The sequence below is a fragment of the Crassostrea angulata genome, chromosome 4 (assembly GCF_025612915.1).
Source record: "Crassostrea angulata isolate pt1a10 chromosome 4, ASM2561291v2, whole genome shotgun sequence".
NCBI lineage: Eukaryota > Metazoa > Mollusca > Bivalvia > Ostreida > Ostreidae > Magallana > Magallana angulata.
The window spans coordinates 8,027,452-8,099,540 of record NC_069114.1 but is presented as its reverse complement, the minus strand read 5'-3'; the positions used below and the strand labels follow the sequence as shown (position 1 = coordinate 8,099,540).

Genomic DNA, 72,089 nt, shown 5'->3' with positions numbered 1-72,089 from the left:
AGAACTTTTGTCTGGCTCGTCGTTATATATGATTATCGCCTGTGAAAGAGCATGTAAATCAGAGTGCAAGATGAAAAGAACTTTAAGTTCAGATTTTAGGTTAATGTTCCCTGATATCTATAAAACATTCTTCTCAAGATTTGATTATTTCACAGAACATTGTAAATTCTTTGAGATTAGTTTATCTTTTATATATATTGAATTTTATTGATTCATTTTAGGTAAACTTTACATGCAGAACACATCTACATGGTAAACAGTTTTTACAGTAAGACAAATGTATGTAATAATTTTTACTACATGTGCCTCAGATCTCTCTCTCTCTCTCTCTCTCTCTCTCTCTCTCTCTCTCTCTCTCTCTCTCTCTCTCTCTCTCATGCTTTTAATCTTGGCAAAGCATCACAGAGCAACATCATTTTGTGCATATCTCTATCTAGGAAAAGAAATCAACAATGCTTTAAATTTCAAAATGAGCATGTATTATCGTGCAATCCCTCATTTTTTCATTGTGCAACTAAAATTTAGTAAAAATAAAAACGCTAAATTTATTTGCAAAAAAAACCCCAGTAGAATTCATTTAAAAAAAATGGTATAGCAGAAAATTATACTTTGAGGCTGTTTGGATGAAATACTGTAAGTCGTTTTAATTCCACCGTGTTAAATTTTCATGATTTTTACTAAAGTATCAATTGCGATGGTTTTAATTTCACGCTGCTTAAAAATTCAATTGATCAGAATAGAAGCATTTAAATGTCATAATATTTGGTTAAAGTGTTCAAACTTATGCTTCTTAGGAAAATCAAAAAATAGGGGGATGGTATACATGTAAGGGTATTTCTAAGTGATGTGATGCTTTTGTCATGATAATATCATGTATATGTATGTAGTTTTGAATAAGGTTTTTTATTTAGGGAGGTTGAACAACAGTTGACCTCTAAAAGATTAGGTAAAGATGCTTTATTTATGGAGAGCCCTATAAATCTGTGTTAAATAGAAGAAAATGGAAATGCTGGGTTCACTTAAATTGCCATATTTTTCTTAATCCTTAATGGATTTGGCAAAATGAGGTATACTTTTTCTCAGAATAGCATAATTAGCTTTGTAAGTTTAAGACAAGATGACTTTTCAGAGAATGTTAGTGTAAGTTTCAAGACTACATGGTATTTTCAGATTTCTCATTTAACTGTAATTTTGAGTGGATTTTTACCAAAAGTAGTCTATTTTGGGAAAATGGATGATTTTGTTGGTTATACATTGTACATGTATATGTCATTACATGATTTATTAGCTATAATATACAAGGGAAGTAAATGCCTTTTAAATGTGTAGAATGACCACCACTAGAGTAAATTGGCTTAGAAAGTAGGTATTTCCTATCCTTATGACAATTAAAAGGCTTAAGTTAATTAATGAGATAAGAATTAATACTGCACAGTAAAAGAGTTTTGATCAATTGAATTATTTAAATTATAAATTTGCAGCAATTTTGCTGTCTGATTTCATGAAATAACATTAAGCAACCTGACTTATATAACTTAATTTTTTTAAAACAGCATATTTTTCTTTCAAATAAAATTCACATGTAGACAAATGCAGTTATCAAAGTATACAATATGTCAAAAAACTCAAGTTTTTCCTCCTTCCTATCCAAAAGTGATATTTTAGATATATTTACAGAATTCAAAAAGCCATGGCCCCCCTCTTTCCAATTGTCTCCATTACCATTACATGTTGGATATGTAAATGTACATTTGACCTTGAAATAACATCTGCTATGATAATTACTCTCGAAATGATCAAGAAGCAACAAATGTTTACCCTTTTATTGTATATATGCATCAAAAATGTAGGAAAACATGTAAAATTTGAACATTTATCATGGAATTCTCATCCGTTCCCAGGTACCCGGTTGTGTTTGAATTTCATTTTAATTAAGAGCAGACATCACACTGGTAGGTCTTACTATTTTAGCAAGGTTAAAAGGAGACTAGAAACAAGAATAAATAAAATATTCACTAAATATGATTATAAGCTTACTGTTTCATGAAAACAAGAAATCACATGTATGGCGGCATGTCTTTTTGTGAAAAAAAATGTTACATTACATCCATTTACCAAGAAAATATCAATTTTCAATATCAGTGATGGTTGTTTTTAAATATGTGTGAGAAATGACTTAAGGGAATTGCCACAAATTTCATAATATTAAGGTTAAAGTGTTCAAACTAATGCTTCTTAGGAAAATCAAAAAATAGGGGGAGGGTATACATGTAAGGGTATTTCTAAGTGATGTGATGCTTTTGTCATGATAATATCATGTATATGTATGTAGTTTTGAATAAGGTTTCTTATTTAGGGAGGTTAAAAATAGTTGACCTCTATAAGATGATGTAAAGATGCTTTATTTATGGAGAGCCCTATGAATCTGTGTTAAATAGAGGAAAGTGGAAATGCTGGGTTCACTTAAATTGCCATATTTTTCTTAATCCTTATTGGAATTGGCAAAATGAGGTATACTTTTTCTCAGAATAGCATAAGCTTTGTAAGTTTAAGACAAGATGACTTTTCAGAGAATGTTAGTGTAAGTTAAAGGTAGCAAGGGACAGTTTCGGATAAAGTACCCGTCAATATTTTTGTAAAATTGAGAGTTGCTGTACTTAAAGGCTTATGAGTGTAGCTAAAATTCATGAAATGGTTTTTAATGATTATCATTACTTAGAGGGATGTCTCTTGTTGAAATTAATATTCAATATGTAGGCCCCATATGTTAGGTACATGAGATTCAGAAATAAAATGTGAAACCTGCGGCTAATATGACTGTTGTGTTGACTTTAGACAGTGAACATGCAAGTTACAGACGGGAGGGTAAATAACACGAAAAGTAGGTGGATGGGGCATTATAAACTATACACCGGTAAGTTTCTGACATGTGATGGTGCAACATGCACATGGTACGGAAGGTCAACCCTTTGCAGGGAATTGGCTGGGGGAGGTCTAAAAAGCTGAAAAATCATGAAAAATTAGCAAAATATGGAAGGGTCAAAATCTCATAAAAACCAGTATGTAGAAAATTTTACAGGTTTTGACTAGTAATTTTCTTCAGAAATTGGTGTTTGGCCTTATAAAAAGTGAATTAAAGGTATTTGTGCTGAATGGGAACTGAGGAAATTCTAGTTACAGGGTTCCAAAGACACACGTCCCCAGGCTACAATGAAACGTATCACAAAAACTGTCCTGTGCCATCTAATGTCACGTATCGGGATATGTCATACTAATTACATTTCATGGTCAGTGTATTTTTTTTCAGAAATACTATGCATATGTTAATGTAAACACAGCTATTATTAGTACCGGTACATGTATTAACACAGCTTATTGATTTTTTTAATTTCAGCTATTGGTGGCCACATGGTTTTTACCTGTTGATTCTTTTCAGCTCTTGAGGTTAACCTGTCATCTCTGTCATTTACCAGAAAAAAAAATAAATCGGATAATTCATGAACAGTTACTGTAATGGAACTTTAAGAAAGCATCATGCCTTGTTGTGGTTTGTGTTTGATAAGAAATTATAACAAACAAAATTATGGCTGTTTAAAGTAATTTACAATTGTTAGCTGTGAAAATTTGTTTTTCAATAAAAGTATGCAATTATGTTTCTTTTATTTTGTTTTTAGCTCACCTGAGCCAAAGGCTCAAGTGAGCTTTTCTGATCACAATTTGTCATTGTTGTAAACTTTTCATATTTTCATCTTCTTTTCAAGAACCACTGGGCAGATTTCAACCAAATTTGGCACTAAGCACCACCACTAGGTGAAGGGGATTCAAGTTTGTTCAAATGAAGGGCCACGCCCTCTTTAAAGGGGAGATAATTGAGAATTATTGAAAATTTGATGGTATTTTTCAAAAATCTTCTTCTCAAAAACTATTCGGCCTGAAAAGCTTTAACTTGTGTGGAGGCATCCTCAGGTAGTGTAGATTCAAGTTTGTTCAAATCATGTTCCCGGGGGTAGGGAGGGGCCATAAGAGGGGGATCAAGTTTTACATAGGAATATATAGAGAAAATCTTTGAAAATCTTCTTCTCAAAAACTATTAGGCCAGAAAAGCACAAATTAAAGTGGAAGCATCCTCAGGTAGTGTAGATTCAAGTTTGTTAAAATCATAGTCCTAGGTGGTATTTGGGTCACAATGGGGGAATTGATTTTTACATAGGAATATATAGAGAAAATCTTTAAAAATCTTTTTCTCAGGAACTAATAAGCCAGGAAAGCTGAAACTTATGTGGAAGCATCCTCAGGTACTGTAGATACAAAGTTGTGAAAATCATGACCCCGGGGATAGGTTTGGGCCACAGTGGGTGGGGGGGGGGTGGTCAAAGTTTAACAATCTTTAACAATTTAAAAATCTTCTTCTCAGAAACTAATCAGCCAGATGATTATTTATAATTGTTAAGACTTTGGCCCCAGGACAGTTCTTTGGCCTCACAAGAAGGTTCAGAGTTTGATGTAGGTTTATATCCCATGTATAAACTATTGTTAAGGATCTTTTTTTGAGAACTGCAATACTCAACATGCGATATAACTATAAAATCAATATAAAATCATCCTTTTAGAAAAGGAACTAATGATTATAAACAAGAATATTTAGGGGGGGGGGGGGGGGGGAATGGGTTTTATTTATACAGGATCTACATGTATTAATGTACATTGTCCAGGTAGTTTGCATTGTGACTCCATTAAGCTGATTTTATCATACCTATTGTTCCTCAGGTGAGCGATGTGGCCAATTTGCCTCTTGTTTTAGTTTTTCATTGTTTTTCAATATTAAAAATTAAACATATGTAACCTACGGTAATTTTCATGATGAGTACAAAACTTAAATCCGTTTTTAAATCGGACGATGCATAACAGATATCGGGGTTTAAAAATTGATTTTTCAGAAATTTTGATTCTGCGTTTTTGGTTTCAAACTCGTACCAAAAATTATTCGAAGTTTGTTAAGAACTTTGACACCTTCGGAATTATGTTTTTGTTAAGTCGTTCTTAGAATCGTTAAGGATTTTGTTAATTCGTACATAGTATCATTCGTATTTATTTTTATCTTTTACTTTAAGTTCCTCGTTATTGATTTAAACACTCTGCTTCTTGCAGGAACATCAAGCTTTACTCTTGACATTAACGGAAGACCCACTCGTTGCTTTGCAACGAGCTTTGCTCTAGTTATTTTTCTTTTTTTTTCCAACCAATTTTGTGTAAGCGATTTCTCGAAAACTACTCCACCGATTTACATGAAACTTTTAGGTCTGATAGATAATGATCTGAACCTTATTGGAAATTTTTTTTAATGATGACGTCACTTCTGATTTTGAGTTATTTACAATTTAACGATTTTCAGAGGGTCGGCTTGTCCAGGGGTAAACTCCTAAACGATTTAAGATATTGAGTTCAAAATTTCAGGGATTGTAGACAAAAGGTTGTAGATCTGACATGTGGTATATATATATTTTCCTGTGACCAAAAGCGCCGAAGCTCGCCCGAGCTCGAAAATTACAGTTAAAAAAGCGTCGTGATTTTTCGTGGTTTTCTTTTAATATCTCTTTTCTTGATTGTATTTTGTTATAACATGTAGAACAAAAAATCTTTATAAAGTCAAGAGCTTTTACGTGACATCAATAAAAAGGGGCTGGCCCTTCAAATAAGGGGCTGAGGGGGCTCTAAAATCTTTTAATGATAACTTTTCACTGCGAAATATTTTGTGATAAGTTATAGATGCAATTATGTTCATTCTAACGTTATCCACCTACACATGGCAATCATTAACTCCTATGTTACGTAATTAGGGGATTTAAGGGGCCAGAAGTCCAAAAATTTGATGCTCAATATCTCAAAAAGTAGGAAAATTTTGAAAAGCAATATTGAACAAAAGATGCTCAAAATATTAAGCTTAACTATCTGCAACCATAATTTCTTTGTTATGCGGTCCCTAAAAGGAGTTACAGGGTCGGCCCCTAAAACGATCCTCTCAACATATCTCGAGAACGGTACAAAATTTGTAAACACTTGTTGAACAAAATGTGTTTGAATTGACAAGAACATTTTTATGAAATCAAGAAAAAGGGGCTGGCTCTTCAAATAAGGGGCTGAGGGGGGCCTAAAGTCTTTTAATGATAGCTTTTTACTGTGAAATATTTTGTGATACGTTATAGAAGCAATAATGTTCATTGTAAGGTTATTTACCTATACATGGCAATCATGTCCTCCTATGTTACGTAATTAGGGATTTTAAGGGGCCAGAAGTCCAACACTTTGATCTTCAATATCTCGAAATAGAGGAAAATTCTGGAAAGCAGTATTTAACAAAAGATGCTCAAAATAATGTGCTTAAAAATGTACAACCATATATTGTTTGTTATCTGGACCCTAAAGGAGTTTTAGGACTGGATATCAAAACGATTTTTCCCAGATATCTCAAAAACGGTAACCAATTTCTAAACACTTATTAGCGGTACACAAAAATATCTTTTAACGAAAATTAATGAAAAGGAGCTGATCCCTTAAATAAGGGACACCAAAGGGATTGATAGTCTTTCACCCATAACACTCATAGATTCCGCCTCCTTTTCCGGATAAGTTTCGTTGACGAAGATCAAGAGTAAGGCCATTCCTTATTCTAAAAATCGGACGGAAGACCTCCTCGTTGCTCGGAACGAGATCGTGTCTAGTTATTTTTATTTTTTTCCAACCAATTTTGTGTACGCGATTTCTCTAAAACTACTCGACCGATTTACATGAAACTTTAAGGTCTGATAGATTATGATCTGAAGCTTATTGGAAATTTTTTTTAATGATGACGTCTATTCCGGTTTTGAGTAATTTACAATTTAACGATTTTCAGAGGGTCGGCTTGTCCAGGGGTAAACTCCTAAACGATTTGAGATATTGAGTTCAAAATTTCAGGGATTGTAGACAAAAGGTTGTAGATCTGACATGTGGTATATATATTTTCCTGTGACCAAAAGCGCCGAAGCTCGCCCGAGCTCGAAAATTACAGTTAAAAAAGCGTCGTGATTTTTCGTGGTTTTCTTTCAATATTTTTTTCCTCGATAGTATTTTGTTATATTATGTAGAACAAAAAATCTTCATGAAGTCAAGAGCTTTCATGTGACATCAAGAAAAAGGGGCTGGCCCTTCGAATAAGGGGCTGAGGGGGCTTTAAAGTCTTTTAATGATAACCTTTTACTGTGAAATATTTTGTGATACATTATAGAAGCAATTATGTTCATTCTAACGTTATTTACCTATACATGGCAATCATTTACCTTATGTTACATAATAAGGGATTTTAAGGGGCCAGAAATTCCAAAACTTTGATGCTCAATATCTTAAAATGGAGGAAAATTTTGAAAAGCAATATTGAACAAAAGATGCTCAAAATATTGAGTTTAACAATAGTCAACCATAGTTTCTTTGTTATGCGGTACTTAAAGGGAGTTACAGGGCCGGCCCCTAAAACGACCCTCTCAAGATATCTCGAGAACGGTACAAAATTTGTAATTCCTTGTTGAACAAAAAGTGTTTGAATTGACAAGAGCTTTCATTTGAAATCATGAAAAAGGGACTGGCCCTTCAAATACGGGGCTGAGGGGGCTCTAAAGTCTTTTAATGATAAATTTTTACTGTGAGATATTTTGTGATACATTATAGAAGCAATATTGTTCATTCTAACGGTATTCACCTATACTTGGCAATCATTTACTCCTATGTTACGTAATTAGGGATTTTAAGGGGCCAGAAGTCGAAAACTTTGATGCTCAATATTTCAAAATAGAGGAAAATTTTGAAAAGCAATATTGAACGAAAGATGTTCAAAATATTGAGCTTAACAATCTGCAACCATAATTTCTTTGTTATGCAGTCCCTAAAAGGAGTTACAGGGTCGGCCCCTAAAACGACCCTCTCAAGATATCTGGAGAACGGTACAAAATTAGTAAACACTTGTTGAAAAAAAGTGTTAAAATTGATTAGAGCTTTCATTTGAAATCATAAAAAAGGGGCCGGCCCTTCGAATAAGGGGCTGAGGGGGCACTAGAATCTTTTAATGATAACTTTTTATCGTGAAATATTTTGTGATACGTTATAGAGGCATTTATGTTCATTCTAACGTTATTTACCTATACATGGCAATCATTTACTCCTATGTTACGTAATTAGGGATTTTAAGGGGCCAGAAGTCGAAAACTTTGATGCTCAATATTTCAAAATAGAGGAAAATTTTGAAAAGCAATATTGAACGAAAGATGTTCAAAATATTGAGCTTAACAATCTGCAACCATAATTTCTTTGTTATGCGGTCCCTTAAAGGAGTTACAGGGTCGGCCCCTAAAACGACCCTCTCAAGATATCTCGAGAACGGTACACAATTTGTAAAAAACTTGTTAAACAAAATATGTTTGAATTGACAAGAACATTCTTATGAAATCAACAAAAAGGGGCTGGCCCTTCAAATAAGGGGCTGAGGGGGCTCTAAAGTCTTTTAATGATAACTTTTTACTGTGAAATATTTTGTGTGATACGTCATAGAGCCAATTATGTTCATTCTAAGGTTATTTACCTATACATGGTAATCATTTCCTCCTATGTTATGTAATTAGGGATTTTAAAGGGCCAGAATTCCAACACTTTGATCTTCAATATCTCGAATTAGAGGAAAATTCTGGAAAGCAGTATTTAACAAAAGATGCTCAAAATAATGTGCTTAACAATGTACAACCATATATTGTTTGTTATCTGGACCCTAAAAGGAGTTTTAGGATCGGATATCGAAACGATTTTTCCCAGATATCTCAAAAACGGTAACCAATTTCTGAACACTTATTAGCGGTACTTAAAAATACCTTTTAACTAAACTGAATGAAAAGGAGCTGATCCCTCAAATAAGGGACACCAATGGGATAGATAGTCTTTCACCCATTACACTCATAGATTCCGCCTTCTTTCCGGATAAGTTTCGTTGACGAAGATCAAGAATAAGGCCATTCCTTATTCTAAAAATCGGACGGAAGACCTCCTCGTTGCTCGCAACGAGATCGTGTCTAGTTAAGGTCTTCCGTTTCCAACGGAAGACCTTATAGTGATTGTAATGTTTCTTTTTATTTAGGTCTTCCGTTTCCAACGGAAGACCTTATTGTTATTGCTTTGTTTCTTTTTCACTATTATTTTTATTGTTTTTTTTTTTCTGTCACGTTTTCTCAAAAATGCTTCAGCCAATTTTCATGAAATTTTCAGATCTTATTCATGACAAAATTTGTAAGAAAAGTACACGAGCTTTTTTTGATCGTCACTTCCGGTACCGAGATATTAAAGATTTTACGTTTTTGCTTGTTCACGATTTTTCTCAAAAAGTATTTACGATAGAAACTTCAAATTTTCAGAGAAGGTAGAGAGTGAACGGCCGCAGTGCCCTTTGCATATCCGAACGTCCGCCGTCACTTCCGGTCGTCACCGGAAGGAAATGAAAAACCTTAATTTTTCAAATTTTTAGATTTGAATTTTATTTATGTTTTTATTCGATAGAGACGCTTAAAACACTTCAGAATATGAAATTCGTGTTAAAATCGATCCAGGCATTCCCGAGATTTTGAGTTCAAAAGTTCTGAAGCGAGAGTCCGCGTAGCTCAGTCGTTAGAGTGTTGGACTTGTGCCCAGGCGACCCGGGTTCCATCCCCGAGTGCCGATTATTTGTTCTTCCCTAATTTTGTTTTGTTTAACGATTTTACCTTTAAAATGATGGTTTTTATTGTTTTCCGTTTTATTTTTATCATAAATAAAAATAATAACAGCTTTTTTAGTGCAAATATAGAGCTCGTTTTTGTCAGCAGTTCGCATCGCCGCCATCAAAGACATGCCGCCGAAGCGCCCCTGCAGTACGACCGCATTAGAGTTCACTGGGTCGCTTTGCCGGCATCAAAGAAATGCCGCCATCTCAATGACTGTATGCACACAACATTTAGCAATGCACCAACGTTATTCTACATGACCTTAAAAGGAGGACTGATTAATATTTGTTCACATATATAGATACACGCTTGCATGTATGCATGCGTTTATTGACATTCGTTGCTGATATACTGATTCCCTAAACACTATAAAAACCTAGAAAATCTCTCTCTCTCTCTCTTTCTCTTTCTCTCTCTCTCTCTCTCTCTCTCTCTCTCTCTCTCTCTCTCTCTCTCTCTCTCTCTCTAAAGTACTTCTACAGGTAACATGCAGTAAATTGGACAGAGGCTAAATGTACATTGGCGTCCAAAAAGTATACATGTATTTATTTCAAGTTACGGGATAATGTCTATGGATTCAAATGATTTGAAATTCATTGCTTAATGATTGTCTTCATACTGATTGGAAGTCAACGCTAAAATTAAAGATGGTGGACTTTTTCCTTTTTTTGTGCATGTCTATATACTGATACAAATCTGTTGCCTGTCTGGGATTAAGAAAAACTTCCAAAGTTTATACACGTAACTATACAAACGAACGGGTGACTGCGACAAGGTTTGAAAACTGACCAGCCGTTTATGAGTGTTTGAGCCTAAGATAAACAGATGTTAAAAAATCAATAGTTACATCTTTTAAACAACGCTTATACATTGTTCTAACATATGTATATTGTTTAGAAATTGTGTAATTTGTGATATTTAGAATTTAATAGTCTACGTTTAATATAGAAGTCACCGACCGACCCCCCCCCCCCCCCCCCTTCATAAAATCATTTAGTTTTTCTGGCCCGATTTTCCTTGATCTTTGATCTTGGGCCTTTAACTTCAACTAATTACCATTCTAGATTACTGTACTAATTACCAGACCAATTCGTTCATTATTAACAGAGTTATTAAGTTTTTGCCAAGCCCTACACTCAATCCTAATAAAAATTCGTGAAAAGGAACCTCGGACACCATTCTTATTGTCTGCCAAATATGCAGCGGATTGAACAATCAAGTCGAAATTCCTGAGATTAAACGGCGCTTATTGCCTATACCGGAAAATTAAATTTACACAGTACACGCACCGACCCCCCCCCCCCTCCTATTCAGAAAATCATTTAGTTTTTCTGGCCTGATTTTACTGGATCTTTCATCTTGAACCTTTATTTTCAACCTAGTTCAATTATAGATTACTGTACTACTTGTAATGACCGAATCCGAGATCCACACCTCAAAATTCTATTTTCGATTTATTTACGACGGTTTTTTCACCCCCCACCCTTCCAGACACCCCTGCGAATGTTATTGTCATTCAAATTTTAGACCACGTGGTTTTATTTTACCCTTTCAGTTTCGCAGTAAAAATCGTACCTCGTGTATAAAGTCTATTTCACAGTACATGTATCTAGGTTCTTAATATAGGTAGTCAAATATAAAATCTAGAGGTTTATTGATTTTAAACTTTATCTTCATTAATTGGTGAATAAAATGTGTTCTAGAAATAAATGTGACTATACAAAAATTAGTTTTTGTTTGCTGTTGCAACAACTAACATGTTTAAAAGAGATCCCTCCTGAGGATTAATTTTTGATCCGCGCCTGACCTAGTAATAACATTAATAGTGAAACAGACTATACCATTTTATGCAGAATGTTCCTTGAAAATGGCTCGTTATACTAAGTTTTAATGCAAAACAGACACCCACTATTTTTTTTTAAAACATGGTATTGCACACCACAAGCATCAAACATGGCTATGATTTAATTAAGCAACCCAATGGTTATATTTTCAACCACTCTACACGTGTTTGAACACGAACGATAACTCTGTTCTGAATATTATCGTTTAATATAAATAACTGCTAGATGGTAAAATAAGACATACATCTTGAAAGCTTTTCCTGTTTTAACATAAATCATAGTAGGATGTGATATGAAAAACGACCAGTACTTACGTATTTTGAGAATATCATCCGAACACTTATACTTCCGCTCGAAATTTCACAGGAAGTGAACAAATATCGGTGAAGTCTCGTGAAGTTTCATTCGAGCACCTCTGGATTTATTACTTACTTAGCAACGATAAAGAAAACATTCCGAACACATTCGCAGGGGTGCAGACACAAACACGCATAAATATTTCAAATGACCTCGCACTGTTACCAAACCTGAATAGTCAGACATCTTACACGTTGTTTTTCATCTCATACAAAAACTCAGCTCTTCTCCCGGGCGGAAACGCCCCAAATTCAAAGACAAATTCGGGAATTATTTCGCGTCAGCCATGTTTTGAGACATCTGCAAAGGCTGTGTGTTCTAATCTCGCCGGAGCCAAGATTTGTTCTTTCTCTCTATTTCTTTCTCACCTTTTTATTTAATTTCTAACTAAAATATTCAACATAAAAGGGTTGTTGGACTAAAGTTCAAGTTGAAAAACACTCTTCAATTAAGATTCAGACAAAAACAGTCTTTTATTATTAGGGTCTTCCGTCTTCAGCGGAAGACCCTTCTATTCTCATTGTTATTAGGGTCTTCCCTAAATTTTGTTTTGTTTAATGATTTTATCTTTAAAATGATGGTTTTTATTGTTTTCCGTTTTATTTTTATAATAAATAAAGATAATAACAGCTTTTTTAGTACAAATATAGAGCTCGTTTCTGTCAGCAGGCTTAATTCAGACGCTCGTTGCATCGCCAGCATCAAAGACATGCCGCCGAAGCTCCCTTGCTGTACGACTGCATTAGAGTTCATTGGGTCGCTTTGCCGGCATCAAAGAAATGCCGCCATCTCCTTGACTGTATGCACACAACATTTACTTAGCAATGCACAAATGGTATTCTACATGGCTTTAAAATGAGGACTGATTAGTATTTATTTACATAATTATATAGATAAACGCATGCATGAATACATGCGTTTATTGACATAGGTTGCTTATATATTGATTTCCTGAACACTATAAAACACTATGAAATCTCTCTCTCTCTCTCTCTCTCTCTCTCTCTCTCTCTCTCTCTCTCTCTCTCTCTCTCTCTCTCTCTCTCTCTCTCTCAAGTACAACTGTTTTAGCATTTGAATAAGAACTAATACAAGTAACATGCAGTAAATTGTATAGAGGTTAAATGTACATTGCGTACAAAAATTATACATGTATTTATTTTAAGTTACGGGATAATGTCTATGGATTCAAATAATTTGAAATTCATTGTTTAATGATTGTCTTCTTACTGATTGGAAGTCAACGCTAAAAAGTCATTTTTATTAAAGATGGTGTACTTTTTTCTTTTTTGTGCATGTCTATATACTGATACTGTCTGGGATTAAGAAAAACCTCCGAAGTTTATACTCGTAACTATACAAACGAGCGGGTGACTGCAACAAGATTTGAAAACTGACCACCCGTTTATGAGTGTTTGAGCCTAAAAATAAACAGATGTAAAAAAAAAAATCAATAGTTACATCTTTCAAACAACGCTTATACATTGTTTTTAACATATGTATTTTATTTAATACCAAATATTGCAATATGTGATATTTAGAATTTAATATTCTACGATTAATATAGAAGTCACCGACCGACCCCCCCCCCCCCCTCCAAATTCATAAAATCATTTAGTTTTTCTGGCCCGATTTTACTTGATCTTTGATCTTCGACCTTTAATTTCAACTAATTACCATTCTTGATTACTGTACTAATTACCAGACCAATTCGTTCATTATTAACAGAGTTATGAAGCTTTTGGCATTTGAGTTTTAGTTGTTGTGTTTGACATGTACTGTAAAAAAAAAATTCTTACTCCCAAGCCCTTCACTCAATCCTAATGAAAATTCGTGAAAATGAACCTCTGACCCCATTCTTATTGTCTGTCAAGTATGCAGTGGATTGAACAATTAAGACGAAATTCCTGAGATTAAACGGCGCTTGTTGCTTATATGTGGAAATTAAATTTACACACTGTACACGCACCGACCCCACCCCCCCCTTCCTATTCACAAAATCATTTAGTTTTTCTGGCCTTATTTTACTGGATCTTTCATCTTGAGTTTTTATTTTCAACCTAATTCAATTCTAGATTACTGTACTAATGACCAGACATATTCGTTCATTTTTAAGAGAGTTATACATTTTTGGGCATTTGAGTTTCGATTGGCGTGCTTTACATGACTGTAGAAAAAAACCTTGGACCCCATTCTTATTGTCTGCCAAATATACAGCGGATTGAACAATTAAGAAGAAATTCCTGAGATCAAACAGCGAGTATAGCCTGTACGGAGACTTAAAATTTACACAGTACAAGGGATGTAAGCAGCCGCGTTATATTTCTGTTGCATGTATACTACTACTTATGAATGTTAGAACTGTGGAAATAACTGTCATCAAATTTTTACGTGTTACTGATTTCGTTATTTCTACATTAATTTTATAAAGATTTTATCAATCCTGCTGAAATAGAACAGTCAAACATAATAGTAAACGACACGAAAAAAAAATCTCAACACTGAAATACATGGGTAAAATGCACCAGTCATTGTTTTAGGACTTCCCCTAATTGTTGTTAACCGAATCCGAGATCCACACCTCAAAATTCTATTTTCGATTTATTTAAGACGAAAATCAAGCTCGGGTCTTTTCAACCCCCTCCAGACACAAACACGCATCAATATTTCAAATGACCTCGCACTGTTACCAAACCTGAAAAGTCAGACATCTTACACGTTTTTCATCTCATACAAAAACTCAGCTCCTCTTCCGGGCGAAAACGCCCCAAATCCAAAGACAAATTCGGGAATTATTTCGCGTCAGCCATGTTTTGAGACACCTGCAAAGGTTGTGTGTTCTAATCTCGCCGGAGCCAAGATTTACTCTTTCTCTCTATTACTTTCTTTCCTTTTTATTTCTTTTTCTAACTAAAATATTCAACATAAAAGGGTTGTTGGACTGTAGTACAAGTCGAAAAACACTCTTCAATTAAGATTTAGACAAAAACAGTTTTTTTATCGTTAGGGTCTTCCGTCTTCAGCGGAACACCCTTCTATTCTTATAGTTATTAGGGTCTTCCGGTTACAAAGGCAGACCCTCTTTTTTTCTTCCGTTTCTTTTAATTACAGGTCATTAGACCTGTTATTAGGTCAAAAGACCTCTTATTTAATATGAAATAAAATGGGGCTGGTCCTTTAAATTAGGGATCCAACGGGGTGTGTAATCCTTCATCCATCGCTCTTTTAGATCACATCTGTATTTCCTGATATGTTTCGTTGATGAAAATGAAAGGCAAGGTCAATTCCTCTTCTAAAAATCGGACGGAAGACCTCCTCGTTGCTCGCAACGAGATCGTGTCTAGTTATTATTATTATTTTTTTCCCCTTTTTGTCTTATGAATTTCTCAGAGATGTCTTGATGAATTGTTCTAAAATTTTCAGGAATGACTGAAAATATAAACATCTAGAGGTTTTTTGTAAAAGATTTTCTAAACTCACTTCCGTTCGTCCGTTTCCTGTCCCGGGACAAAAAGCTTGTCACCTCGAGATGTCGGAAACGATAAAGACTTGAACATCCAAACTTTGAGGGATGATAGACCTATAGTTGTAGATGTGTTTAAACATTTTTGTTTTGTTCGGCGTAACTTCCGGTCGTCACCGGAAGCTCTTCAAAAATTTTTGTTTTTACGTTTTTAATTTATTTTCCATAGAATAAAGATATGAGTATAGATCCTTACAAATGTCATCTATACAATGTTAAATAAACAAAAAAATTCTACTTCCGGTGAGATATCTCGATTATCTCAGGAAGCTTTTTTAAAACATATTTTGTACCCGCAAGTTCTCAGGTACTGTACGTGATCAAGACACGAAACTTTTACTAATCATAGACATTTGATTGAAGATGTGTTTAAACAGTTTCATTTTGTCTTCCGTCACTTCCGGTCCACAGCGGAAGAGTTCAAACAAATCAAACTCTTTATCCGTTAAACTGTTTTTATTTGATAGTTTTAGCTACTTCGATGAATAATAATGTAAAATAGGAAAGTAACAAGATATAAAAAATTTAAATTTCATTTAGCACTTCCGTTTGTCCGTTTCCTGTCCCGAGACAAAAAACCTTATATCGACGAGATCTCAAAAACGGTAGCGACTTCAACAACCAAACCTTGTAGGATTATAGACCTGTGTATGGACAGGTGTTAACACTATTTTGTTTCATCCGGCGTAACTTCCGGTCGTCACAGGAAAAAGACTCAATTTTGATATTTTTAAAAAGATTTTGGTTATTTAGAATTGAAGTAACAATTTAGCTATAGAAATACAAAAAGTCATCTACACCTGGTAAAAAAAGTTCTACTTCCGGTGAGACATCTCATATATCTCAGATAACCTTCTTTTTTAAAAACAAAGTATAAATAAGATCTCAGAAACTGTGATAGATCAAGACACAAAACTTATATATATTATTTGATAGATGTGTTTAACCGTTTTTATTTTGTCGACCGTCACTTCCGGTCCACACAGGAAGAGTTCAAACAAATCAAGTTTTTTTAAAAGTTTAACTAGATTTCTCAGATTTTTGTCACTGTAAGCTAATTAGACACGACACTTTCATGATGTGTTTAACGGGTTTAATTTTGTCAAAAGTCACTTCCGGTTCTTACCGGAAGGCTTCAAACAAATCATGTTTTGAACAAGTTTAACTAACTTTCTTGGATGTTTCATCTAGCCTGACAAACAGTGATGTATGCTGAGCAAATGTATGACAAATACCAGCTTTTGTTTTTATTACCACTTCCGTTTGTCCGTTTCCGGTCCCGAGACAAAAATAATTGTTCCAAAGAGATCTTAGATTTGGCAGAGACGTGAACAACCAAACTTTGAGGAAAGATTAACTTATGATTGTACAAATGGTTAACATTTTTGTTTAGTTCGGCGTTACTTCCGGTCGTCACAGAAAGTACTTCAGAAATTGATTTCTTTTTCATTCTCGTTGTTTTACATGTTAGTAACGTCCGTATATATCATTCACAATAATTATCATATCCACTTTTTTCTCTGTTAGAGAAGCAATGTCTTACAGTTAAATTGATACATGTATATCAAAACGGAAGACCTTTTTGTTGCTTTTGCAACAAGAGTCTAGTTATTATTATTATTATTATTATTTTTTTTTTGTCCGTTTTTTGTCCGCAAGATTTCTCAGAGATGGCTGGATGAATTTTCTTGAAATTTTCAGGACTGACAGAAAATTATAATATCTCCAGGCGTTTTTTTTCATTTTTTCAAAATTCACTTCCTGTCGTCCGTTTCCTGTCCCGCGACAAAAAGCTATGGACAATGAGATCTCAGAAACGATAAAGACTTGAACATCCAAACTTTGAGGGATGATAGACCTATAGTTGTAGATGTGTTTAAACTATTTTGTTTTGTTCGTCGTAACTTCCGGTCGTCACCGGAAGCTCTTCAAAAATTATGCTTTTACGCATTTAATATATTTCTCGGAGAATTGAAATATAAGTATAAATGCTTACATATGTCATCTATCCGATGATTAATAAACATAAAAATTCTACTTCCGGGGAGATATCTCAAATATCTCATGAAGCCTTTTTTAAAGTAAATGTTTGAACCCCGAGATCTCAGAAACTGTAAGTGATCAAAACACGAAACTTACAGGGATGATAGACATTTGATAGAAGATGTGTTTAACTAACCGTTTTTATTTGGTTGACCGTCACTTCCGGTCCACACAGGAAGAGTTCAAACAAATCAGGTTTTTTAAAAGTTTAACTCGATTTTTCAGAGATGCATGGATGGATTTTCTTGAAATTTATAGGACTGATAGAGAACGAAAATATCTCTAGGCATTTTTTTCATTTTTTCAAAATTCCCTTCCTGTCGTCCGTTTCCTGTCCCGCGATAAAAAGCTATGGACAATGAGATCTCAGAAACGATAAAGACTTGAACATCCAAACTTTGAGGGATGATAGACCTATAGCTGTAGATGTGTTTAAACTATTTTGTTTTGTTCGTCGTAACTTCCGGTCGTCACCGGAAGCACTTCAAAAATTATGTTTTTACGCATTTTATTTGTTTAACACTGAAATGATATAAAGGTATAAACGCTTTCATATGTCATCTATCCGATGATTAATAAACAAAAAAAATTACTTCCGGTGAGATATCTCAAATATCTCAGGTAGTCTTTTTAAAACAAATATTATGACAACGAAGTCTCATAAACTGTAAGTGACCAAGACACAAAACTTACACGGATGATAGACATTTGATAGAAGATGTGTTTAACCGTTTTTATTTTGTCAACCGTCACTTCCGGTCCACACCGGAAGAGTTCAAACAATTCATGTTGTTTAAGAGATTTACTGCTTCTGTTTGACAAAGTAAGACAAATTGATAGTCAATTAAGTCCTGTTGTCTAATGGTTATGAAATACTGAGAGAAGCAATGTCTTACAGTTAAATTGATACATGTATATCAAAACGGAAGACCTTTTTGTTGCTTTTGCAACAAGAGTCTAGTATTTTCTATATTTTTTAATGTATTTTTATCAACCAATTTATTTTTCAAATTTGAAAACTATTTTGGGAAAGAATTTGAAGGACCCTGCATATCTGTATCATTAGAACTTGACGATTTGAAATAGAATTGATGTAAGATTTTGGTAATTTAATGATAATATACATGTACTAGCATGATTTTTATATTGCTATCTATTTATGGTTTTAATTTAAATTGCGTTGTTTCTTTTTTTGATACCATTTTACATGAAAGTAATTTGGAATTTTTCTGGTCAAAACAACTACTGGATTTAAGGATCTCTGATCACTATCACCCCGGCCTTAAACAAAAACAAATCGAGATATAAAAACTTTTTTTTTTACTCTGTACGGTTTTCGTTTAAGAGGGTTCGATGTTTGTTGCCATTTTTAGACTGTATTGATCTCTTTTAAAAGGAGAGCTCTACCTCAGAACATTGGAAAATGCCAAAATTTAAAGGAAAAATATATACTTTTTCTTTATTAAAACTGTGTCCAAGATAAGGACAACATATCTGAAAATTTTAGGAAGATTTGATGTCTAATTTGTTCAACACCAAGCCTCCTTTAAATTTATTCCACAATTTTCTATTGATTACCGTTATGTTTATTTTGAATTCCAATACAATGTCCTGCTTCCTACTCCCTTGCCTACGATACATTGGTATTTTATGTGTAAAAATATCTCTGTAAATATGTTTTTTTTTTAAGGTAATGAAAAGGTATTTGACGTTTATACGTATATATGTTTTTGTACATGTAGGTACCCATATCAAAGGGATTTTTCTTTAATGGAGGAAATATCAATTAATATGCGGGTTTAGTTTATTATAAGTCGCTCCATCTGAGGATTCAGTAGTCCTTCAAACACCTATGTTTTACCCGCTGAAAACGGAATAATTGGTTTCATCAGTAAGTATAGTAACAACAATACACTGTGTAAACACCTAGAACAATGCATTATTCATATGGGTTTATCAAAGTTAACAAGGCTCTCGTTTATATACCGTTTCATGATGCCAGTAATAATTTAATCTTCCGCAATTTTCATATTCCTGCAGTCATCGGTACAAAACTTTACATTGTTTTGCATTAAATTTATTTACGTTAAGGTCAGACAAGACCTATTTTCAATTTTTCTTTTTATTAAATCCTTATATCCGCAAAAGGAAGATTTTTATTAACTAATTTCATAGTCATGTTTAATGTTCAAATGTATTATCTCCAATAATAACCTTGGAATCTACCCCGCTTTGTTGGGCATTGACAGGTATAAATGCAAATAAATAAGATTATAATCTTTCAATGAACATTATTTAAAATTGAGGAACGCTCGTCTGTCCTTAATTAACATAACCTATTATGATAAACAAGTTGCATATTTTGTCAAACTACTACATGCAGTTCATGGATAAAATGCAAATATAGCGCATAAAGCTGATAGACACCGCCACACAAGTACATTAACCCTTCGATTTCGCCCAGGGACCCGTTTCAGTAAACAGGCGTAAGATTTAAGTTAGGCCTCGGGGCGTACGCCAAAATTTAGTCCGGCATAAATTGCGTTTTACCAAAAGATAGATAAAAAGATATTACTTGACATTTGATTTGTGTGTGTGTGTGTTTGTGAGTGTGTGTGTGTGTGTGTGTGTGTGTGAGAGAGAGAGAGAGAGAGAGAGAGAGAGAGAGAGAGAGAGAGAATTTAGGCACATTGGTTACATTTATGATCAGTTTAATGTTGTTAAAATTAATCCTGTTTAGTGACAAAATCACACAACAAAACTTGCTGAAATATTTTATTTGAAGGATATAAATCATCTTGAGCTAATAGGATATGATCAAACTTATTAATTCAATAGAGTTATTTATGTTATCGATATCTAGGCTGTTTTCATCATGTAAAATGGAATTTCGTTTTGATCATGCATCAATTATGGCGGATCCAAGTCAGGGATAGTTTCGATCAAAATATATACTTGCAATGACATAATACTGAATGATTACGTAAAGATCTACTGTGGGCCTATTTAGAGATACACAGAAGTTGAGATAGCACATGTTGAATAAATAAAATGAGTCAATTCGTTTCTTAAGTGGGCGATTTTAGTTTCGATGCTCATTACTCATTCGCTTGCTTAGCACGACCGCTGGTGAGGGAATTTGATAGAGCTTTCCAGAACGGGGTAACCAAGAACGCGGATTGACCTATTTTCAAACGCAAAGTGTAGGACGAGTTCATTATGCATCGCGGGTAGATACCTTGGATCGGACTACGATTTATACAAAAAGTTAATATTTATGAATATTGCGTCTTCAGTATTAATGGAAAGAACTTTCTAGAGCGTGGTGCCAATAACGGGTTGACTTATTGCCATCATGGCGGAAATTGTATGGCGAGTTAACCATCGGGCAGATACTTTGAATCTGACATCTTTGTTTTAAATAAATATATGCATGCAAATGAATAATAATGAATAACCTAGCGTGGTTTAATGACATTTTCATACCACGACAGATTAATTGTAAACCTTAGTCATTAATTGTAAATATTAATGAACAGATTATTGTATTCTATGTCTGTTTAGCTAAATGATATATACAAAAAACTGTGGAGTTTAACGTGGATACCCCTCCCCTCCCCCTCCAGATTGTTTTTATCTGACATTCTTATTTGGGATAGTAATAGAAATTATATTGAAAATTGACCTAAAGAACAAATTTCAAAATTTTGAGAGAAATACACTAAAATACCTATGCAATACAAAAGCAGTTTGTTTTTTATTTCAATTTTAAATAATAAGATAAGGAAATAATCGGACAAAGTATATACAAAAATGAAAAAAAAATATGGTTCAACATATTAAGCATCAAATTATAATAATGTGTAAAGTGTTAATATTCCCGCCCTTGCGCAGGTAAGCATCTACATGTAGTACTAAAAATTATGAAACGTAGATTAAGTTATTGAATACAAATTACATGTATTAATAATCGAATTAAAACTATCGACTGTTTGTCTAAATATATCGTTTTAATGTGTACTAGGCTAGTGCAAATATAAATAATGTTTATAAATCATAGTAAGAGAGTTTCTATGCAGAAATTGATACCAGTTATCAAAACTCTCTATTTTCTTAATTTCATATGAATTTAATCAAATTTGCATGACAAATTATACAATTTAACGTTATGGTCGGCAACGATATTCCCAGCAATAGAATTAGCAATCATTTTTTGTTTACGCCGATAGTTTTTGGCTTATCTTAATGCAGGGGCCTTTTAGTGAAATGGATAAACCACCACATGTACCTGTGGTGTTAAGGATAAACAAGGCATTCTAACCTGAGTAAAAAGGCAACAATAAATAAAAATTGTAAAAAAAAAAAAAGTGGTATATCCTTGAACATGAAAATTTGAAACAATTTCATGTGCAAGGATATACCACTGTCTAAGGTGTTGAAGATAAACAAGAAATTCAAACCTGAGAAAGATTAACAATAACAATATGATTAACAAAATGGTAAAACAATTACAAGAAGTCTTATTCTTATTAATCGTCTTTTCTTCCATGCAAACTTCCTTGCATTAGCTGGAGGAATTTATATTATCAAATCTCTCAGTTTTCTCCTCATGCAAATCATACTTTCTTTTCCTATAGTTTGGGTTTGGGAACAGCGGAACAGCCAATTTTAGGATCAAACTGTTTTCACCTTGTTTTGAAACCGGCTCTTCATCTGTGTCCAACATGAATGCTGGTCTGCATGGTGCTTGCCATTGTTCCATACTCATCATCAAATGCATTTCTGTGCACAAATTTCTTTGCAGCTGAACCTAAAGGTACATCAATTACTTCCTAACACTATTTCTGCAGAGAATTATACTTTTACATTGCTTGATTTCCAGTGATCTTTGTGTTTAAAACTTGAAGTAGTTTCTGGGCAACTGGTCACACCATGGCCCTGCAGGACATGATGTATAAGTTACACTACATTTAAATGTACTAAATTCCTCTATCGATATGGATGCTTTGAGGGAAGTTCTGTTAAATTGGTCCAGCGTACATGTTCAGAGACAGAAAAAAGACAAAATGCATACAGAAAATGTGTCACTAATCATTCAGCACAAATGACCCACAATTACTAGACATATAATATTTCAAACTGTAATTTCTTTTATAGTCAAACTTCGTTATTTCGGACAAGATGGGACTGTTTAAAAACCTCGAGATATCTGAGTATTTGAGATATCGAGGGTAAGATACTTAAAAATAAGTGACTGGGACTTACAAATCACCTCGACATATCTATTGAATTTAAGATATCAGTGTAATTCATAATTCTATACCAGAAAATTGCTCATGTTAGGAGTTAATTGGATAGAAAACCCTTGCCATCTCTCTGAAATTGAATTACGTCAGTGCTGCAAAACATGACAAAAATCCGTTTAAAAATAACGAAAAAAACCTCATAAAGAGTGTTTCATTAAACAGTGCAAAAAGTATGCAACTCAAACACATTTATCATTTCCATTATCCTATCCAGTACACATTAGAATTTTACATGTCTTTTATAATGTTTATTTAAAAAAGTGATTCCGTATGATGACATATCACAGTTGTATATTTTACATAAATCCTAATCCAATGGTATAATACCCATAGATTCGTCACACTTGTTGCAAATGACAAAGGAACACTCATCACTTTTTAATGAATGCCTACAATTAATAGAAACTGGGACTTCTTGTTACAAACACAGATGGGAACCCACCAAATCGAGTTAGGTTCAACGTATTCATGATCGACTAGGACTAGCAAAATATTTCATTCGTCACCAATGAAGGGGCTGATAAGTTTAAATAAGGGTTGTGGGCATAATGAATAACAATAGATTTGGTCGTAAAAGAAAATTGAGAAGGGTGGATAAATTTGTGTTCGTAAAGATGAGACTTAGATAAGGATAATTGTAGAAAGATCTTGAATTCCTTTTTAAACTGAATTTAACGGATGTGTCAAAAGATTTACTTCCTGGATACTTGTTATGTAAGAGTGCATGCAATTTGGGGTTTTTTTTTGGGTTTTTTAAAATTTTATTTTATTTTTTTTTTTTGACAGTTATGGCTAACAGAGATTTTATCCATCTAGCGAATGATTTGAAACGTCAATGTGTCAAACTTTTTTTTTGCCTTTTGAATAGAAATCCAGTTTACAAGGAGTGAAGGAGAAATTACCTGTAGAATAACATCTACGAGAATTCATGTGGAACGCATGATGTAACAGATAAATTTACAAGGTATTATGCATTAAGCAATAAGTGACTGCTGACCAAATAATTTTTGTTTGCGCTGCTCTAAACAACCATCTGCCACCTGATGTCTGCGTCCACGTGATAGTTTGTTCCTTCTACGCATGGCTAAAAGAAAAACATCGAGTAAAAAAAATATATATTAATTTGTTTTATTTGATCAATGTATATCTATATATCAAGAGAAATGTTCCTATTTAAAATTGATCAACAACCATATCCTTTTGACTTCATAATTTTTAACCGGGCTTTTCTGAAAGCAGAGACCTGACTACAGACAGGTGAATAGCTAATGCAACTATCAATAGCACCATTTCTAAAGTAAAAAACAAAACAAAACAGTGCCCAAGTAAAATCTTACACTTTACCTAATAGACTTTACACAGAAGGAAATGTTTTGTCAAATATATAGTTTTATTTGATTGGGATTAAATTTAGCATTGAATGTTTTTGTTTTTCTTGTTAATTAATAACTTTTTTTTATAGATAAGAGAATGCACTTTGAGCACATACAATGCGCATGAATTTTTATGAACTCATTTTAACTAAGTGTTGGTATTTGGCTGCATAAAAAAGGAATTTTGGGGGATGATTTTATAAAGCTTGTTTTAAAAGTTCAAAGCGCTTTGGATTTTTTTTACTAGACAGACATATTTTGGTAATAGCCTCTTAAACAAGAGGCCCATGGGCCACATCGCTCACCTGAACAGCAGTTCCTTGTAACATTCTATTTCTTAGCATATGCTTTTTCTATTTTAGACATTGAACCCCTTTCTGGGGCCCCAGTATTAGTCGGAGGTTTATGGTTGGCTATAACAACATAAATAGTAACATAGGAAGGAAAATATGTAGCACTGCGGCGGGACCGCACGCACACAGCCTGAAAACCTGAACGTAGAAAAGTTATACATCAAGAGGAATAACTCTCAGACTGTACAGAACAACATCAAGAAAGATTACTTTTGGTTCCACTACATTAGAGTTTACACATTTTGAGGATCCTTGCATAGCAATCCCACAAACTGTAGCATTATAGTTCTCGAGAAAAACTTTTTTAAACATTTTCAATATATCTTTCTATGTTAAACTTTGGCACCAGTATTAGTCCAGTGCCAAAGCTTTATTTATTTGGAATCTACATTATTTAAGGATGCTTGCATATTAATCTCACAAGCATTTTAGTTCCATAGAAAAAGATTTTTAATCATTTTCCCTCTATATTTCTATGCTAAACTTTGAACACCTCTTGGGGCCCCACTATTGTATCGAGGGTCACGGCTTTCATAATTTCGAATCTACACTATTTGAGGATGCTTACGCAGTTATCTGACAAACTGAAGCATTGGAGTTTTCGAGAAGAAGATTTTAAGATATTTTCCATATATACTTCTACATTATAATTTTAACCCATCTTTGGTCCCCAGTATAAGTCCAAGGGTCACTATTTTAAAACTATCGAGTTGTATGCTATCTCACAAATTGAAGCATTGTAGTTCTCGAGAAGAAGATTTTTTAACATGTTACCTTTATATTTCTATCATCATGTTTACAAAAATCGAAGACATTTCAAAGTTCAAAAATAAATAATCTTCTCTGTCATCATTTGTACGAGGGTAACACATTAACAGTGTTTCCCTAATTATAATAAAGCATACTTTTATTTATTCAATTTCTGTGTGAAACAAGATTATCTATGTGTGTTTACATATAAATCCACATATTAATCCACACCATGTGCGTTGATCTGCCGAATCTTTAATGCCCAACCAAACTAACTGCAATATTGCAACAAAATCACAAGATAAATTTATCGCTTAAATTTATTTTAGAGACCGTGCCCGATAACAAATAAATTTAAATATTAGTTTTTATTTTTATCGGGCACAGTATCCAAATAAAATGTAAGCAGTAAACTAAAATAATATTTAGTGAATTTTTACACCTTATCGTATTCAACCGTCATTTCAAACAACCTTATATACTTATGCAATGAGTTGTAAAAATCAGGGAGACACAGTTGGGTTATTTGGTGCACAATTTAGTTGAATAAATGGAACAAAAGTCACGTAAACATTTTTCCTATGTTTTTCTATGCTAAACTTTGAACCCCGCCTGGGGCCCCGGTTTTGGTCAGGGGGGTCACGATTTTAACAATTAAGAATCTTCACTATATATACAAGCTTTTGTATTAGTATTGGCATTTCTGGTGCAGTGGTTCTTGAGAACAAGATTTTTAAAACATTTTTCCTATGTATTTCTATGTTAAACTTTGAACCCCGGCTGGGGCCCCAGTTTTGGTCCAAGGGTCACGATTTTTACAATTTAGATTCTTCACTTTATAAACAAGCTTTTTTGTAACAAGAGGCCCATGGGGTCACATCGCTCACCTGAGCAACAATGGGCGTTCAAAAGATATCGTGCCATATGGTCCCTCGGTAGAATAACAAAAAATAAATATTGTAAAGTATTCGAATTTTACACTTATTTTTGAATACACGTAATCTTTGACATTGTACCTTCATGAAATACTATTTTTTACCAGAATAAGAAAATCCTACGCAAGATATAAAACTAAACATTTGGTAGGGGTACACTGTTAGGTTGTTAACTTCCAATTCCCTTTATTTTCGTTCTGCCTCCCCCCCCCCCCCCCATCACACACACACACACACACACACACACACACACACACACACACACACACACACACACACACACGCACGCACGCACGCACGCACGCACGCACGCACGCACGCACACACACACACACACACACACACACACACACACACACACACACTTTGTAAAGCGATCAAAATATATGAGAGCATATAGGTACATTTTTTTCATCAACTACTGACTAATTATTGTATTTTTAAAAAATATATAATAGTTATTGTTTTTTATTTAAAAAATCCTACATGTATAGATGTGAAAAGAAAATTGTACTTCAATGTGCTCAATTCCTCAAATTAAAAACATTCAAAAATTTAATTTGTCTTCTCCATTATAATTAAATGACTGTTATTTACCTCGCGTACAAACCAGGATAATTTTCCGCTGTGATATTTTCTCAGGAATAGCAATAATTACTTTATCCCTGAAACAGAAATGTGTCAGAACTATGGAAACTGTTTTAAAGATGTCGTTTTTATTAACTCGTGTCTGAAAAACTATCAAAATTGATGTAGATTTCACATTATTTATTGTATAAAGAGGGGGCCCCAGAGAGTAGAATATTATTCTTTTATTTTGTTTGTACAAGTATTTAACATACTCTAATTCATGCAGAATTTCTAATGTTCAACCAAAATTTCAGCGTCAGTCATGAGTTTATTACATTCAGCTTAAGATTTTTGACTTGGTATTTTCTTTTCAGCATTTAAAATGGAAAAAAAAGAATGGCCTAAGATTTTCAATTCTTTTATTCACTCAAGACCAGTTCACTGGTATTTGAGGTTCAAAATCAGTTTATACAAATGTACACAAACACAGTCAAGGATCACATGTACAGTAGGAGTAATAATGACGAAAAAAGGTCAAGTTTACAATTATACAATGAGTTGTTAAAGTTGGTTTCTGGAATAACAGACTTTGAAAATTTTCTTTACAAATATTGACAAATTCGTTACTTTTTTCATCTTTAGTTTTTAAGATCTGTGTACAAACATAGAATTGTGAGCAAATCTCTGTATCTTGCTTATAATTCGAAGCTTAGCACTCAAATATGGTTAGTAAATAGAAATTGTAAACAATTAAACACAAGAAACATGCACTATAACAAATAAAGAACACAATTTATTTTTTCGAAATGAATCATATATAAACATGTGTATTTACCTACATATTTCCGTCAGCGGTATCAAACTCTATTTAAACTGAATTAACTCGAGAACATGCCGAGCATCTTAACAAAACCTATTGCATAAATCTACCATTACGCAAAAGATAATGCCGAATTACCGATAGAATGAATTGTATTTCAGTACTTTTTTGATACATCAGATTTTGCTTAATTTACTTCACAAAATCGCAACCAATATATTTTGCATGTTTCAAAAATTTCCCTTCATACGCGAACTGTTGCACAATAAGCAAATTCATCATAGTCATATCGAACCTTTTTCGTATAATGTCATGGCTGCTTTAAACAAAGAACTTCATTTTAGGAGTATGGAATACGAGTCTTGGTAAAATGGGTATGCAAACCCGGGCCGTGGCAAAATAAAAGCCGGGGCAGATCGGCAATCGTCAATTCCAAATACGCATTATTTTGCAGCAATATTTACAGCGAATACAAATATACTGGTCCATCAAATATCCTGAAATTTTAATAAGATTGGCAGATTAATAACTGCCAATCTTTTGTTTTGCCCTGGCCAAGTCTTGGCTACCCATTTTAGGATGCCGAACCCGAAGCTATTAAACTGATTGAAGCACGCCTTTCCTTTATTATTATTTTCGTAATAACTCAGAATTTAAACAGAATTATCCCTTAATTTTTGCAATTTATATTTTTCTTCCCATAAGGATAATTTATGCTAAACTACGTTGAATTGGACTCAGTAGTTCTTGAGAAGAAGATTTTTAAAAATGCACCCCCCTTTTTCTACAGTTTGAAGGTTTTCTCCGCTTTGAATACAGATCGGACTTTTATTTCTGCAATTTATATTTGCCCTCACATAAGGACGCTTTGTGCCAAATTTGGTTGAAATTGGATAAGCAGTTTTAGAGAAGAAGGTCAAAATGTAAAAAGTTTACAGACGGACAGACAGACACAGACGGACGACGGACAAAATGTGATCAGAATAGCTCACCTGAGCTGAAAGTTGGCCTTTCTGGTGCAGTGGTTCTTAAGAAGAAGATTTTTCAAGACACTCACCCTAAAATCACTGTTTCGGAATTATTGTGCCCTTTATTTCTACAATTTATAATCCCCTTTCCATAAGGATGCTTTGTGCCAAATTTGGTTAAATTTGGCCCAGTGGTTTTTGAGAAGAAGTCGAAAATGTGAAAAGTTTACAGACGGACGGACGACGGACGGGCGGACGACGGACAACGGGTGATCAGAAAAGCTCACTTGAAAAACACAGGATGAAGCTCTACCATTCAGTCAACTGAATGTTAACTGAATGGTCTGGAATGGTGATTGAATGGCATATCAGTGCTTTTTAGTTGCATTTCAGTTACCTTTCAGTCACGTTTCAGTTGACTGAATGGCAGAGGTTCATCCTGTGAAAATTCTTTCGTCAACCGACCACTTTCCCGACACTCGAAGCATGAGAGAGAGAGAGAGAGAGAGAGAGAGAGAGAGAGAGAGAGAGAGAGAGGATTTTAACTAGTTTTTATCTCTGTTTTTTGGAGTGTAAAAAAGTAATATTCTTTAACATAGGTTTTTTATTATTATTTTTTATTTTCATCAGTAAAGGACTACATGTATATATGATATGGGCCTAAAATGGCCCACTTAAATGAACATCATCATTTTACTGGAATTCTTTGTTTCCTTTGTAGAGATATATATGTGATGTGTTTACATAATGTTCATTTAATTCGACTGCCCACAATTTAGAAATAAGACATCGTAAAGACAACCTTTTCCCGCCATTTTTGCATTTTTTTTAGCATAAAACAGCTTGTTTTCAAGCAGTTTTTCTTTCAGAAAACATAGAGCGCATGCTTGAACAAACAAAATATTTCTTATCAGTGATGTATCTAGCCAAGACTTATAAGTGACAAAAATACTTTTCTTGTTTAAGCATCGCTCTATATTTCCCATTCATAAAAAGATCAGAAAAATGTCAATTTTTGACTAATTTTGATTAAGTTATAGAAATAGCGTCACTTTTGACGTCATTTACTGCCAGTGAGTGCAATTAAATCAAATAAATATGTGAAAAATATATATTATACATCAACTCTTCTAAAAAATAACATTACATTTCATTGTACCCGAAACACTTTAAAAAATGGCAAATAATGGGGGCCAAATTTAACTCATATCATATCTAGTTCTTTACTTTCATTTTTAGCAAAATCAACGATAAGTTATTAAATTCATTATCTTTTTACAGTGGGTATGTGTAAACTGTAGTTATACCTAGCGTTACTTTATTGTTTAATGAAGAGACAACATTATTATCCTCTATGATAATTTATGTCGTATTTAGCTTCGTTTTGTCAATTAACATCCCGTAGACAAATTGAATCATCTATTTATTTCGCTACCCACACCTGATAAAGCATTTTTATCCTCATTGAATACAGCAATATTTAATTTTATATGGAAATCTAAAGGTGATAAAGTAAAAAGAAAGATAGTTACTCAAGATTACACAAAAGGTGGTTTAAAAATGCTGGATGTCCATAATTTTGTTTCTTCTCTCAAATGCTCATGGATTAAAAGGTTAACTCTCAAACACAAACCATGGATGGATATTTTTTTTGCAATTAACGGCAAAAATGTTACTATGAAAATGTTAGAGTTTGGGGATGATTTTATAAGAAAGATGATTAAACAAAATAATGTTTTTTGGCAAGATGTTTTTCAATCATGGCACCAGGTAGTGAACATGTTAAACAAACAGCCTGGTTATATTAAGAAAAATATTATCAATGTTCCAATATGGCACAACTCTTGTATTACAGTTGCCAATAAATCTTTCTTTATTAATGTATTGTACCAACATGGTGTAAAGTTAGTTGGAGATTTCTTATCTGCAAATGGAGCTTTTTTGACATACGATAATTTTTTACATATGTTTAACTTGCCTGATATATATGTCATGCAATACAACAGTATTATTAGCGCTATTTCAAAGTTTTTAAAATCAGTGTTTGTTGAAAGAGTAAATATTGAAAAAAATTGTACTCCTTTTTTACCAATGTATTTTGAAGTGATTTTATTGAATGAAAAATGTACCAAGGCAATTTATAAAATTTTGAACTATACTGAAGCGGTTCCAACTGCAATATCAAGATGGAATAATGAATTACCACTTGAACAAAATTTGTGCATACAAGACTGTTTCAAAATATGTTTTATGACAACTAACGATACATCTGTTCAATGGCTGCAATACAGAGTTCTACACAGAATTCTTCCTGTTAACTATTATTTAAAAAAAATCAAGATCATTACAAATGATTGTTGCACTTTTTGTAAAGAAGAAATAGAAACAATACAACATGTATTCTTTAGTTGTATTAATGTTTTACCATTGTGGAATGATCTTAGTATGTCTATATATAGAAAAACAACAAAGAGGGTTGGATTCAATGTTATCAATATACTATTTGGAGAAAATTCTCTAAGTGTAGACAATAAACCTGTGAACTTCATAATTTTATATACAAAACAATTCATATATATATGTTTGAAGCAGAATAAGATTCCAAACTATGTTGATCTATTATATTATTTGAGTTTTAAATACAAGATAGAGAAATATGCATGGGTTCAAAAATTTCAACTTAGGAAATTTGAAAAATGTTGGTCACAGTGGGAAGATCTCTTTTGTTTATAATTGTATACCTATATTTTACAGAGGTGGAATTTGCTACGAATATTATTATTTCATTTATTATTTTTATTAATCATTTAATATACAACCTCAGGTTCATTTAATTTTGATTTTTGAATGAGTGTATGAATGAAAGTGGTATGAAAGAGTGATTATAATATTTAAAAAAGAAGTTGACATCAGTTTAATAGTAATTATGTATGTTTGAATTTGTAAAATGCAAATAAAAAAAAAAAAAAAAAAAAAACATCCCGTAGACAGTGCAATGAAGCTATAGTCAGATCTCAGGGGTCTATAGTTAGGTACTATCTACGATGTCTAAAGTCAGTTACTGTCAACGATACATAACCAGGTACTATTCTACGATATCTATAGTCAGTAACTGTCTACGATACATAACCAGGTACTATCTACGATATCTAAAGTCAGTAACTGTCTACGATACATAACCAGGTACTATCTACGATATCTATAGTCAGGTACTGTCTACGATACATAACCAGGTACTATCTACGATATCTAAAGTCAGTTACTGTCAACGATACATAACCAGGTACTATTCTACGATATCTAAAGTCAGTAACTGTCTACGATACATAACCAGGTACTATCTACGATATCTAAAGTCAGTAACTGTCTACGATACATAACCAGGTACTATCTACGATATCTATAGTCAGGTACTGTCTACGATACATAACCAGGTACTATCTACGATATCTAAAGTCAGTAACTGTCTACGATACATAACCAGGTACTATTCTACGATATCTAAAGTCAGTAACTGTCTACGATACATAACCAGGTACTATCTACGATATCTATAGTCAGGTACTGTCTACGATACATAACCAGGTACTATCTACGATATCTAAAGTCAGTTACTGTCAACGATACATAACCAGGTACTATCTACGATATCTATAGTCAGGTACTGTCTACGATACATAACCAGGTACTATCTACGATATCTATAGTCAGGTACTGTCTACGATATATAGCCAGATACTTTCTACGATATCTAGAGTCAGTTACTGTCTACGATACATAACCAGGTACTATCTACGATATTTATAGTCAGGTACTGTCTACAATATCTATAGACATGTGTTGTCTACTAAACATGTATCTATAGACAGGTACTGTCTGCAATTTCTATAGACAGCCACTTTCTACGATATCTATAGTCATGTACTGTCTACGAAATCTTAAGTCATGTTTTGTCTACGATATCTATAGTCATGCACTATCTACGATATTTTTATCCATAAACTGTCTACGATATTTTACTGTCTACGAAATCTATAGACAGGTTCTTTCTACGTTATTTATAGACAGGTATTCTCTACGATATCTATATTCTATAGACATGTTCTGTCAACAGTTTTAACTCAAAGAAACTCTGATAAGCAACGAGTGCTAGAATGTATTTAATCAATATTGAAATCCAAACGCATGTACATGTGTATGCATCAAAGACGTGTAATCGTTATAAAACATAAGAAAATACGCTTGTGCTAAATATTAAACGAATAATTTGTTTTAACTCCTAGAGACTGTATAATAATATCTAAAAATTTAAACCAAAGTCATTTTTTCCTTTTTTAACGCGTTATTTTCTCATAATCGCTCTCAATAGATCGATCTTCACATAAACGAATAAGAGTTAATTATATAATGAAGCATGTGGTCTCATGTGTTATCGTCCTCCAAAATTGTCGTCATTCAAGTTCATAATAGATGCATAACTTGATAATTTTACATTTTCCTTTAATAACATTTACGTTATCCTTTATTTGCACGTCATATTGGTGTTAAGGCTGAACGGTCGTTGAATTTTGCCCATTACCTACAATTCAGTAATCATTAATAAGAATAATGTTGATTAGGTTGTACAAGTGTTGAAAAAAGCTTTCACATCGATTTCAAAATAGTGCTTATTACTCAGGTAAGTGCAATTTCAAAATGAATACAATGTCAAGTTTTTTTTAAAAATTGGAAGAGAAGTTCGAAATCTTCATTACATTGAAAAAGAAGTCAATTTTAAAGTATATGAGTGAAAGATGTGCCTTTGCCAATTCGTTTAGTAATGCTAACCAAGTGAATTCCCATCAAATACTTGGTACTTTGCTCCAGATTTCCCTGAATTCAAGCACTTGACAAAAGATAATTTTCTTATATTTCAAAGCATATATTTTTTTTAGAATGTATTAAACTGAACTTCATTTAAGGCATAACAGCATGTGAAGGCTATCAAATTATTAATCTTTCGTACATTCTTTTGCAGAGACGCAAATTTAGGTATACGCGTAGTTCGAGAAAAAGATCTCATTCTTTTTTCGTCAAAATACTTACACAGTTGACAAAACGATTTGCAATTGCTTGCTGCCCATGCGCGATACTGCGGCTGTGTACAAACATCGGCACCGTAAGCGTTGCAGTTAGAAATTTTGTCAACGCACTTGGGTCCATTTCCTGTTTTAATATAAAAAAAGCAATACACATCTTTTCTCGCCATAGATACCCGATATAATTCACAAATTTTTGAATGGTCTTAATTATTTTGTTTAATTACACAGGTAATTTCGTGTATTTTTATTGGGTCGTATAATGTGCGTATACTGTATAACGAAGGGTTATACTATTTCTGTGACATGAATGAAAGCTTAACTTTTGGCAATAGCATTAAATTAAAGATTATAAAATGTATATACTGCTAATCGAATAAGCATTCTTTGTATGCATGTACTCGCCTTGGCAAAAATCACAGTAATTTAAACAGTTTTCCCTTGCCCATGTCCGATACTGAGTACAAACGGTAAGAGAGTATGTTTGACAGTTGTCCACTTTATCAACACAAACTGAAAAGATTTTTTTTCAGTCGTTCGTTTTAAGATTTTTAAACATTCAATTTTTGTCATTTTATAATGCACTTTAACCTGAACCCTAGGATCAGGATGTTTCAGTCTTATTGTATTGTGTTTAAGATTCATGTTATCGTCCAATTCCAAATTTCAAAATTCAAATTTTGAAAAGTGACAGTAAGACCAAAGGGAACTATTAAAAAAATTACGCTGCAATATGATTTTCTTTTATACATACGTGCAGGTGGTATGGTTGTAGTCTTTGAATCAACAATGGCTAACTGTTCAGCTGGAAAGTGTAATAATTCATTGTTAATTTTTTTCCCTCATTATACTAAAAATGGCCAATGATAAATAAAAAAAAATAACAACACATACGTGTGCATTTTCTACAGAAATAGCGGCAATTTTGCAGTGTCCAGGCTAGATATACTGAATTGCTGCAGATACTCTGGCCATAATCACTGCAATCCTGTCTTTTGTCAATGCAAGGTGCTTCAGTCGCAGTAGTAGTGGAAGCAGTTGAAGTTGTGGTTAATACAGCTGAAGTGGTAGGTATTGGTGTAGGTGTTGTAGGTTTTGGAGTGGTAATGAAAGGTCTTGTTGTAGGTGTTGTGGGTTTTGGGGTGGTAGTGGTAGGTCTTGGTGTAGGTGTTGTTGGTTTTTGGGTGGTAGTGGTAGGTCTTGGTGGTCGTGTCGTAGGTTTTTGAGTGGTAGGAGTTTTAATTGCCGGTGTTTTAGATACTGGTGTCGCCGTAGGTTGGGTGGTCAACATTTGAGTAGTGGAAGAAACTGAACCAGGCAAGGTATATACAAAAGAAGTTTTGTCTTTCGTTAACAAATGATTGAAATGTACAGTAAGTCTAAAAATATTGAAATTATAGAATGACTAAGAAAATATCAACATCATTTTAATATGTGTAAGAATATTTCACATGTAAGTAAAATCTTGTTTTACCATTGCAGTGTCCACAATACTTCGGACAATATTCCCGTCCCCATTTATAATACGGCTCTTTGCAAACGTTTTGACCATAATCAGCACAGTTGCTCCTTTTGTCTCTGCAGTCTTAAAGGTGACATATAGAATCGTTCACCGCAGGTAATTCAGTAATTAATTATCCGTTACGCGAATACATATTTGCATATATCGTTTTATATTAACTTCACAAATATTTCATGTTTTTTTTCTAATCGTGGCATGTTATAATAAAGATATAAACGATCGAAGGTTTCCAATTCTTAATTACAGAATTTATGTGATTTATTTCTTTATTGAAGAGAGCTTTTTCACAGACAGAAATAATGTTTTTGATTAATAAATAGTCTTTAATTCGTAACTGTATACGAGATCATTTCATTTTGAGGATTTTTCTTTCATTGTAGAGTACTACTGTCTAGATAACTGTACCTGTACAAAATCCACAGTAGAGAGGACAATACTCCCGTCCCCACTTCTGGTATGGATCCTTACAGATACTTGGACCATAATCTGCACAGTTGCTTCGCTTGTTCCTGCAGTCTAGATAAAATGTATATCAAGTGATATGTAGATTAGATTGCTGGCGGATCGTATATTATTTTTATGACTGCTTAATTGTTCAAAAGAAAACGCACAAATACTTAGTCTATCTTACTTGATGTTTAGATAGAATATATGTAAATTAATTATATTCAATTTTTACGACTTTTTTTTTTTGCTTTGTACAAACAAGAATCATTTACTTGTTTTTGTTGCTTACATTGCAATTAAGTTAAAGATATAATATAAGCATTACCAAATCATTATTTACCGATCTTGAAGGGGTGTAGGTCTGCCATTGCTAATTGTTCTGCTGTATGTTATGAAAACAAATTAATACTCTTATTATATGTAGCCTCATTAGAAATGAGTTCACATATCATTACGAACAGGATCATGTACATAAAATTGGAAAACACTGCAAAGATATGTAATTCGAATTTTTTTCTTTTGGGCAATTTAGAACACATTAGGGTTTTTATTTCAACCAGGCATTACAGCAAAATACACTTTGTGAGATATCTTCAGACATTTTCAAACGTTATAAACTTGCATGTGCACTGTCGACAGAAATAGCGGCAGTTGTGCGCGGCCCAGGGAGAGAGGGTCGCATTATTGCAAACATCGTGTCCATAGTCTACACAGTTACTGATCCTGTCCTCGCACGGTTCCGGTTTGGCTGACACAGTTGTCTTCGGTATAGAGGTAGAAGCTGCCAAAACAAATATTGCTGTGTATTTACATGTATGTACTAATGAAGTAGATGCTATATGAATTTTTCTTTTCAAACAGGTACACATCTCAATAAATTGGATGTAAATACCTAGTTTTATACGTTTTCAAATCACCAAACTCTTCTCGAGGGCAAACTTTTACTGTGTTTGTACGTTTATCACATTAGCATGATCATAAAATTTTTAGAAATAATACCCTGATGCGACTATTTATGGGTTTACATTTCTTTTTCAAGAAATTTTGTAAAATACCGGGAAGTTTCATGAGTATTGAATGATTAAAAACCTTAAAAAGAAATGAAACAAAACTGTCTTCTTATTATCATTTGTAGAAAGGGTCATCGCCTGTGGTATAAATAATTCAATGATCATAATAAAAAACAACCGTCCCTATTACATTAAAGAGGTGTTTAGAGATCTCATGATACTAACGTCTACAATACAATATACATTTCATTACATTCCAACAGAAAAAAGAAATATTGTTTATTTTCAAAGAGTTAAAAAAAAACAAAATCAAAATCAAATACATTGCATTCGATCCTGTAACAGCAATGCCGACCGTATGATAACTTTTAAACATTAAATATTCAATATGAATTTGATATTACATTGTGTTGATGATGACTGGTCACGTGCTTATTTCAAATTGTTACGGAACACAGAGCCGTCTGTACCTGTACAGAAGCCACAGTAGAGGGCGCAGTTCTGCCGCGCCCACCCATCATATGGCGCCGCACACACAGTGCGCCCGTACTGGGGACACGTGCTCGTTTTATCTTCACATACTGCAAAAGGAAAACAAAGGAAAAAGTCAGAGGATATCTATAAAGACACCGTATTGTAATTTCTCTCTGTAAAATAAAGTCACAAGTTTTTTTAATTAAATTGATAAACATTCACCACGATTTTTTTGTCATGTTTTACTAGTACATGTATTTATATTTAATGTAATGTATGTGCTGGTCATGCCCTTACACGTAACAGTAATCGATAGCTTGGTAGAAACATATATGTTGAATTTCGAGTGGTTATAGCCAAGTCAATGCTTTGCTTTTAATAAACATGATTTCAATGAAAATAATTCTACCTGGAGTCTGCGTGGCAGCCAAACACACTAGAGACAGTATAACAATGGCGATCATCATAGTTCATAAGTTCCATGAAAAGCGCAATAGATTCCTGTATTATTGTCTTATCTTTCAATGACATGGTCAATTATAGCTCGTGACCTGGTTGGTGATGATATGCATTTATACAGATCCTATATATAGACCCAAATCCCAAATAAATTTGTGCGCTTATTATTGACAGGGCACATTTTTGAAAAGTCGAGCCATCATTGAAGAATCATTATTCGAAAGAGGAGTATAAACAACTATAGTTATTTGGGAGACCGATCAAAAGCAATCATATAATGTTTTATTACCTAATCAAAGGGATTTTGTTGTTTTATTACAAATTAAATATTTGCGTCTATTTTGAACTGCCGGTCAATAGACTGCGATCTATTAGACCGCCGGTCAATAGACTGCGATCTATTGGACCGGCAACGTATTTCAGAACGCGGTTATGTTAATGTTACATTCTTTCGATAGTTCTCAGGGAATGAATATTCCTTTACATAGACGCTGTTTTAGTACTTGGTGAAACCAAATTCAATATTATCAAAATAGAGTATCAAATAATCAACAGTTTTAAAGCCTCATATAAGGTAAAAGACTATTTAAAATCTAATGGGTTGAAGACTCCCCCTTCTTTGTGTAAACTAATATTAAATTGAGATGTTGTAATGCATGCAACAGGTTTTGTGCATGTAAAAGATGAAAAAAAATCTTAGTACATGTATATTACATAATGGCACGAAAACCATCTGCAATATGCAAATTGTAAACCCCGAAAACTAAAAAAGGAATTAGGTAATAAAACAATTATTTAATGCTTGAACAGTTAATAGACCAGAATTTTTCCCCTTGGTACAGGGAACAGCTCAGTATGATCTATTGCCCTCGGCCGTTGGCCTCGGGCAATAGATCATACTGAGCTGTTCCCTGCACCTCGGGAAAAATATTCTGGTCTATTGACTGCTCAAGCATTAAATAATTGTATAATATATCTTGGTAGTTCTTTACCTTATGGTGCTGACATTCCAACCTTTGTTTTACGTTATCATAATTATGTTATCAACGGGTCTTATATATCCTGTACTGATCCCATAGTGACAGAACTTGTTCAGTCGCACAATTGAATTGTGAACTAAGAATATAAATCGTTTTTGGAAAAATAATATTGTTGTTTTATCCCACAAATTTCGTGGAATATTAAAAGAAGTTTTTATTTTTATATTAACTATTTAATATATGCTATATCTTCTCGCTTCTATGGTCACTTCACAAATATGAAATTGTAAAAAAAATCAGGTTGCATACATATACACCTACGTTAATGTACTATATATGGGTAGTTGACAGACTTGATTTTTGTTTAAGTTTCGTGAAGAAGTACACAGGGGACGTATTTTATGCAAAGTCATAAAAATTATCAGACACTTAGATCATTATCTATATTTATCCAACACATATTTATCAGCTAACATTTAAATATCAATGTTCACTTTAAAAAACAAATACACACAAGCAAACATTTCATATACTTCTAATATAAATGAAACTCAGGGTCCTTAGATAAATGGAATATACTTTTGGTTTTATCTGTAGGAGATAATAATAATTGTATTGAACAATTTCATGAATATGCATACATATCCATGGCAGTTTTCTACAGAAGCGAACGATGTACTATTTTGATTCATTTTCTATTTAAATAAAGTATGATCTTCAACCACAGTACTAAACATTAAACCTGTGTTTTATAAAATGTCTTGACGTTGCGTTTCTTCATTTAAACGACAAAAAGTTAGAAACTATAAAAAGATTTTCATTTGAATTAATCACTGATCTGAATTTAACTATTTTACCTTTAACTTCCTATATTCCTTTCCGAATGTCTCTGTCGCTTTTTAATGTGAATTTGGAAAATGAAATCTATTTTTGATATTTCAATAGATTTAAATAACCTTTGATGAAAATGTTGACATAAAAAATTCACATCCCTTTAAATATCGAAAGAAAGATTTGAAATCTATTGAATTTAACCTTATTGACATTTCTTGATCAATGGACCAAGAACTGAAGGATCTGTAAGGAATTCTACGTTTGGTTTCAGAAAACGGCAGGGAACTTCCTTCGTCTTGAAAAAGTAAATAAAGCTGTTGTCTTTATTTGATCACAAGCCCACACACTGACGAAATGAACAGTTAATGAAACTGTGCAAGAAAGAAGAGAAAATTAATACTTTCAGTAGCGAGTGGGATAATTAATACATTTCTGGTATTTTTGCACGAGGGCAGATATCTATACTGTTTGCCATTCAAATAGATGATTAAAACTACAAATATATTTTGATATCGTTTAACCAATGGATACAAACTTTTTTCATTTTAATTGAACGCAAAGTGAAATTCAAAATTTTCAAGTAACGCTGGAATTACGACATTTTTTTTAACTTTTACTATATGTTAAGAAGTATATAAAGACCTCAAAATAGGTAGAAACTTAGTCTTCATCGTATAATCAAACCATGCAAATGCTATGTAATTATTTATTTCTATATGTTAATTTGTTAAAATGTTTAATATATATTCTAAGAAAGACTGCAAAGCCTTTCGTTCAGTATAAATGATTATTAACACTGTTTTTTCCCTAAATTTTGCATTGGTTCAATGTCATATTTTTATAGGGCTAATCGTTTGCGCTTTGTTCACCACTGTTCTCCATCTTCAAGAAGTCGGATCCTTACAATTTCCATCAGATCTACGTAATGTCACCAGACTCCCGAGAAACTGTGAAGAAACCGTAAACTCCACAAAACTAAATACATCTGACAACAATGTTCAAGGTCACACGACTCATGTCTGTAGTCGCCATTTATCCATGGAAACCGCATCATTCCGTTGCTATAGTTACAATAACTCAACGTTGAACTTCCGAGCAATATTAAGAGGACTTCAAAGAAAGAGTTTAAAGTTCAAGCAGATATCATTAATTACTTTTCAGCAATATGTAAGTAGTTTCTCCTGTAATTCATTTGAAATAAAGTGCTGTAAGTAGAATTTTGTAAAATTTTACGAACTTTCTCGATTCAAGAAAAAGCTATAATTATCAAATTTATGATTTCTTTTCAAAGAATGTTTTTCATATAAGTAACTGGGCTATTTCAATGAAACTGCAGTGTTTTAAATCAACGTAGAGTTATCTCTCCTTTCATGGTTCATTCAATGGTTTATTACAGCTCGCGTCCCGGACTCCATACATATCAGACTGGTCTCTGTACACCCCAGAGCCCTGCTTGAGAATAATCAGACATTGTACAGACTGTGATTCGCCGAATGATGTAAGTACCATACCCAAAAAACGTTCTTTTAGATACTCAATTTACATATCCAACATCCCTATGAAATATAGCTGAAAAGATATGGTTTCTGTCAGTGTTTGCTAAGAATATTAAGTCATTCCCTATTAATTTAAGATGGTTTGGGACAACTCCACCTTATGACGTACTTCCGGACGAAATAAACAATAAAACTAAGTATAAATATATAAATGTTTTCTTTCCCTAATTTGTTATCTAAAAGTGAAGTGCAGTGGGATAGAGCGTTTACCACCAATCTGTACGTCATGAGTTGGAATCCATCTGAGTGACCTTTCCAGAAATTTTTAAAACATGTATTTTGGTCAAATATTGTAAAATGATTTCTAAACCAGTAAAAGTATTTTGATCATAATGTCTTTTTATCCACATTAATATCGACATGTAGCCCATACATGTACCATCTTAAATCAAATGGAAGCATTTCATTTTCAATTCAAGCTATACTGCTTTTTCTTTATTGCCTCTCTGTCTTCATTTTTGCAGATAGTTGATCTACACAGAGACTACAACATCATAAAAACAATACATGAAATTATTGGAAGCGTACTACAAGAGGAAAAGTCGTTCTTGCCATTTTCAGAACAAGTTCAATCGTTAAAATTTCTCCACCGATCTATCAAACAGTTGCTTTGTGAATTACACACCTTTCTTCTTGTGCTTGGTCTTCATGACGTCATTCATGGCTTTGTCGGTGACGTAATAAATTCACCCGACTGGTGCGTTTTCGAATCGGTATCAACGAGGTACGAGAGAGACGTTTACCTGTTAAGACAAGTGACTGCTGTGTCCTCTGAAATATATCACCGATACAGCATGCTGATTCCATAGCTTTGATTGCAACATGTTTATCAAAAAAATAGCATACTTATCATTATGTAATTTGAAAGGTAATTAAAAAACATTTTGTTTTTTTTTTCATTATTGTTTTAATAAATCTTTTTAACAAATAATATTTTATTAGTTTTGTTACACATCGTGTTGATTGAGTGTATCATATGGCGAGAATATCAGCGGTAGGCGAAATCCACATTGTATGACCTAAAGTCATCGCCATACGTCCACAGTACCGTAATAAAATATGCATGTATAATGTCATACATGTTGTCTTCTTTAGCTTTTAACACAAATTAGTATTTGCCTTAATTTTTTATGTGTATTTGTAAAGTTAACGATGTAAAACTAAAGAAGATGTCAAGAAAGTAAATCGTTTACAGACAGACAGTCGGACCATGAACAAATGTGATCAGAAAAGTTCAGTTGAGTCAGGTGAGCTAAAAGCTGAAGCTAAAACTATGACATTTGTGTTGGTACTTGATCAGTTTCGCTTTAGAAAGATAGCCGATAAAATGGTAGATCGAAGAAAAATAAAATTCAGAGTTTAAAATTCATTTGTGCTTAAAATTAGGAAATCTATAGCTAATCTTTTAAAAGTCATAAACGCAGTATAAACCACAATCAACTAAAATTCCCATTTCATGTTTGTCATAAAAACAGACGACTCAATACTTTACATAAAATACTCAGAAAAAAATATCTATCTAGAGTCCTAATTATCCATTCACAATACAACGTCTATCGACCTCGTAGCAGCTGGATAGGTCGGTATTTCATGGTTTTTGGTTTCCGACATTGATCCTTAGTTATGTTATCATACAATTAAAATATTTTTGCACAAACTGGTTCCTCCCTTTTTTCAAAAAGTGTTGAAACATTAAAGAGAAAATTTTAAGAGAGGAGACTATAACTGGATAACTAGATTTAGAATATGTTTCACACAGCAAACAATAGATTTTTGCTGATATCAAACAACATAGTTTGCACGAAGTTTTAATGGCAATGTTATTGTAAACAATGTCATTGGGTCATAAATGGCAATGATTGATAATTGAAAAACCATTGTCGTATCTTGCGTTTAAAGAATCAGATCCATTTAATGCCTATTTGAACGAAAAAAGGCTATTAAAAGTAATGTACATGTATTACAGAATACAAATAGACAAGTATATAAATAATGCTTTAAAAAAATACTGAAATGAATTTTTAGATATGCAATATATGCAATACATCACGATGTTTAGATTAATAAGGACAATTTTAACAAGCTGATAACTGAGCATTGAAATTGAAAATAAAACAGAAACTTCTCCGACCATAAATAACTTATATCATAATTATATAGATATTGATAAATGTGTTCACGTCAAATGCAGACATAGGTGCAATAATTTAGTCCCCTTCAGTATTTTTAACTGACGCTAGAAAAATGTACACAGAAATAATCACAGTCTTTGATTCTTTACTAAAAACAAATATACAGTTAGGACTTTATAAACAAACCTGAACTATCTTTTTTTTAATTCTACATAATTATGAGATGCAAAAGCGTGTCCCAATCTTTTCTCAATCATCTTGGGAAAATATTAAACGATTGTTGTGTGTCTATGATATGTCCGAAAAGAACTTCTCAACTTGAAATAACCAAATTTTAGGGAAGGATTTTGCTTGGGATTTGAACAATACCTACACATGACAATTGCTACGTATTGATAAATCTTGCACGAACGGTAACTCACACTACAGAATTGCAGAAATACACTCGGGTAAAATAACAAAGATTTCTAACTTCTCGTGTAAAAAAGGTATGACATGTCTTTCACCATCTGCTTGATATTCGAAAGAAAATTACTAACACAAACTTTGTGAATTTGACAATAAAGCATTTTTTTTCAATTTCTTTATTTGTTTTTTTTTTTTTTGTTGTTTTTTTTTTTTTGGGGGGGGGGGGGGGGTTTAAGGGTTTGATAGTCAAGATTGATCCCTTAATTGAACATAAAAAAATGCTTAATGCTTGTCTAATCCATCCTGCCTTTGGCTAGATTGTGTAATGATATACCTGCTTCGGCAGCTGTTTGTATACTAGGATCAAAGTAAGATTTATCTTCATGCTCTGTCCATGGTAGGCTAGCAGTTACATTGACTAAATGTTATAAAAACAATTAAAAAGCATATGTAGGCCATGTATTTTAATACATGAAAGGTTTCCTTTTTAAAGCGATGTTTGCCTAAAAGGTGATTAATTTCTGACAGTCATTCCTTTGTCGGACGTTTATTGGACATCATTTCACAGTTTTAATGGGCACACATTTTAATTGTCCCCTGCTGGTTAACTCATCATATCGGGTATTTTTGTGGATCTAAGAGGTACCAACTACCGGTTTTGATGATATGTTTGATTCCTGCTTTTCAACATGTGTAACTATGGACACAAACGATTGTTCCATAATATGAATATGTTTTACAATAGCTTATGGATAATGTTTACTTAGAATGAATTTTTAAAAAACTCTACCGATGATAATAAAAAAAAACCATTTTTGTATGTCATAGAACATTGAATGTGTTATTGCTCACTTCCAATAAATTTTAAATAACCTAGATATTGAGGTATTGGGCTTGAAATGCGATGAGATGAGAATAAGATGTTTTGGACTAGCATTGCGTGTATTACATAACAAAGTACCTGTTTAAATGATAAGAAACGAAAATGAAATATACAAAATGTGGTGACCTACAGATAAATACTGAACTTCTGTTTTTATAGAGCTGCCAATATTTGTTTCAATTCGAAAAAAGAATTAGAAAGAGTTTTTCCGTGTAATTTCAGTATCAATTTATCTAAGGAATAAGGAATCATTCTTCGAGTATTATGAGATGATGATTTCGGTCGGGGCGTGGTCAAATCCAATATAGCCCGAAGGGGTTTTATGATAGATTTGATTACGCTCCGACCTATTTTATCACCTCATAACAATAAAAAATGATTCCTTATTACTTATATTCATATTATTTCCAATTTGTACACTTTAAAACAATATCATTTTAAAACCAATATTTTTTATGTAGCACATGCTATGTATTACTGCGCGGCGCAGCAGCCAATAACGTTTTTCGGTTATACTATAAGACACGTCCATTTTGTGCATTCATATTTTATGAAGTTGTTGTGTTTTAGGGGTCAAAATTAATTCGTAATGTTATCACAGACAAAGACAGTTGAAAATGTAAATATTAATAGATATTTAGTGTATTTAAAACATTTTCAACAAACTGAATTTGACAACTTAAATCCAGAGTAAAAACCAAATTATTCCGCATTTCTTCTGTTTAGGCACACGTCTTTTTCTTCTTTTAGGCACAAGTCTATTTTTGACTTAATAAAACACCGTAAATGCTGGAGAATAAATCAACTCGACGTGAATTAAGTAAACATATAGGGTGTCGTTTTTGTAATGTAACCTCTTAAATATTAATATCTCGTAGCATTTCTATTCTAGAAAACCCATGAGAGACAAAAAGGCTTTAAGACCTATTGTCAAACTTAGAATAGAAATAAGATTGCTTTTTGTTTTATATGAATAAATAGCTTAAAGCAATAGAGATGCTTTGTAGTATTTACTGGCGTTTTTATTACTTTAAGGAGAATTTTATGCTAATTAGATAGGATAGGAGTTGAATTCTATTTATATTACTATTACCCAAAGATTTTGAAGTTTTTTAGAACATAAACTTTTAGGCACAATTCTTTTTGACATGCTTTTACGAATAAGTATTGGCCGTGTGTTAATACTTTTTGGATATCAAATATACTATAGAAAGAGTTCCAAAGATAGACACATTTACCGTAGAATAGCGAAAGGAGAGGTTGGGAAATACTATGTAAAGTTTATGACAAACGTTAATTGTATGGATTTAAATCTAAAATAAAAAAGCACTGGCGGATTTAGAGGCCCCCCCCCTTCCATTTGTTGTGCAATTTTAAAACAAAATAGTATAACTACAGAAATTCTGTTTTTATTTTTATTCAGCGATTTTATAATATGTGAAGTATAGCTAGGATTGCTCAAAATAATGTTTTTAAAACCAAAACGTGGAAGCCGCCAGACCCCGACCGTTTGGGCCGCTCTCAACAACCTTGGATCCGCCACTGCAAAGTTACGTGATGTACGCATCTGAAACTATGAAAGATGCCAGTAATTTAAGAAGGCTGGATGGTCAGGCTATTTTAGACTATATTGAACTCCTGGAGAAGAAGAGCTCTGTATTAAGAAATACTGAAATGTCACACTTTCACTGGTTTAAACATGGCACGTAACTGCTTGATATATCTCTATGTCCGAGGGGGTTCGGTGGGAATTAATATTAGGCAATATGGCCGACGCTTTGCCTGCTCATCTCGACATTTCATATTATTCATCAATTCAGAAACAGCATTCCGTAAGTTCTTTAAATATTTAGAGTAGTTGCCATCTGAAATTACTTTTAAATTTTACCGATATATGAGTTGCACTGACACAACGTTTACTCAAAAAATGTCGAAATGACTCATGTTTTTTGTAAAAGAACGTACATGCATGACTGTGCAAAAAGTTCTACTAAATTTGATGATTATCGAAATATGACACTGAAACAGAAACATGGTTTACAGTCCATTGTTCCATAAATAATTGTTTATTTAATGAGACACCAAGAGCGCAGTATCTAAATGTCACGGCGTCAAATTTATGATCTGATCTATAAACATTATTAATTATGAATAAAAAATGATGCTGTAAATGACAATATTGTTAATTTCAAAACCTTTAAAATATTTTTAAAGATTTTTTTCATATTCCTTAAAATGACGTCTTCTTTTCAATTTACATGTACATGTAGGAGCCACATGGCTTCTACCGAGTTCTAAATTTAACCAATATCGCATCCAATTCAAGGAGGGTAGGGATATATTTAGTATTTATGAATAAAACCGGCGGAAGAAAATGTTAGCTGAATTTCTAAATTATATATGAAACCTAGCATGCACACAAAATATGTTGAGCAATCTAGCTTTGAAACTGGAGTGTAAAATAAGGAAACTGGAATGTATATAAATTCATTATGTATCCGGTATCATCTGTTTTAACTAGAAAAGTAAAATCAATGTCCCATTAATTGTAAAGCGCCCCCCACGTAACGTTGGTAATGAAACATCAATATTTGTCTCTTTTTACACTAGGTGTCGGTAGACGGCGGAAATTGGAGTGTTTAATTATCGCTTTTTGTGTCCTTGTGTACACCAATATAAAATAGTGGGGTTTTTTTGGTCTGCAATAAACAGAATGCAAAAAGACAATAATTTGCCGTTGTCAATATTACAACTTGGTGCAGTGCCTGGATACAAGGACGGACCACTTCATCAAAGTGATGTCTAAAAACAATTGCGTTTCATCAATAGACAGTTAATTTGCAAGAATAAAAGGCTAATAAACATAGCCTATTGCTCAAACAGAATTGAATGAATACCTTCGAGAGAAACAAAGGCCATTAAATTTTTTTTGATCGTAGCTTGCAGATCTTCTCATTTCCCCATTAAAGTATTCTAACATTTTCTTCATTTTAAAAATAATGTAAATTGTCAAAATGTTGAATATCAGTTCAAAGTCAAAGGTCTATATATTTTTTTCTACATTTAATTGAATATCGAGAATATGTTTAAACTTTTAAAAAATCTTGAATTCCGTTGAAACTCAATTTTGCCCTCCCCCCCCCCCCCCCACATTAGAAAAATTTGTAATAGATTAACTTTCAACTTGAGTGGCAGCAACCGCTAAAATAATTCAATCACAAATTTCTGTATATAATTTTTTTACTGAAAACAAACAGACGTACAAACTAGAAACTTAACATTAAAAATAATGAAGATCAATGGAGATGGATGAATTAAATACGAGCGGATTCCTTTGTTACTTCCATGGTCCTATGATGAACTTTTTTAAATCATTGTTTGTCAACGAAGTTTGTGTTTTCTTTAGTGGTTGATTAGCATATCTGTTGGTTGCGCGCGAATTATACACAGAGTATTTATCTGACGTGAATGGCGCACGTGCATTCCTACTTCTGGAACTCATTTCGAACATGCTCGCGCCCCTGCTGACTGAATCGGACATTTTGTGACCACTGATGACACTTACTCCGGAATCCGACGAGAGACTATGTTTCGTGTCTGATTTTGTGAAGAATCCCGAGTGGTCTCTCGTACGTTCTTTCTCTGAACCCTTTTTAGTTTTTCTCCAGTTCATATATTTCGCCACTACCACATAATCCTTCAAAGACTTTGATTTGGTGTTTGAAGCCCCGCGCTTTTTAAAACCGCTATCATCAGTCTGAATAGCAATTTCGGACGTAGATATATATCTTGCAAGAGTTTCTGACTTGGCTGCTTCTTGAGTATTGCCCTTGGATGTTGAACTTCCTGTAGTCTCCACAGCCGGATTGTCGATTTCTTCAATTGAGAGCGGTGCTTCAACAAGCATTCTTTGTCTAGACGATCTTGAATCTGAATGTACCAAACTGAGTGCAGCATCCTCCATTATCCCTGAATCCGATCGTAATTCAGCATCGTTTTCGTTGTATACTACGGCAATAGGTGTGCTAAGTTTCATTCGTTTTGACTTTACAGAACCGTTTCGTTTGTACTGCATTCCCGGAGTAGACATGGCTGACCGTAAATCTGTGTCGTAATCCACGTAACGAATGGCTCCCTCGGGCCCAGGGGAACTGTGATTAGAATGCACGTTATTATTATCCTGTCTTGTCTTTTCATTCGCATCTTCATCCAAATTAAGCTTTTCGCCTTCTTGACTCGATTCCAAACGCGATTCTTCATCCGGGTGATCGTGTTGCGAAGCCTCATCCGTGATCTCAGTTTCTTCGTTGTTTCCCGCCGTTTCTCGTCCACGAATCTTGTCGGCTAAATCTTGGAACGGCCTGTTTTCCTTCATGTAGCGCCTGCACTTGTAGCAGCAATAGATGCACGCGCATCCCCCGTACACTATCACCATCACGGGGATGACGACAAACATGGCCAGGTTGTTAGACTCGGAGAAGAGGTCTTCTTCCGATGACGAGGAAGAAGATGAGTTGGCATTGCGACGAAGTCGACTCAAAATTTCGAAAGGGTCACCCATTTTAAACGTTTTACTCCTTTTCTAGACTACAGCGGTAGGATTTTTAGAATTACTCCTACATCATCCAAAAGTATGAGTAACCACCTAAAAAAACAAGAAAAAGTTATTAAAAAGTTATTAATTAACGAGTAAATTCAATTATCATACATGTAATAATATCAGAAAATGTATTTTCTTATTATTCTTTTCATACCTTTTATGAAACTTTTTCGATACAACTTAACAAGTCAAAACTTGGAAATATATTATTAAAAAATAAATATAAAAGTATAAAAGTGAATATGGATTGAACAGCAGGCAAAAATTGCCTACAATAGTTTTCTCCATCTGAGATACAAGTTTTTAAATTGAACACAATAAACAAAATACAGATAAAAATATTTAGAACTTTTAAGGCCAATTTTATTTTCTGAACGATTTTTCCGTTGTATGGTAGGTAAGCATAGTCATCGTGTTTTTATGGCGTTATGATAAAATGAAGCTTTGTAAGAGTGCGGTATAAGAAATGACCTCAAAAAGTAGAAATTGTACATCTTCAAAATTTGATACACAGAATAATGCTATGCTAAAGGTTATTTTTCTTGATATTTTAATGAATCCAATTACCAATCTACATTTTAAATGCTCCAAATATATAGACAATTTTTGTGCATTTTGATATTTTGAGATGACTACCACTAAATACCAGACGGTAAAATTTTATATCTTTTACATAAAAGACAGAAGTCATCTTCCGGAAATGTTTTCTGGAAAGTGAAGGGGAGTTCAGAGGTATAAATCTTTTAGCCGTAGATTGGGGGGGGGGGGGGGGGGGTCTGTCCATCCAATGCCTATTTTTTGATTAACTATGTGATATAAAAAAAGAAGAAAAAATATTTTTCACAGGTATAGAGGGTTCCTGACCCCCATCTCATATAAAGTGTACAATAACCCCCTCAATATCAGACCATCGCATGTGTTTTAAATTCGTTTTCTTCTAGTTTCAACATATACTTCTAATTATACTTCTAATAGTTTTGGATTGAATTCATTCCTATTGTGTAGAAAACAAACGTATGATGGCCTTAAAGTATTTTAAAATCAAAGACGAAATCGATGACTTAGGTAAATTTAGATCATTTGTTGTCTTGAGTGTTTTATCGAGATCCATAAAAGTCGAGTCTTCGTAAAGTATCAATTTACTTATTCAAACATTACTGGGGCAAGGTTTTGCCATGCGTTTACTTTCTTTGAAATTGATGAAAACAACCTATCCGAAGAAGAGAAGCAAATTTCGCCAGTGCGTCAGAAAAAATTTTTTTTGTATGCGGACTGTGTAAATTTAAGACTAACTGCTTACAAAATTGATTTAAGATAAAATCTATACGTGAATCAAAGATATTGGGGGGGGGGGGGGGGGGGGTTGTACCGAATATTATTTTCAGCCGTATAGTATTAACGTTTTCTTCTTTTTTTTTGAAAAATAATCAAATTATTGGTTATATAATTATTGCCAAATTTTTTTAGCCCAAAATGTTTCTCTATCAATTCGCATGCATTATTTAATAACCAATTTACTGTACATTCTACAAAACTGATTCTCCTTCCCGAACACTACATCAATAAAGTTAAAAGCAAAAACAAATTAATAAACAAAGCTACATGGACTGAAATACTTTAACTACTTTCCATTGTCGGAAGGGATGTAGTTGGTTTCTCAGTTAGACTAAGTAAAGACAAGTCGCCTTAAAGTGGCTGTATAGAGGGTAATTCACTTTCGGTTTAAATCCAAGTTCAGTAAGGTTATCGTTAAGGTTTGACAAATAAGATATTTTAATTCATTTTTTTTTCTAAATATAAGCATTTACATTTGTTACCGTTATCCACCCTGATGTTAAGAAAGAGTAGGTTGTTACATTTATGGTATTTTTCCATGTATGTATTTTTCAACTCTTTTTGCAATATTCGAAGGTCAAAAGTTACATAAAATAGCGTTTTCAATATTTATTGATAACATTACTACAAACAATTATATTGATTGGGTAAAACATGTGATAGAAAGAATTTAATATTGCATGATTTGCCATCATAATACTGGAGTATATTGAGTTGCTTAAGTGTTTTCTATTTCAATACAACTAGTTGGTTGAACATTTATATTTCATCACAAATACCGGAATGAGCAGATAGAGTTTTACGCACTTCATTTGAAATATTTTTACAATACTATTATTTTGAAATTTTGTAGGTCCATATTACCTCTTGAGGTAGCAGCTGTCGTATTCAAAAATTTACACGGTCCATTAACATGGGTTGTAATTTTTTACGATACCTAAACCACCTAGTATCTGTATAAATCACTTATTCATGTTCTAATACCTGCTTTAAAACAACTACAGATGCTTTACAGATTTCCTCATTTTCACCGCGGTTTAGAGATGATAAGTGATGAATCTACATCTATGTTCCATTTTAAAAAACGAAAAATTACAAAAAAAATGTTATTGTCAGCTTTTTAATCTAACTAGTGTAGATTATCATTTTTAGCCAAATGAATACACTATTAAGGCAATCATATCATTCAGTCGATTAATTCTAATTCCTTACAGCAAGTTTGTGTTCCAGAAAACCACTGTAAGGTCAAACAAACCAAACGATTTTTTGTTATCTGTTGCAAAACGATGCAAGCTTCCAAAACATAAGGTATGCAATATGTAATTTATAAATCTTGTACTTGTTTTTGTGAAACTTTTTATTTCATGATATTCTTTTATAGCATATCCTCGCGATTTACAATACAGTTTTCTGAGTCAAAAAACCATGCAGATGTAAAAACAGCTGAAACTATAACTATGATAGACTGGGTGATAGTCAGTCAAAGAAGAACGCACCGGAAGTTGATGGGACTTCACCACCATGCTTGAAGACATCGACTTCGCGAACGACATTGCTTCGCTGTCTTCTACTATGAATCATCTCCAGTACAAGAAAACAACGCTGGGAGACAACTCAGCTAAGGCCGGTTTGAAGCTTGATGCAAAGTGCTGAAGGTCAACAGAAGAGTACAGCCAGCCTTAATGTCACGAACAGTGAAATTGAGGAGGTGGACAGCTTCATGTACCTGGGCGCCAATGTCACCAAGGACGGCAGAGTCACAGCCGACATCAGGAAGAAGATAGCGGTGGCTGGCCCATCCTTCAGGAGGCTAGACAGCATTTGGAGGGTTAATAATATCAACAGAAAGGTCAAAGTCTCTATACAAAAGCCTACTCCTCTCCGTATTGTTTTATGAATACGAGGCATGGAAACGTAATAAGAGAGAGAGGAAAAGAAGATAGACTTCTTCCAGACAAAATGTCTAAAGAAGATCATTTAGGTCAGATGGCAACAGCACATATCAAACCTGACTGTAGACTGCAGATAACAAAAACAACTAACATCAGCGGAGAGATCAAGAGAAGGAGGTGGAACTGGATCGGCCACATTGTAAGAAATGATCCAGCAGAAGACTTTGCTGTGGCTCTAGGGTGGGCGCCTGAGGGAAGAAGGAAAAGGGAACGCCCAAAGACAACATGGCGACGGATGGTGGAGGTAGAAAGAAATGAGGCAGGATGGAACTCGTGGAACACAGCACGCCGAGAGGCTTCAGACCGCGACATGTAGAAGGCAAATGTCCATGCTTTATGTGCATCCTGGCACGGAGAGAATTAAGGTTAAGGTAAGGTTCTGATTTTTGAAAAAAAAACCATGCAGCTACAGAAACAGGAGAAACTATATTTTTTTTATTATTCTGAAACACTTTTGCAACCCCAACAAATAAAAGAGATACGTAACATTGGAAAAATTCAACTTATGCAGTTGAGTAATTTTATAGATTGCAAATTTAGGATCATTTTTTTTTCTTTTACCAAAAAGTATAAATACAATCTTTTGTTGATACAATGATACTGTATCAAAAATCCGTATTTAATGCAAATTAATTTTAAAACAAGGAAAAGGTACATATGATCAGGCAAAGAAACAAATAAATAAATCACTTCTCTTTCGGGGAATCATATTCATGAAATAAAAAATGAATGGTTGTGTATATAAATGAGACAAAGACTTGATTATTTCATTTCTAATTTTATTCATTTTATTTAAAAAAAATTTCATAAACGCCATTTACGCTCGTATACGAAATGTGAGTATTGCAAAATTACGGGTAAATTTTATATATTCTCTGGGTGATATTGCAATATATTGCAATTTTAAACCTAAACTAAAATAAATTTGCTTAGGGCAATTACTATTGTTAAGATATTCAAGGATTGCTTTACAAAGAAAACTTCTTGTCTAGATCTATTGCGCAGATTGTTAAAACATTTACCGGTATAACTGTGCATGCTAACAAATATTCCTTTTTTGAAGGCTGTGGGTCGTCAATGCGATTTTATTTTTTATAGATTTTTAGACATTCCGGTATCCAAGCTCCTGTAAAATAAAACTGTGTATACACTAGAAACTATTTGAATTTTAAATCTAAAACATTTGGGTATTTTCTTTACGAGATACTGCAAATTCCCAAGTAAAACCGAGAAAAAATGCGAATAGCATCTTAAGTAGATTAAAAATTATGAATCTCTTTAATTTTTCAAATATTTGAGAGACCTATATAAAAATACACCAAAATTTCGTCTCCCGCGGTATTATATATTGATTTCTCGCGATTTGATACAAAATGGTGGAGCCTGGTAATGGAGCGATGCTGTAAAATAATCCTGTTTTCATTTTTTTTTTTAATATCTTAAGAGGAATAAAAATGTTATTTCGATGCTTTGTCAGATTAAATCATAATGAACATTGTTTTTTTTGACAGAGGGGTTTATTTAGTAAAGAAAGTGCCTAAACCGTTTTTAATTGCCACGAGAAAAAGAGAAAATATAATTTTGATATAAAAAAAAATGTTGAAAAGTTTTCGGGAAAATGCTTAATCACGGACATAGTGAAATTATAAACATACCGCAATGTATTCCACGCCTTAAGTGTTACATGTAATATCTTCCTTTTAATTGATAAAGGTTAACAAACTCATTCATAAAAAAAACCCCAGAATGCGTTACATTGTAATAAGCAAATTTGTATCGTCATTTTGTAAACCAAAAAAAATTCTCATAAGATAGTAACTTTACGCAGGGGATTAACTGTCGATACTAGATATGCCATAAATTAAGTGCATTTTTATCTGCGCTTGGCTCTAAAAATGCAAAAAATGTAAACTGTTATTGAAAAAAGGATAAACCATGCAAATCAAGGAATGCATAATCTAGATGAAGATACTTACATCATTTACTTTCAGTCTAAAATCATGATAAAGGATCACCTGAAATTATCCGAGCACATTTGAGTTTGGTTTATCCAGAACTAGCACAAGATCTCGAACTGTAGTAGCAGCATCAATCCATTAGGAATCGGGCGTCAAGGAAAAAACAAATATATTCACATTAACCATACTGCTATCAGCACAACATTCATCCGGGGCAACCTCAGCTGATGAACAGGATAGCTTACGATAGACTGTTTGCCTATAATACCATTATGACGTCAGTCTATTATCTCTGTGAATATGAAATAGCTCCGAAATATTTGAATAGATACAAATTGATTTTTTTTAATGTTTTCATTGAGCCTTGGCTTCGTACTGATTTTACGCTGTTATGTTTTAAAATATTAAATTATTGGGTTGGTTTTCTCGAGGATATGTTGTTGTGTATTGATTTGCGTATTCGAGTTTGAAGTAGAATTTAAAAGCTGTTATTAAACTTTTTATTTATCTAGCGTCTCCTTGTCAGTAAATATTTGTGATTTACATATTTTTATAACCTTTACCGGGAGAAACAGTTCTGCATTATTTATTCTACTTCTGTTTCCAAAGAAGAATCATGATCAAAGACATGGATACAGATTTGATTTTTAATTATTAGTTGTTGACAATGGTAAAAACGGATATATGTCTTTAAGTTGTAGATCCAAATTATTAATAAAATAAAGAGCCCACATTGCTCAGAGCATAAATATATAGTAATACAACCAACCTCCATTTTGTCACACTGGATGAGATGGCGAAAATAACTTCTTTTGCATTGCCAAAAAAATGAAAGCACCCATATTGAAAAAAAGGTGTTACATTTTTTCTATTTAAGTAAAATTAATATAGAAAACAATTGGTTAACACATCCCTTATCAATCTGACATATCAATTGTATTCGAGAAGTTGTATTTCAGGGGCGTTATATACATGTAAATTGAAACCGCATGATTTCGACCCCAAACCACAATATATTCGAATTTATTGAAATGTTAGACGTGTCCAGACTTAATTCTTTCACCGGTCAAGAATGAATAGGGTCCAAGGATTTTTTTTTTTTTGGTGAAACGATCTCTTTATTTGATCGGGTTAAATGACACAGCTGTTAAAAAAAGGCTAGTACCTTGATTGTGCAATACAAACCACATGAAAGGACCAAGTTGATAACAGTGGTTTTGAAGATATATTTTTCAACTTTTATTCAGTGAACGGTTTGTGGGATATTTCTAAAACGAAGAAGTGACAACATTCTTGCCCCATCATCGCAAATATTTTGCGGGTGACCTATTTCAAGACAAACAGCACAAACAAATAAGTTCGGTATAATTCAATTCAATATTATTGAAAAATCATAAGTTGGGGTAAAAAACTAAATCAACCATAATAGGAAAATGGACTTCAATGTATAGGTCATCGGTTCATCATTCAAGGTTATAAATCAGCTGAAGCTTCAAAGTTTGGGACCTCTAGATGCCATCTGATTCAATAAAGGAAAACTTGCTTTGAACTTTTTCTGTTCAGGCGAGCGACCACAGAAAGTTACACAGCACAGAACCTTTACCTAAAGCTGCATCGCAATTAATCAGAAATTACAAAAGGGAATTTTATCCTGCAATATCGATTGGGTTTTCTGCAAAGTACAATCTTTCAATGAAAGCATTGTAAGTCGCTACCTTAAATAGACCTCATTGATGCTAAATGGAAATTGATATAAAGGGTTGTTAGGAATAGATAAGTTGGTATAGTTTTGTGATAGGAAAGAAAAAATATAGTCTTGTTATAAAATATCTTGATTGATTTTTACATTTTTAATTACATCCATAATTTTTGCATAACCTAACATACTATTAAAATGAATTTGGTTTAATTTAAAAACAATCGATGGTGTACACTTTTTTTTTGTTTTTGTTTTAAAATAAATGAGCACCTTTTGTAATTTTAAAGATTAATCTTTTAGTAACACGCAGTGGTTAATATTTATGGTTTGACTATTGGAAATATTAATTAAAACCCGGTTTTTAAAAATAAGAACTATCACGGCTTCCAGTAAAATTTAATTAGTGTCTTTGGTACGTGTCATTTTTTGTTACAAGTGGTAGTTTTCTTTTATATTTGTTTTTTATTATGTGAAGTTCAAAAAAAAATTCATTCATATTTCAAAATTAGACTCTCTTCTATGTAGGGGTGACGTGTGAACATTATTTCTATTTTTAAATGACAATTTTTGTATGAGACAAAATTTCTCTTTGCTCTTATTATCTAATGAATTCATTATGTTGGACAAGATTTTGCATGTAAATGATATTGTTTGTATCGATACATGGTTTCTTTCGAAGCCTTCGATATTCAATCAATATCAGACACATCACGCGGAAATTCATTCACCTGATGTAGATTTCCCTTTAGAGAGTTCGTTAAGTGTATGACTACAATATAATAATAACCTTGACCTAATTTTGATTCGCTCATGGTCAAGATGTATCACCAGAAACATATTTTTCGATAACGTTTTAATCACTGATGAACATGATTTAGTTCAAATTAAAGTGAAACACCAAATTTAACCTTAAACAACCAAAGAAAGGTGATATCGTAAAACTTTGATTGCACATACATATAAAACACGTTGTTGAATTACTAATATTCGCTTTGTAAGAAATAGTCAGTTATTGGTAGAAAATACATATTAATCATATAAAACCAACGATATAGATTGCCATTTTCGAGATGAAAAATCATTTGAACCTTTGAAGTAAATTATTTACAAAATCTGATATCAAAGTCAAGATAAGAATTGTGAAATCTTGAATTCCATCAAAAGTCTTCATTTATATTTTATCAAAATTTTAATCGTATACTGGGAACTTTGAAATAAGTGAACAATAATAACAATGAAAAATTAGTTTAAAATATTAATGTATATTTCTTTCAATGTGCTGACGTTATTATATATCACGTCGGATCTAGCTTCAAACGTACAGAACATCAGTCAGTTTTTATAGCCTAAAACAAATAAAAGATTCAGGCTTTGTCGTTGTTAATTTTCTGTTGTCAGTTTTGAAGTGTTTTTTTTTCTTTTGGAAGTTTTTTAAGTCAGACAGCCAGCAAGACGTGCAAAAGATTCGTTTAATTTGTTCTCGACAAAACCTTCATTCAGAAAGATATATGTAGTTTTATTACAATGCGTGTCACATGATTTGTAGATAATTCATTTTTTAAAAGGGGGAGGGGTGATACCATTATTGTTATCATGATTTCAAAATTTTATATACATGTAGTTGACCTGCAGACATGTTGACGAAACTTTTCTTACACATGAAATAATGTGACAGTACTTAAAGAGGCATGGTCACGATTTTGCTCAAATTCTATTTTTCTGTTTTTATTATTTACAACGCTTTAAAAAATGCATTTCTAATGATCAAATAAAATTTGAGGGTCGTTCGTAGAGTTACAAGCAAGATACAGGGCTTCTTTGTCATGTAAATAAGGCTCGTGTCCTGTTTTTGTTTACATACATGTAAGTTCAATTTACCGGTAAAGAATCTTTTTCCAGCTTATTTGACTATCATTTTATCTTTTTTAGGCATAGATATTAACCAATTCCTAACGTTTAACACATTCGTGTTTTATTTAAACGTGAAACTCTTTTAATTTGATTTGATTTGATCATATTTTATGATGCAAATATGTATATACATAAATGCATTAGGCTAAATAACTATATATGGTTTGAGCCTAAAATGGCCCCCTAAAATGAACATTGTCATTTAACTGTAATTCTTTGTTTTATTTGTACAAATATACATTTTAAGTTTTTTCTTGATTTTCATTTTGATTTTAAAGCCCACAATTAAAAAAATATGACATCATAAAGTTGACCTTTTCCCGCCATTTTCCCATTTTTAGCATAAAACGGCTTGTTTTGAGGCAGTTTTTCTTTAAGAAAACATTGAGCGACTGCTTGAACAAACAAATACCAAAGTTGTATCTCCCCAATACTTATAAGTGACAAAAAGTTCGTTATTGTTTAAAGAGTCGCTCTGAATTTCCCATTCGAAAAAAGATAAGAAACATGTCAATTTTTGATTGATTTTGATTGAATTATAAAAAAAGTGTCACTTCTGACGTCATATAAAGCCAGTGAGTGCATATAAATCAAATAAATAGGTGAAAAACATATTTCGTGTCATCTCTTTTATAAAATAACGCAACAAATTAATGTATCCGAATCATTTTAAAAATAGCGAATTTTGGGGGCCAAATTTGACTAATATCATATATAGTTTTTTCCCTTCAATTTGTAATACATGTATATAGAATACATGTGCAGGTTAAATAGGAAATAAGTAGTAAGGTATCACAGAAATACATTATATAGTTTATCAAACATTTCTTATTTTCTTGATAAAATTAAGTGAATAATTCACATCTATCGCAACATAGAGACAGTATTCCTGACGACAATACAGTTGTTTAATTCATCAGCTCCCGGGTAGGCACGTAACGGCTGAAAGGGGGGTTGGAGGGTTGGGATACTCTCCATATATAATACAAAATTGAATGCCCCTCCCGGATTAGGAATTTGTGGTTTGTCGGAAATGCTGGGACTGTAGAAAAGATTGCCTTATTCTACCGGTCTTAAGAAAAACCATCACAATAGCCTAAGATCCGTCTAACTTGATTTAACAAACTATGAATTGTCATAGGACAAGGTATGCGATATGACGAAGTTATTGCAGTTCCTAAATTTAGGAAAGCTTCAAGATATAATTTAAGACGTACTTATGACATACCATAGCCCTAAGATAGCTTCGTGAACATGTCTACTGGTACATTGTAATTACGTTGTCATCATTTATACCTGTATTCCGAATGTAGAAAGTTGTCAGACACAATAGATTCATTGTTGAGGCCACCATTGCCGTGGTAATAGAGAATAAAGATTAAAAATCTACTATCATATCAAAAAGAAGATTTTGTAAATCAAATATGTAAGCTATCAATTAAAGAGTTAAAGAATGTTTGTCCTATAAAATTTAAAATAAAGACATGTCTTAACATTGAGCAATGTTAAAACATGGTTTTTTTTAAATTTTAGATTTTGTAGGACAAACATTCTGTAATTCTTTCATGAAGTTACATATTTAAACCATCCAAATTTCTTATTTTTTACTTAAATATTGTACTGGGGGAATATTACTTTTCAGCATCTTTTAATATCGGTTATAAAAAAAACTAATTTTGAAGATTTCAACAATCATCACAGTAATTATTTAGTTAATTATTTACATAGCACTTCAATTTATTTTATTTCAATCTCTATTTTATTGATTATACTTGCCTGTCATATTGACACAATAATTGACAGGCAATAAAATCACTTACATTCTGTTTTAATATTGATTTACTACTAACATAATATACAAATAAAGAAAAAAAATACATCAAAGTTTAAACTCTTATTTGTTTGGAGTTTACAAAAAACGCTCTAAAATGGTCGAGACAATCTACGGTGTAGCCAGGTAAATGATTCAGTCAGGAGATAAGATTTACAAAGGAATAACCATAAAACAATAGAAATTTCCGATTGTTCTGAACCGTATAGATTACTGGTGTTTTAATTGCATTAACAGAGGAATTCTTTAACATGGGGTTTAAACCACACTCAAATCCCACCCAATAAATGATACAGTAAAGGTTAATTGAAGGTTTTTGGTCCATGTTTCCATGGAAACTGTCTACAACATTCAAACGCGACCTGAGTGCACCAATATAGGCGAGTACACGTCAAAATTAGGTTTTTGCACTCCACTGTGTTATGGAAACTTCTTGAAACAATGGATGGTTTGTTAAACTGTTGTTATAGAGATCAAAAGCATTGAAATCATTATGTGACGATCAATTGATTAATTACGGTTTCAGATAGAAGTCGGGTCTTGCACAATATACAAAATTTTTATGAACTGAAAGCTAAGGAAACCCTTTTTTTATTTCAAAGTAAGGTATTTTAAATTATTTCAGAAAAAATAAACTAATAAATAAATAAAAATAAATAATTAAATGAATAAAAAATAATGAAAAAATAAAAAAGATACTGCACGTGGGTCGAAGAATGATATATTGTTTGGTTTCAGTAAAAAATACATTTGTAGTTAAATGTTCTTTCCAATGATATACAGTGTTATTTTCGCCTTGTGTAATATTCGCCATAATGGTTTTTCACTTACACACAGTTTACACACAGTTTACATGTAGCCTTGTCTCGAATTCGCCCAGACACAATTGTTTTTGAAGAGAGATAATTTGAGACATTGGATTCGTCCGGTCTTAATTTCGCCTGCTGATAATAAGGGTTAAATGGGCATGAATTGAACGGGGCAAATATTTCAATGTATACAGACGAGTATTTAAATAGATTTTGCTCAAGAGGTCGAACATGTTGAGTAACGGTGCCTTTCTGTTGGCCATTTTACTCTATTATGATACTGTTTTTAATCTTTTCTACCGGAATACACACAACTTTCCTATCTTATTTTTAACCGAATCCTCGGAATCCCTCTTACCCAGTGACATCGACTTAGTTTTGTTATACTAGATTGATAGGGGAATTGAGAGAACGGATTCTGATTCTGCAGACCGGAAATTAACAAACGAGATCACTTGTGCAAATGAATAATAAATCCATAAAAGGCAATGGACCAGATGTCGAGAAGTACAAGTTGTCGGCTAAATTAAGATATTCAATGATACTTAAAAGCTTTAAATCTGATCTTGTGATAATTAAGCCACAGTAACGTGCTAGGTTAAAAGATATCCATAGCTTTACCTAATGCGGATATCTTTAAATTTGTAGAATAAAGTTGTTATAAAACAAGAAAATTGCTGTTTTCAAATCTACTCTACATACGCAGTTTCACATAACGTTTCTGAAATTTACAACTACTTTTTATCAAAGGAAAAATGTTGGCACCCGTATTTCCATGATTGGCGACAATAACGATCGACAACTATATTAGAGGCAATATACTCAGTACATGTATAAGTATGTTTGTTGTTGTTTATCAGTTCAATAACTGATTGCATATACATATACCTTTTTTATCGTTATCACTTTCGTTTTATCATTCATTTGTTTTAGAGTGTTTGTTTTTCTTTTTTTCCATCCTTTGTTTTTGATGGTTGTGCGTGTCTGGTGTGAGTGGGTACTTTATGTGATTTTTTTTTTGATTTTTTTTTTTGGGGGGGGGGGGGGTAGGAGGGGAAGGGGGGTTGGGGTTGGGGATGGGAATATTTTCCTGCGTCGTGTATGTTATTTAATTGATGGTACGTTACATGTGTAAGGAAAATATAAAACTTGTTACATAAATTAATAAATCGGTCAAATATGGTGGACAGTATACTTAACGTCAATCAGCGAATTTGGTGATTGGTAAGGTATGCTTAACGATAATTCATTCGGTTTCCCTATACGCAGAGATAGTGCGCAGTGTGCATGTTGGGGAACATTAGACAATATTTATATTGTGTTGGATAACAAGAGACAATAAATTGATTTGAAACTTTATGTTCGTCAGACATCATGAAATATTCAGATTAATAATTGCGTGGGCCGAGTGCGGAGGAATACGTCTTTAGTTAACAATTCTGTTTTAATTACACGCTAACTTAAGCATTGCCGGAACATTATGTTAAATAATGGATAGGGAAATTTTTTTTTTGAGAAACTTTATTTCTCTTTCTCTCTCTCTCTTTAATTAATCTATTGACACGATACATTGAAACCCACAAATCATTTGATCACTGGGTCTCACCTAATACATGCGATAAGCCTCGTCTTTAACAGCAATGGCAACAGCAAAATATCTGAATAGTATTTAAAGTAATCGATCATATAAATAATTATACGAAACTCTTTACAGGGGATTACAAGGACTTGTATATCTCCCACTTGGAGCAATAAAGAAGAACTATATTAAAACGTTGTTAAAATATTAATTTTTGACTTGTATACATTATTCATATTATAAATGTCACCATGCAAGTCATCTACGTGCTTATATTGTAGAAACCCAAGAGTTATTACTATATCTGGACCATTTATCGTGCATAATTGCAAATATTTAGTTTTGAATCGGTGTATACTCCATCCTTAAAGTACTTTTATTAAAATAAAAAGTTATCATTCATTTTTATTATTGATTTATCAAAATGAAGTCTAGACCCATCATGGATCAAAAGTCGTGGTTTTCACAAAAACTTCCCTTATTAATGAATGTAAAACTATAAAAGGTATTCACTATATTGGTAATGTGTCAAAATAGACCGTTGTGTTTAACAATCTTTCTCGACCAAGAGGATGTTCGAATCAAAGTGCGTTTTCTCTTTTATTATCTGTGCGTAAAATTCTTTTTGATTCAACATTTTAAGAAAAAATGTTTATGATAGAATTATTTTGGAAAATATCGAAATTCCATCAGAAAAAAAACAACTTAGAAATAAACCTAAGAAGAAAATTATAAAGTAATAATGTATGTTTTTAAATGGTCAGATAATGCAGATCAACATTATTACATGTGTCATATTCATATTTTCACTGTTTACATGTTAAGATTTATTCAGATTCAAATGAACCGTTTATTTCAATATTTCAAATGAACATTAAGAGAATTTTATAACTCTAAACATTTTTAGTGTAATATAACGCATTTTTTCATTCTGTTTACTTTTAAAATCAATGTTTTTTAAAGTGCAAGATTCCTAACCTATTTCATAATTATAGCCAAGACACCTGTACTAAGCAAAATCTTTTTATTGCAAAATTTGGCATTGTTTTAATTATTTATCCTAAGTCAATTTTGTGTCTTCTTACACTCAATTTTCTTTGATGACACTAATTTCTTTGTTATCCAATATGTTTGAGGCAATTCACTCTCCAAACACCAAGTGTCATATATAGACTCTTTTTACTCAAGTTGACCCCCTTTAACAAAATTTAGTTCTTACTTAGTGTGAAATACGCGTTAATCGTCTTTTAACCTACATTCTTCTAAACTTACACAATTTTCATTAATGTCAATGGTCAGTTTTTCAAAAACTAAATTTTTACGACAGGCAAGAGTTGGGCTATGTGCGACATTTACTCGATTGCGCTCTTTCAATAAATGCGCATTTCCATCGCCCACTCTTTACCTTTTTTCAAACTTCTCGGATACAACCTATTTAGGATCGTCCAAAGAAGTAGATAGTGGCTCCGAAAGGATAGGGTATACAAAATAATCTACCAAAACGGTATGAGCAAAATTGGTGGAGAATCCGGGAAACGAACCCAGTACATGTGTCACTTACAACCAAGCCAGTGCTCTCTAGAGGAATTCCCCACATAGAATCACCCTGCAAATCCGCCCGGCAAAGACAGTTACGGTATTAAGATGACATCCCTGATGCAGAGGATAACTAATTTGGTCCCGCTCCTGCCAATGCAAAGCCTACTGAGGATCCACTAGAGAACATACCGTTGCCAAATCCTGATCTACCTGTCAATTAGCCACCTCCTATTAATGATGACACCCAGCCTCCCCCTTAACAGGAACCACCTCCACCCCCTACAGACAAAACATGAAACCACCACCTGGAAACCTAGAAACCAAACACACGTACATATTTTGGCCAAAAAGTTCTGCGAGATCTCCATCTTCGATTTACACGTTGCAAGTCTAACTTAATAATTTATATAATCTTAACTATATTCTAACTCACACAAACTAAGTCGAATCATTCATGTATGTACTCACCTAGCCTTTTCCATATAACTTACTGACATGACTGTAAATGTACTAACTTGACTATATTTACCAACAATTATGTATGTATATATGCCCCCTTACCTTAGCCTACTTGGCTATGCTTACTAAACTCTACTTGTAAACAATCATGTATAAATATATTTTCCCTTACTGTAACTTACTTGAATATACAATATACTTACTCACTTTCTTGACTACACTTACTTGAATGTACCTATTTGACAGTACTTACATATGTACAACAATAACGTACTTGAAATGATGTTCATTATTTTTGCAATCTTTGACATACGGAAATTTCTGAGGTGATTTTCTGAGGAGAAGGCACTATAAACACATGGTTCAAACATGCTGGTGACTCGGCAGTCTTATTTGTGTTGGTTTTGTTGATGTGCATCACTTCTTTTTTATCCTAATATAACAACTATATTACTCAAAACTGTCCTCTTCGGGTTATGGTTTAATCACCATTTTAGTAGGTATCGCGATCCTGTTGTTATTTAGTGCTAGAATTGCTTGGTTGATCACTAAACTCTCACCGACTTTGCCATATTACAAAAGTTTCTTTTTCGGTTTACTTCGGTTCTGTTAGAGATCTTCATAATTTGTTGAGTATTGCATAGTGTATGTTTTGTATATGGTGTTAACCTCAGCACATTTTCAAAAAATTTCATGCATTTTAAAGGTTCTTTCCAATGCGTTTCTTTAATTTTTGAACATATTTTTCATGCAAATCCCTTTTATTCTTGTGTGTCCTATGTGTTACTTAAATTTTTAAGTTCGTTGCTAAGATGTTTAGATTGTGAAACAAAAGAAATGTTTTGGTCGGTATTGCATATTTTCATTCAGTCATGCAAACATACTAGTCAACTCCTAAACTTTCAGTTATCAATTCACAACATACATCTAATTTATACGCATTTCATGAATATTTTTTTTGGTTCTTAATACCAATGCATTTCTTTACTTGTCAATACCCTTATACTTGATATTTTCCATGATATCCTTACTCTTACACTTAGACCACAGGTCAATACTGTATATATATATATATATATATATATATATATATATATATATATATATATATATATATATATATATATATATATATATATATATATACACTAGGCAAAATTGCTAACGCATCACCTACTACTTCTTTGATTGTTTTAGATCTGAACGCAACAAAGATTGATTAGTATATCATTTTAACAGTTTATTATAATACAGAAAATGAAACATCATTTGTTGTAATCTTATTGACAAGTTGCTCTGAGTACTGTTTATGAAACATTGGTAGCCCCCCCCCCCCCATTATGTGATTCACATATCAATATCAGGTGTGGGCTCCATATGCTCGTATAAATGGGATCTGTCTGTCTTTTTGCCTAGTGTTTACGCGACGCTTTGGAATTCTTGCTCGGTCCCTCACACTTCCGGTTTGCGCAAATTTCCGGTACAACCTTGCAATTGACGTGTGGTGCCTTTGGCTACCTTAAACGACATTTGTTTTATTTGATAAGCATGCTGTGTCATGTTTTAGCAAATATCACCGGTAATCGTACAATTATTAACATTTTTTCTAACCTCACTAAAGGAGCATTCTGCGGAGACCATACCAACTGTCCTGCCACGCTCTTCTGCGATCAAACGCGCCATACCCCGTCGGTTTTTTTGTGAGGTTTTAGTAATGCATGCATCAATAATAAGATCACAAAAAAGAAAGTAAAGATTTATCTTTCCAAAAGAAGTGTGAGCACGATTTGAGCATTTTTAAAGAAGAGTCACGCTTCGGTTTATATTGCATCCATTTATCCGTTTGGATATTGAAATGTCTTACTTATAATTTAGGTGACTTATTTAAACATTAAATATATCTTTAAAAAATTCTAGGATGTAAATATTATTCTATTTCAAATGGTGCGTTAGCAATTTTGTCCAGTGTATATATATTTATTTATTTTACTTACTCTAGTCAACTCATGCTGACAATACACATGAATAACATTTTTTAAGTACTTCAATTTCAGATTTACATTTTGACATCTGTTTTTGTTCTCATGTGAATTACTAGTGGTTTTTTTTTTAAATAATTATGCTTTTTGGCTGGACACTCGTTCCATTTAGAAAGGCAAGACTTAATTACATTTTACAACATTTTCGTTGATTTTAATTTATGAAGTATTTTATTCAAGTATATAGATACATTGAAATGGATTGAACAGCAGGCATAATGCCAATTTATGTTCTCTCCAGTGATCAAGGTATAATATGAGTAATTATATAATTTTATATGAGATATATATACATAATATATTGCAAATGAATTTTGTATAATAGATTAATATTATAAATATCATTGGAAGGAGGTACAGTGCAAAAAAATAAACAAAACAAGTAGCTTATGATAGGAAAATGAAAGTAAAAAAATAGATAAATAATGGTTAATTGCTAAGGTTGAATAAAAAAAGTATATGTACTGTTGAGAAAAAACGAGAATGAAAAGAAAAAACATGTAATAAAAACAAAACAAAAATTGATAACAGAGTAGAAAAAATGGAAAGTTTAGGGGGAGGGGTGGGAGGGGGAGGGGAGATCAAATAAGCAATAAAAAAAATAGAAGGGAGTGTAAGGAAAGTCAGTGGAACCCATTTTGATACATTTATTATACAATGTGTACATTTTTACCTATTGACTAACTTAAATTTGTTTGTACTTTTTATGTAAAAATGAATTTTATCAAATAATAGTAAGTTATTTTGAAATGTTAGTTTATCACTTCCAAAAAGTAGATTCTTAATTGTGATTGGTATGGAATTGTCTTTCATATAATCAAATAGAGGTTTTCTTTGGGAGGCATATAATGGACAGTGTAAGAAATAATGTTTAGAGTCTTCCACTTCAAGAAAGCACTTCTGACATAGTGGAGAAGCAATAAGGTGGTGTGAGTAAAGGTCAGCAATTAAGTTACTACTGTTATTACTCAACTGACAATGCCAAATATTCTCTAATCTTTTGTCATGGTTAAATAATTTATGCATATTCAGTTTTTTACTATTAATATTTTTGAGGCTGTTCTTAAATGCTGAAACTGTAGTTATATTTTTTGTATTTTGAGGTAGATTGTTCCACAATATCATTGTAGATGGTATAAAACTATTGAAGTAAGATGTTGTTCTTGCAACAGGAGTGCGATAGATGAAATTGTTACGAAGATTGTATGTATTATGTTGGGGGAAACATTCACCAACAATACTAGATAAGTATTCAGGGGTATAATTGTTTAATATTTTGAACAATAATATTAATTTATGGTTATTTCTACGTTTCTTAAGTGTTTCCCAGCCTAATTCCTGATATAGGTATTGTTTAGATGAGTTTCGTCTAAGACCAGTAATTATTCGTGCAGCTTCAATCTGTATACTTTCCAATAAATTACTTTGTTCATCTGTACAATTGTCCCAGACTTCATCACCATACTCTAACACAGGGCAAATAAATGCAAAGTAAATTTTAATTTTCTGTATTTATTATACTTACTGTGATCTTGTTTCTACTTATAACATGTGTATATGTGTACCATATATATTTTTCTGTTCATTATTTATAATTTTATTTTTGTCTTACATATTCATGCATTCACACTCATATAAAGCTTTGGGGTCCAAAGCTACTGGGGCCATGGGGTATGTCACATTCATAGTTCCGCTGTTTTAAATGTTGTTATATATTTTCATTTAGTTTCATATAAATCGTTTATTTCAATACTTCAAATGAACATAAAGAGGATTTTTTAACTCTAAATTTTCTTTAATTTTGAAAACTGTGTGAAATATTGTAATATAAAGTGGTTTGTGTGTCATTCTGTTTACTTCTAAAATCAATGTTTTCAAACGTGCGAGATTCCTAACTTATTTTTTTTATTTATAGCAAAGACACCTGCACTAAGCAAATTCTTGTAATTGTTACATATGGCATTGTTTACTTAATAGTCAATTTTGTGTCTTCTTGCACTTAATTTTCTTTGATGTCATTCTAATAGTTTCTTTGTTGTCAAATATGTGTGAACTAATTTACTGTCTAAACACCAGGTGTCATACATAGACTCTTATTTACTCAGGTTGACCCACTTTACCAAAATTTAGTTCTTACTTAGTGTGAAATATCAATACGTGTTAATTGTCTATTTACTTACATTTATCTATAAATATACGCAATTTTCACTAATGTCATTGGTCAGTTTTTTAAAAAACTAAATTTTTACGACAGGCGAGAGTTGGGCTATGCGCGACACTTTCTCCAATGCACTCTTTCAAAAATAAGTATTTTCATCGCTCACTCTCTGCTCTCTGATACAACTTATTTAGGATCGTTCAAAGAAGTAGATAGTGTCTCCAGAAGGATAGGGTATTCAAAATTATCAACCCAAACCGTATAAGACGCATATACTGATGCACCACTGACTCAAATGTACAATTTAAGATTTTTATTAATCCCTACATGATACACACAAGTCATTTAAATACCCCAAGTGAGGGGGGATTTGACAGGCATTGTACGCCCTTCTCCTTTGTAAAAACCAATCTTTATACACTGTTCATGTGATTCATAATTTGTATATGCCTTTATCTACTATTATATCATCAAATAATTGCATTTACATTAGACTTAGACTTTGAAAAACATGTATATAACTATTCAAACTGTACGAGTGGGAGAGGTTTTTCTGCCAAGCCCCCGAAGAAAAAATAAATTTGAATAATTGTAGGAGCAAGACGGTCATTTTGTTTTTGTTTTACAAAGTAATCCTATAATAAAATTCGACTTCCATCTAGAAATTTGTCAGAAACTTTAATTTTTTGTTGTTTACGTAGAATGCAATGAGAAAAGATGGCGCCATATTTCTTCATAGTATGAGGATAAAGCTAACGTTTTTATAGAGCGGCTTCGTAATGAGAGAACAAGTGAAGCTCGACTGCTCAAAGATCCTTTGTTTGGGTGCAAAACAACATCTTTGCAATTATTCTACGTTTACTTCTTTATACTTTTTTATTGAAAACCTATTTCTGATATTTTTGATCGTGATCATACACAGGCAAATATTTTTATGCATATTATTACAAGTTTTGATAAATCGATCATTAAATTTTTAATTTTTCTTTGAAAAAAAAATCGTCTTGATTGCAAGCATGCATTGATATAAAACATACAATGAATAAATTATTAGGTGTTTGTGTGTATATGTGCGTTGGGGTGGGATTAAAAGTGGCAAGTATTGGAATAAAGTATTAATTTATCAGAAAAAAAACTTTGCGCATACATATATATGTACATGTTCTTTTATTGTGGGCATTTCCTGAACTGTCCCTAAACAACTGTCTAGTATATACTTTCCTATTTTTATTTGCTCACCGTGTTTTTGCCAAATTAAACGTTTAGATTGGGTTCCAAGTTTGTTTAGTATTCGACCTTCGCTCCCTTAGTTTACTTTCAGTTCAGTCTTTTTTTTTCATTCTTTTTTAACATTTTTTTCTTTACCTTTTTTTGCCTACCTATTATCCCACCTATTATTTCTATAATTCTGAATCTTTTTAGTATTATAACAGTATAGTGTTACAATGTAAATGAATATTTTTGCGTTCACCGTACACAAACCGTACGGATTTACAGAAACAAATATGAAATGGTTAATGCTGAAGGTTGACCAAAGCCATGATTTTGCTTAAATGTTGACAATAAGGTTTTAAACAATGTGGAAAAATCGACCAGTCAGTTTCCTATATCGATCAACTACATTGTATTATAGTGGTTTTGTGTAGTCTTAATCTAATTTTAAATAAAACTTACAAAACCTAGGCACAAAGGACCCCCCTTAAAAAATAAAATAAAAAAATCACTGTACTAGTATATGTGTGTTTCCAATGATAACGAAAACCCATGGAAAATAAATCTGAACTTTGACATTTATGGATGACCTTGATCTCTGACCTTCAAATTTACAAATACGACGTTCCTACTTTGTATAGTTCAAAATCTATGACTTAGGTAAAGTTGCTGATAGATAGAGATAAACATAAAATTTTTAATATGAACAGAGATAAACAAACTTAAAGAGAAAGGCAAACAATTGTTGACCCCTTCTCATAGGATGTAAAGATTATCATCATTTTTACACAATGTCCAATATCAAAGTATCCGAATAAAGAAGATGGGTAAATAAGGCGTGTAAAATGCCCATACGAGGAATGATTATATACTGCAAAATTAAAATATCATTAAATCTGATACTTTTTAAAAAGTAATTGAAAACAATGTATATTTAACGTAACATCGGTTTGTAACCCTTAAATATGTTAATTACTTGCAATAAGTTGAATCAAACTGGGTCTGCGTGTCAAAACCTCCAAATAGTGTCATTTTTAAAACTCCAATGCCTTTTCTTTTATGGAGTGGGTCTGAGCTCCATATTTTTGTCATAGTCTTAATGCGGTTTAATGGAATTTAAACCGATTTTAATCAACAAAAATGTGGAGAGATGGCCCACTATACTTTAAAAATGCCATTTTGTAACCCAACAATTGAACGTTTTAGAAAAATAATAGAAGTCCGTAAATTCGTGGCCAACGTCTCATATATAAACAACGCACTTTGTTGTGAATAAAATGGCTCATTGATTAGAGCACCAGACATTAAGTAACTTTATAGAACTTAGGTTTTTAGGTTGTGGGTTCGATACCATCAAAACCTAAGGATTTATTATTTTTTTCTTATCGTTATTTGAAATATTTAAAACTGAATATAGTTAGAAATTATCCTTTTGTCAACTTGTATTACAAGATATCAAATACATTTAATTGAAAAAAAGTGTTAAATTTGAAATTGTATTTTACGACTAACTCAAGTGGGCAGTTGCGCCATCTTATTCCCCAATCTTCTCATTAAAATACATTCATACTTATTAAGTGTTATCATTTTCTAGTAAATTTTAAATCATCTAAATATTCTTAATCCCCTAAAAAAGCAAATCAGATATATACTAGTACTTACATGAACAATTAATTAAAAATACCTCTCCAGTTTACATCAGGCAATAAAACGGACGGAATACAAACCGAACGCACACAGTGATGGTGCTGTAGTCGATATATATACACCTCATTGATCAGGACCTATTGTTTGCTCACTTTATCAAAAACATATACAGTTATCCTGGCTACTTTGGGTTATTGGAGTTTACTTGCATCATAGTAAAACGATCTCTCTCTCTCTCTCTTTTCTCTCTCTCTCTCTCTCTCTCTCTCTCTCTCTCTCTCTCTCATATTCGTTTCTTGAACAATTTATTTCGATCACTCCGTATGCCTAATGACGATCAGCATGCCAGTTGAAATTTGACAAAAAATTATCAAAACTTTTCATCGGCGATGAAACAAAAAATGGATGTGTGTATTGCCATAGTCTCTCTGCTGTTGGCCTTGGTTCGCATGCAAGTAATATAGTTTGATACTTAGGATTTGCCAAGAAGAGAGAAAATGTAACCCTATTGTATTCTGGAATTCCCTCTCGTTGATATACCGATGAATCAATGAAGACACATTTACGCCGAGACAATAAATAGACAACTTTGCATGTTTCGGTATATTTACATCTTTTATGGCTATCTGAAAAATATCGAACTCCGACGTAATCAAACACTGACAAACAATGTTGCTGGAGAAATCGAATATCGAAGAAACAGTAAAATCATGAAATTCATTCATTACTTACCCCCATCCCAGTATTGGGATAATAGAATATGAAGAAAACAAGACTGGCAGCATTCACTATTTTTTTTTTTTCAAACTCATACTGCAGTTATTTGAAGTAAATAGTTCTTTGAAAAATCCCCTTATCAAAAGTATCGGGTGGAATCAATACAAAGACCCATTCAAAGCGAGGACACTTGAGTGTACCTCTGTGCTAGAAATGCTGACATGTTGATATTGTAAAATGGTTTTA

At 32.8% G+C, this 72,089-nt stretch overlaps 3 protein-coding genes and 1 long non-coding RNA gene across 7 annotated transcripts in view; 2 read left to right on the top strand and 2 right to left on the bottom strand.

The window, feature by feature from the left end:
- LOC128179256 (uncharacterized) overlaps window positions 1-3,652 on the top strand; it is a 5,462-nt gene extending 1,810 nt beyond the window's left edge. The window contains exon 2 of one of the 2 annotated variants that reach the window (XR_008243047.1): window positions 3,395-3,652. This is a non-coding gene — a long non-coding RNA (uncharacterized LOC128179256). Of the gene's footprint in view, window positions 1-2,835 lie in introns of both variants that reach the window. The other variant, XR_008243048.1, reaches the window with a different exon arrangement.
- Window positions 3,653-32,753: 29,101 nt separating this feature from the next.
- Window positions 32,754-37,705, bottom strand: LOC128180988 (integumentary mucin C.1-like). The gene is made up of 11 exons (XM_052849221.1): window positions 37,556-37,705; window positions 37,143-37,253; window positions 36,285-36,443; window positions 36,003-36,044; window positions 35,621-35,731; window positions 35,168-35,278; window positions 34,588-35,001; window positions 34,448-34,498; window positions 34,099-34,206; window positions 33,701-33,820; window positions 32,754-33,194 (listed from the first exon to the last, which is right to left on the bottom strand). The coding sequence occupies exons 1-11, from the start codon at window positions 37,611-37,613 to the stop codon at window positions 33,160-33,162; spliced, it is 1,320 nt and encodes a 439-aa protein (XP_052705181.1). The 5' UTR covers window positions 37,614-37,705; the 3' UTR covers window positions 32,754-33,159.
- Window positions 37,706-40,269: 2,564 nt separating this feature from the next.
- Window positions 40,270-41,850, top strand: LOC128179420 (uncharacterized). The gene is made up of 3 exons (XM_052846830.1): window positions 40,270-40,586; window positions 40,816-40,917; window positions 41,440-41,850. Exons 1-3 carry the CDS (start codon window positions 40,458-40,460, stop codon window positions 41,782-41,784), a joined length of 576 nt encoding a protein of 191 aa, XP_052702790.1. The 5' UTR covers window positions 40,270-40,457; the 3' UTR covers window positions 41,785-41,850.
- A 5,776-nt stretch (window positions 41,851-47,626) lies between these two features.
- LOC128180969 (uncharacterized) lies at window positions 47,627-71,220 on the bottom strand. Of its 3 annotated transcripts, none has more exons than XM_052849185.1 (2): window positions 71,142-71,220; window positions 47,627-49,043 (listed from the first exon to the last, which is right to left on the bottom strand). In XM_052849185.1, the coding sequence occupies exon 2, from the start codon at window positions 48,957-48,959 to the stop codon at window positions 47,736-47,738; it is 1,224 nt and encodes a 407-aa protein (XP_052705145.1). In that variant the 5' UTR covers window positions 48,960-49,043; window positions 71,142-71,220; the 3' UTR covers window positions 47,627-47,735. The 3 variants fall into 3 exon arrangements, with proteins under 3 accessions (XP_052705145.1, XP_052705144.1, XP_052705143.1); XM_052849184.1 differs by lacking the exon at window positions 71,142-71,220 and adding an exon at window positions 54,301-54,566; XM_052849183.1 differs by lacking the exon at window positions 71,142-71,220 and adding an exon at window positions 54,262-54,401.
- Window positions 71,221-72,089: the final 869 nt, after the last annotated feature.

Excerpts from the sequence above, each read along its gene's own strand:
- LOC128179420 (XM_052846830.1), top strand. The coding sequence starts at position 40,458 with ATGGAAACCGCATCATTCCGTTGCTATAGTTACAATAACTCAACGTTG. Across the intron at positions 40,587-40,815 it reads TAATTACTTTTCAGCAATAT|CTCGCGTCCCGGACTCCATA; the intron begins GTAAGTAGTTTC and ends GGTTTATTACAG. Across the intron at positions 40,918-41,439 it reads ACTGTGATTCGCCGAATGAT|ATAGTTGATCTACACAGAGA; the intron begins GTAAGTACCATA and ends TCATTTTTGCAG.
- LOC128180988 (XM_052849221.1), bottom strand. The coding sequence starts at position 37,613 with ATGATGATCGCCATTGTTATACTGTCTCTAGTGTGTTTGGCTGCCACG. Across the intron at positions 34,207-34,447 it reads TACAACCATACCACCTGCAC|TTTGTGTTGATAAAGTGGAC; the intron begins GTATGTATAAAA and ends AAATCTTTTCAG. Across the intron at positions 33,821-34,098 it reads TTACTGTGATTTTTGCCAAG|GAAATGGACCCAAGTGCGTT; the intron begins GCGAGTACATGC and ends ATATTAAAACAG.
- LOC128180969 (XM_052849185.1), bottom strand. The coding sequence starts at position 48,959 with ATGGGTGACCCTTTCGAAATTTTGAGTCGACTTCGTCGCAATGCCAAC.